The sequence below is a fragment of the Oryctolagus cuniculus genome, chromosome 1 (genome assembly GCF_964237555.1).
Source record: "Oryctolagus cuniculus chromosome 1, mOryCun1.1, whole genome shotgun sequence".
NCBI classification, from domain to species: Eukaryota; Metazoa; Chordata; class Mammalia; order Lagomorpha; family Leporidae; genus Oryctolagus; species Oryctolagus cuniculus.
Genome location: NC_091432.1, coordinates 5,371,199 through 5,427,134, shown reverse-complemented (window position 1 = coordinate 5,427,134; position 55,936 = coordinate 5,371,199). Strand labels below are relative to the sequence as shown.

Here is a 55,936-nt window from a genome sequence, read left to right as displayed (position 1 = left end):
CATCCCGCATCCGACTGCACAGACCAGCTCCGCGGGCAGGGCACAAAGCCACTCTGCTCCGAGCGCTTCCTGCCAGAGCCCGGCCTCAGCAGCGAGGCCAGGTCTCCTTCGCTCTGATCCCAAGTCCATCTGCGGGTGCCGTCTCTTCCCGCCCCCACCCTCCCTCCTCTCACAAAGCCCCAGGGGCACAGCCCAGCATCTCAGCCTGTCCGCACCCCCAGCCCCAAATCTCCTAGCTCACCAACAGGTTGCTTTTGTGTTTGTTTTATTCAACTGCTTTCTTGACAAGAGACACAAATATTTCTCCAGCCCCCGCCTGCAGGGACCTGCGCCCAGGAATTGAAGAAGAATGGCCTGTACGCCGTTACTTTCTTTGCCTCTCTCTTCGAAGCAACAGGGGGAAAATCCAGACTGAAGACAGAGAACAGAGAGGCTGACACGGGATATCAGAGCATCTTGCGAATATACCTAGGGGACGCTACCACCACCGTCTTACAGCTAAGGAAACTGGGAGGGTTAAGAAGCCGGGGCTCCTGCACACAGCTCGGGATTTAGAACCGGAATCCAAGGCTGCAGCTTGGGCAGCAGGAGTGTCTCCCCTCGCTGAGCCGGTTACACACCTGCAGGCTGAGGATTTCCAAGCTGATTCTGCACACATCACCTGTCCTGCGCCGGCAGGTGACGGGCTGCAGGCACAGGGGGCAGTGAGATGGCCCCAGTGTCCCACGGGGGTGGCCCGTGGTCACACTGGAGGCACTCAGCCGGGAAGATGCCCTGCGTGGTGGTGGCTTCTCAGGGAGTTTTACAAACCAATGCTTTCGGCTATGCTGACAGCTACGGCCTGGGAACAGCTGGCCAAGCAGCTGGCACCTCTGGACTATTTTTAGCTGGGGAAGTTAGAGGGTTGGTGGGGGCAGGAAGAATCTGCGAGACTGGGAGCATCGCAAGCAACAAGTTGGAGTGGGGGCAGGTGGCAGAGGTTTCTTCTCCGGAATGTGTGGGCAAACGCTCCTTCATGATGGATGCCCAAGGCCACCTCCTCTGTGCAGTCTTCCTTGATTTCCCCTTAAAACACACTTCAAAGACTGGGATTCATGGTCCACCCGCCAGGGGCTGGCACTGCGGCACAGCCGGTAAAGCCGCTGCCTATTACACCAGCATCCCGTATGGGTGCAGGTTTGAGTCCCGGCTGCTCCTCTTTCGATCCAGCTCTCTGCTAATGCACCTGGGAAAGCAGTGGAAGATGGTCCCCAAGTGCTTGGGCCCCTGCACCCATGTGGGAGACCTGGAAGAAGCTCCTGGCTCCTGATGTCCACCCTCTGGGCGTCCCCTAGCCGGTGAGTATAGTTCCAGACCAAGAGATGCGGAGCCCATCCTGCCACCCCCTCCTCACAACGACAAGGAGGGTAGGAGTCCCCACACAGCTGAGACCCCCTGGGGCCTCTTTTAGCAACGCAACCACGCAGGGGTCATTTAAAATCCCTGTTCCTATGTAAAGTGGGTGACTACCGTGCCCGCCTTCTGGGAGTTAAAGGATCCCTTTGCTCAAGCATAGAGACCGGCTGCCCAGCTGCAGGCCCCGGGATCTCCTCCCCGTGGCACCTCGGGTGGTCACTGGTGCTGGCCAGAGGGGCGGGGACCGCTGGGTGCCTCGTGGAAGTGGCCCAGCTGGACTGGAAGCCTCCCCAGAGTGGGAGGCAGGGGTCTCCCGGCAGAAGGGGAGGAGTCCCAGGGCCTGAAGCTGGGGACGGGGTCGCCAAGCCCAAAGGAAGAGCCCTGGCCTAGGTGGGTGGGTGGGGTGGGGGGCACCCAGGTCTCTGAGACAAACTCACCAGAAACCGGGGCAGAGTAGCCCGAAATGGGGCAGGGGTCTCGAGGACTGCGGGGGAGGAGGGGCGAGGGAGGTGGGCCGCGATGGGCGGGGCTTCTCTCCTCCTGGGGGAGGGGCTTCCGAGGCCGGGAGGCGTGGTCTCCTGGCAAGGGGCGGAGCTCCGCTAAGGCTAAGCTTCTCCGCAAGGGGCGGAGTATCGGGCGGGGCGGGGCTCTCCCCGGAGGCGGGGAAGTAGGCGGGGCGCCGAGACAGGGGGCGGAGCGTGGCGGCTGGCGCTCGTCCCCTCCCCCCAGCCCCGGGTGTCCCTGTGACGAGGCAGCGCGGAGCCGCCGCGGGCCGGGCCCATCCCGCCGCAGCGGGCCCGGGGCCGAGGGGGCCCGGAGCGCGGCCAGGTGAGGCCGCGGGGGCGGAGGGGGCGGGGGCTGCGCCGGGCGGGCCCCGGCGGGCGCGGGGGGCGTGTTTGCGTGGCTGGGGGCGGCGGCGGGAGTGGGTCCGAGGGCTGGCGCCTGTGGCTGTTTGCGCGTCCCTGCGGTCGCGGGACCAGGTGGGCTCTGCGCCCGTCCGGGCGCTGCCGTGGGGCCCCGGGGGTGGAGCCCGCGCGCCGCGAGCGGTTCTGCCGGGGGCCGCCGGCTCTATCTGCGTATGCGCTGGGCGTCATTGTGCCCACCGGGCGCGGGGCGCGGGGCGCGGGCCGGCGCGGTCCCGCCGGTGTGGGGATGCTTTCCCGACAGGCTGCCTGCGGGAGCCGGGCTCTGCTGCAGCCCCGAGCCGGAGAGGGGAGCGCCACCCCCACAGGCCTCCAGGGACCCGGGCGGCCCGGGGACCGCAGACACCTGCGGGAGGGAGGGGGCGTCCCGAGGCCTGGCTCCAGGGCGAAACCAGGAAGGGGAGACTGAGGCAGATGGATGGTGAGGTGGAGGCCGGGACGGGGGCGGGCGCGGGGGGAAAGCGGCCGGAGGACAGAGGGTCTTTGAGAAACAGACAGACGGACAGGCCCAGACTCAGTGTGGGGCACGGAGATGAAGAGGGACAGGTGGGTTCCGAGAACCCGACAGAGAGGCCAGCTCGGTGGGCCCGGAGCTCAGGAACCGCGTCGGACCTGAGAGATGAGGGTCCCCAACTCTTGGTTAGCTCCTTGGCCAAGCACTTCCCAGACTGGAGACGTGGCCCCACCAAGTGTCCTCGCGGCCCCGTGCCCTGGCTGTGCCACCGCTGCAGACCACCCATCTCCACTCCCTGCTGTCATAACACCCCTCACAACTCCGGGGAGCGGAGGTGACTGTTGCCACAGCAACAGAAGGGGAGAAGGGCCCCTCTGGCCCCAGCCTAGGTGGCTTGCAGCAGACGACGGGCCGTGGGACGCAGGGGTCCCGGGGTGGGATGCTGCAACGCTGTTTTCTCCTCTCCCACTCTGCCCAGAATGGTGCTAGAAGGAAACCCGGAAGTGGGGTCCCCCCGAACCTCTGACCTCCAGCACCCCGGGAACAAGGGCTCTTGCGTCCTCTCTTCCGGTGAAGGTGCACAGCCCGACGAGGAGCCCATCAAGTATGGCGAACTCATCGTCCTGGGGTGAGCCTCCCCGGTCCCCCCTGGGGGGTGGGGCACCAGGCACCCTCCCAACACCCCCTCAGGGGACCCAGCGCTCCCCAAGCAGTCCCCCGTCACCGTCCCCTCTGAAGGCCACGCTGAGCAAACCCACCTCAATGCGTAGCTGTTATTCTCGTAAATGACCGAGACAGCTCTCACTGCCCCCCCAAGTTTCTGATCAGAGGAGGAAAAGTTAGCACCGGTGGCCTACCATAAAGCACCTCGTGTGCGTGGCGTGGCGTGAAGAACTCCGGCTGCGATCCTGCCTCTGCAAACAGGGCTGATGATTACCCCACCTCAGAGGGTGGTCGGAAGGAAGGCGCGGACATAGTGTGCAGAGCCGCTCCCAGCACCAGCGCCCTGTTCTGGGAGGCAGGCTGTGCCAAGCCCTCTCACGGACATTGTTTCGTTTCGATCTTCACAAAGATGCTGTGAGGAAGGAGGTGAGGAAACGGAGGCTGGCCCGAGGGCACGCGGCTGGTAAGTGGCAGGGCGGACCGGACCCAGGGCTTGCTCTAGCTGGTGCACTCTCGCTAACACGTGGGAGAACTCAGACCAGGAGAGAGCAAGCGCCGTGAGTTGGAGCTGGGCATCTCTTCCTGGTCTCCACCTGACGGGGACCGTGCCCCCACCCAGGAAGACCACCCCCCAGCAGACCACCCCCCCGACCCCACCCCTGCCTGGGCGTGGACCCTCCTGCTTCCCCGTCCACAGCCCGTTTTGGCCTCTCTCCCAGCCATGGTTCCTGAAAACACTCTTTGATGAGCTGTTTTTAATGACGGTGATCGTTAAGAAATAATACTGGCTATTGATATTGATAGATCCATATTTGCGCTTTTTAAGACACATCGTAACAGCTAACACTGAGGCCCGCTGTAGACATGCCAAACCCTGTGTTGAGCACTTTTACAATGCGTCACCTCACTGAATTCTCAAAAGGAACCTCGGAGGTAGGGTCTGACAACTTAGCCCCGTTCTCCAGAGATCGCGCGGCAAGTGGAAGAGCCAGGATTTGAGCCATGCCCAGCCGAATGCCCAGCCTGGGTCCCGAACTGCCCCCACCCCCAAGGCCTGGCAACCCCAGCAACACAGGAAGAACTCAGCAGGGCGAAAGGGACGCTCCTCTCAGGGCTGCTTGTATTGGAAAACTGTCTGCTCAGTGTCCTAAACGAAGGGCCAGCTCCCAGCTGAGGACAAGGCCACCCGTGAGGGACACTGGACCACAGGCGCTGGGCCGTCCAGACAGCTGTCTGTCCTGTGCAGAGCAGGACAGCCCCCCCCCCCCCCCCCGCTGTGCATCAGAGCCACCTGGGGAACACGGAACACACCCGCCCCACACCTGCGAGTCAGTCTCCGTGGCTGTGGCCAGGGAATCCGGATTTTTTTTTTTAAGATCTATTTTTATTTATTTGAAAGGCAGAGTTATAGACAGAGAGGAGAGACAACACACACACACGCGCGCGCGCACACACACACAAGTGAGCTTCCATCTGCTGGTTCACTCCCCAGATGGCCACAAGCTCCAGGGCTGGGCCAGGTCCACAGCAGGAGCCCAGAACTCCAGCCAGGTCTCCGACACGGGTGGCAGGGGCCCAAGGACTTGAGCCGTCATCTACTACTTCCCAGGCGCGTTAGCAGCGAGCCGGATTGGAAGCGGAGCAGCTGGGACTTGCAGGCGGTGGCTTAACCCCCGGTGCCCCACGGCAGCCCCAGAAATCGGGGTTTTGACGCGCCCGGCAGAAGGTTCTGATTGGATGGCTGTCACCTGTGGTTGGCAGCTGCTGGCCCCGTCACTCCCCACTCTGCATTCTCTCGCGACTCCCCTGCTGCCGGGACAACGTCCTCGGCGTGGGGGCCACCAACTTCACTTCCCCTCCTGCCCCTCACCACCCGACCCACCACCCACGGATCTCACCAAACCCTGCCAGCCTTGGGGCCTTGGCTCCTGTCAGGGCCAGCCTTCAGTCTTCCGTGGGTCTGGAGCCAGGCAGACCTGAGCTCCAATCCGACTTCCTCCGCCTTCTCTCCCGCTCACCTCGCTGGGCCTTGATTTCTCTCATCAGTAAAAGGAGCAGAGAGGCACCTGCAGGGCGCTGCGAAGGTGCCTTCAGATAATCACTAGCACAAAGTGGAGGAACAGAGGCCCAGGTCGCGACGGCCAGCAAGGCTGTGATCCACCCCCCACCCCGCCCAGGACAAGAGCTGGAGAGGAAGGTGGGGGGTGGGATTTCATGCTGGCGAGAGGAGGAAGTGGCAGCATAGCTCACGTTCTCTCTTGCGTTTGGGTTCTAGCAGTGCTGTAAGAAACAGAGCTGGCTATAGATGGGTTCTTTCCAGTTCTTCAGAGCCCGTATAGATCTTCCCAGAAACCTGAGCCTGGGGCCAGCATCTCCTCCTCCCACCTCTGAGCCCACGTGCACTTGGCTTGTACTTGGCTCACGGCACGTGGCACCGTGGTTCTCAGAGAAGCGAGGGCTCCCCAAACCCACCTGTTTGCCAGCACCAGTCCGGGCGTGACTCGGCTGTCCCTGAAACACTTGGTCACTTGAATGGATGCCCCCCACCCCCGTCCCTGGTGCCCTGATCTGGTACTGGAGGGTGTCCCACTCGGGAGGTGCTGCAGACATCTGCCCAGAGTTTGGCAGTTTCCTGCGAGCCCCCCCAGAAGCTGACTTTCTCTTCTTGTCTCTCTCCCCCCACGGCCCTCTCTTCCCCGCCTGCCGCATCCGCAGCTACAACGGGTGTCTGGCCAGCGGGGACAAGGGCCGCCGGCGAAGTCGCCTGGCCCTGAGTCGCCGGCCGCACGCCAACGGGGTGAAGCCAGACGTCATGCACCACATCTCCACACCGCTCGTCTCCAAGGCAAGCGCTGTTGTAGCACACCGGGCGGCCAGCCCTGCCCTCCTGCCCCAGGCCCGGGGCCCTGTGGGAGCAGGGGAGCCCACTGTGTGTGTGAGCACTCACTGCTGTGGGCCAACCAGAGAAGCCGTGATGAGGAATCCTTTTTATTATTATTATTATTATTATTATTATTATTATGTATTTGAAAGGCAGAGGGACAGAGAGTGAGAGGGAGAGACAGAGTGAGATCCATCCACTGGTTCACTCCTCAATGGCTGCAACAGCCAAGGCTGGGCCAGGCTGAAGCCAAGAGACCTGCACGCCATCCACGTCTCCGCATGGGTAGCGGGGACCTAAGTACTTGGGCCGTCATCTGCTTTCCCAGGCGCACGAGCAGGACGTTGGGTGGAAAGTGGAGCAGCCGGTCTCTAACGTGCGCTCTGAGACGCCAGCTTGCGAACGTTTCCTTGACCGCATGCAGTGGATGGAAATGAGCAGCGTCATTTTAGCAGCAGCCGAGGCTGAGAGGGGGGACGTGGGGGTCACACAGCAAAGGCAAAGGGAAACCTTTGGCCGCGGAGGATCTGGGTTAGAATCCCGCCTCTGCTGTCCAGCTGGGTGGCCATTTTCTTCTCTCTGACCTGAAGTTCCCTCAGCTGTAAAGTGGAATGATAGCCCATTCTTGGGGTGGCTGCAGAAGTCAAATAAGGTAACAGGTGTACAGCACCCGCCACACCAACACTCTGGCAGCAGATGGACCTGCGCCCTCCCCGGGGAGTGGCCCCTGGGCCTTGGGCGCCCACTTCTGGCTCAGGGGCCCACACTTGTGGCCACAGGCCCTGGAAAGTGACTTCCTTCTCCCCACCAGGCACTGAGTAACCGAGGCCAGCACAGCATCTCGTACACGCTGTCCCGGAGCCACTCGGTCATAGTGGAGTACACACACGACAGCGACACAGACATGTTCCAGGTATGCTGAGGCCCCTCTGCCAGCCTCGGACCCCTGGGCTGCTGGGCCCTGAGGCTCTGCAGGTGTCTGGGGAAGGCCGGGACCCCAGGCCGTGAGGCTGCGCGAAGGGGCTGGGGTGCACTTGGGGTGCAGTTGACCACCCAGCATGAATCAGTGGCCATATCAAGACTCAAATGCAAGGGTCCCAGGCCGCGGGAGGCCGTTCAGCTTAGGGGTTCAGAGTGCGGGTGTGGGGGTTGTAACGCCCGAGTTCGGATCCCGGCTCTGTCACTTTGGGCGCAAGTCATTGAACTTCACCAGGCCTTGCTTTATTCATCTGTAAAATGGGACCCATTATAGCACCAGCCCCCACCTTGGAAGGTAACTGAATTATTGCATAGCAAACGCGTGGCGTGGTGCCTACTGTACAGTAAGTGCCAAAACTCAGTGCACCGGATCGTTAGAAAGTTCATGGAGAATGCAAATGATGCATTATGCCTTTTAATTCCATTCTGCATGAACTTTTCAATGTGCTGCAAATCAACTGGTTCGTACTGAGTGGCTGCTCCCCAGAGCAGGGAGGGTGGCAAACAAGAAGCCCCCAGCCCTGAGTTTATTGGACTCAGAGCCCCCTACCTGGGAGACCAGGGTGCCCCGGGAACGGGGTGGTGCTGCCGGGAGGCCGGGCTGGGAGGCCGGGAGAGTCACCTTGCCCGTGTCGTCCTGTGCTCGCCGTCCCTCCCCCGCAGATCGGCCGCTCCACGGAGAACATGATCGACTTTGTGGTCACGGACACGTCCCCGGGGGGAGGGGCTGCCGAGGGCCCCTCCGCCCAGAGCACCATCTCCCGCTACGCCTGCCGGATCCTCTGTGCCCGCCGGCCGCCCTACACTGCCCGCATCTACGCCGCTGGCTTCGACGCCTCCAGCAACATCTTTCTTGGAGTGAGTGGGTCCCAGGCAGGGACTAACTCTTTGTCTGAGAGTGAGCCCGGGGCAGGCTGGGGAGGTGTGGCACCCTGGGGGAGGGACCAGCCCAGGTGACCCTAGCCGTGACCCAGGCAGCCCCACATCACAGAGGAGCACAGGGAGTCAGCGAGCGGTCCGGCGGTGCCCGAGTCGAGCGCCCCCGATTGCGATCCTCTCTAGGCAGCCTCTGAACTTGAGGGTAGAGGGGCAGTACCTCTGGCATGCAGCCTGCTGGGGGCCACTCGGGGATGGGATCTGACCCCTCCTGTGGTCCCAGGAGCGGGCGGCCAAATGGCGGACCCCCGACGGCCTGATGGACGGCCTGACCACCAACGGCGTCCTGGTGATGCACCCAGCAGGCGGCTTCTCCGAGGACTCGGCCCCGGGTGTCTGGCGGGAGATCTCAGTGTGCGGGAATGTGTACACGCTGCGGGACAGCCGCTCAGCCCAGCAGCGGGGGAAGCTGGTAGGTGGCCCGCTCCGCCCCCATCTTGCCCAGGCCAGACGGCTCCCAGAGGCTGTGTCTCCGGGGGAGGGGGAGGTCTGAGGCTCAGGGATTTTTTGGCACGTGTGCCCAGGCGCAGCCTGCGCACGGCTGGAGACCCATGAGGTGATCAGAGCCCACGCAGGCGCTCTGGGCAGTACCCAGCAACTTTTGGGTTGCCGGCAGCTTAAAAAAAAAAAAAATCACACCCTCTTCTGAGGGTGACACTGGGCCCACGTGTGAGCAGTTTATAGCCTCGACTGTTGGCAGTTCACAGTGCGGCTGTCACGTTCAGGCGGGATTAGCTTTTCTCACCCTCCCCGGGGAGGGCCTTGCAGTAGCTCTGGCACAGGCAGCCGCGGGAGCTCCACGTTGGAGTGGATCAGAGAGCCAAGGTTAGGAGCGGGGAGTGGGCCCCAGAGAGAGCTGGGGGCTTGCCCCAGGTCGTGGGGCCGTGTCACGGTCTCCCTGGGTCTGGGCGCACGGGCCAGGGAGCCGCGAAGCCTCAGCGCAAAGCAGACCTTCCCGGAGCGTCAGCCCTCCGGAGAGTTCTGGGGGAAGGCTCTTTCCCAAAAGCCCCGTCCGTGACTTCCACCACGTGCCGGGCTCCGTGGTGAGTGTTTCCATCGGCTGATTGTCACGAAACCCACTCAGGACCCCAGGAAGTGGGATCCATCACGAGGCTGAGGAAATTAACAGAGAGGTGCAGCCACCCCCAGGGGCGCAGAGTCGGGCATCGGGGAAGCCGGAAGGCAAACGCAGGTGGCGTGGCTCTGGGATCCTCCGCTAGCCGCAGCCCCGGGTGTGTGGGGGAGGGGACAGCAGCTCTGGGCCCGTATCCAGCTTCCTGCTTAGGGGCGTCTCCTGCCTCTACCATGGGGGGAGCCTCAGACAGGGTTTTGGTCCAGGCCTCTTGATCCGACAGACAAGGAGACCAAAGCCCCCTGTGGCAGTAAGGCCCTTTTGCTGGCTCCGGCAGGTGGAAGACGAGTCCAACGTGCTTCAGGACGGCTCGCTCATCGACCTGTGCGGGGCCACGCTGCTGTGGCGCACGCCGGCGGGGCTGCTGCGGGCACCCACGCTGAAGCAGCTGGAAGCCCAGCGGCAGGAGGCAAACGCGGCCCGGCCCCAGTGCCCCGTGGGCCTCAGCACCCTGGCCTTCCCCAGCCCGGCCCGTGGCCGCACTGCACCTGACAAGCAACAGCCCTGGGTCTACGTCCGCTGCGGCCACGTCCACGGCTACCACGGTTGGGGATGCCGGCGGGAGCGGGGTCCCCAGGAACGGGAGTGTCCTCTCTGCCGTCTCGTGGGGCCGTACGTGCCCCTGTGGCTCGGCCAGGAGGCTGGCCTCTGCCTGGACCCCGGGCCGCCCAGCCACGCCTTTGCGCCCTGCGGCCACGTCTGCTCTGAGAAGACTGCCCGCTACTGGGCCCAGACACCACTGCCCCATGGCACCCACGCTTTCCACGCTGCCTGTCCCTTTTGCGGGGCCTGGCTCACCGGCGAGCATGGCTGCGTCCGCCTCATATTCCAAGGCCCGCTGGACTAGGCTCCCTGGGGCCCCCGCCGCTGTGCCCGCTACCCACCCAGGTTCCCCTAGCCCTTGCAGCCCAGAGGAGCTCTGCATGTGGGACTCTTGCCTGCTGGCCCGTGGCCACACGGATGGACGCGTCGGATGGGCTGTGCCCTCCCCTCTTAACTCTGGGCCCCTGAGGGACTCCCAGGATCTCCACCCCGGTCATACTGATGGGACCTGCAGCACCAGCTCTGTCCAGGGCTGCTGGGGGAAAGCCCAGCCCTATGCCCTGCCCTTCCTGGGCCATCCCGCATCTCACCGCCTACACTGTGCCCCTGGGGGAGTGAAGGAGCCCTGGCCCCTGACCCTCAGCTTAGACTGGCCGCGCTCTGAGCCTGCCAACCTGATTCCAGATAGTCATCCTCTCGCTGCCCCTGGGCCCCTTGACGCCTCGCTGCTCTGTTGCCCTCCCAAGCCCACGTGTCCCGCATGCGTGCAGCGCTCCAGCCCCTGAGCACGGGATGGTGCGGGCAGCTGGTACCCGCATTTGCTGCTGCCTACCTTGGGCTGGACTGCGTGCCAGGTGGGCTCTAGGCACACAGACCGTGAGACCTGGGCTCCCTGCCTGGCGGAGCCCAGTCCAGCAGAGGACAGACCAGAGTAGCCAATGGCAGCACAACTACAGGCGTGCGAGGATCAGAGGATGAGAGGCTGCCGGCAATCCGAGCTGGGTGGGAAAGTGAGCTAGGCTTCCCGGAGGAGGAGGCACGGGGGCTCAGCCCAGACGAAAGGGAGGGTCTGGGCACAGCTGGCAGGTGGGGGCTGTGCTGACCTGGGGAGATGCTGTCTGGAGGCTGCTGGCCTCTTGTGGACAGACAGCTAGGAGTCAACCAAGAGGGGAGACTGGATTTGCGATTCCGGAGCATCGGCTGTGACACAAGGGCTACCATTTCCGAACACCTGCCACGAGCCCTGCCCTGTGCTAATGACAATAATAACTGTTGGCTGAGACTCACCAAGCACCAGGCTCTGCTTCTCCGGGGGGTGTAATTTCACACAGCAGCCCAGGGCGGAAGGTTCGGGTTTGGGTTTACAGGGAGATGGTGGAAGTGGCCAAGGCAGGACGCCAACGCACAGCAGAGCCAGCCCCTTTGCTTCAGCCGGGACAGCACTGAACTGGGTAGGGTTTTGGAGGTGGTTCCCTCAAAAGGCCAGGTTCATGGCCCAAAGAGGGACCTGCACCTGCTAGTGCTGGGAGCTGACCACCACCCACTGCAGGCCACCTGCACCCCAGGCCAGGGTGTTTTGAGGAGTGAAAACGAGGGACCCCTGAGGAGACAGGTCGCATCTGCTGCCCTAGCCATGTATTGAATGGCAGATTTTTTTTTGACAGGCAGAGTTAGTGAGAGACAGAGAGACAGAGAGAAAGGTCTTCCTTCTGTTGGTTTACCCCCAAGTGGCCACTACGGCTGGCGCGCTGCACTGATCCGAAGCCAGGAGCCAGGTGCTTCTCCTGGTCTCCCATGGGGTGCAGGGCCCAAGCACTTGGGCCATCCTCCACTGCATTCCCGGGCCATAGCAGAGAGCTAGTCTGGAAGAGGGGCAACCGGGACAGAATCCGGTGCCCCGACCAGGACTAGAACCCGAGGTGCCGGCGCCACAGGTGGAGGATTAGCCTAGTGAGCCGCGGCGCCAGCCTGAATGGCAGATTCTGTCCAGAGCCGGGGTGAAGTTCTGGTCGGTGGCACCGTTGAGGGGAACGACATGGACTGGCAGGGAAAATGGCCTGGCAGCCAACGAGCTCAGTGTGCAGGGGCAGAGGAGAGGAGTGGAGCGGCTGGGGCCGGGTGGACGTTGTTTCCAGGGAGGCCAAGCCTGGACTGACCCGAGTTCATCCTGGCTGCAGGTCATCACCCCTGATGGGCCGAGGGCGAAGCTGGGGTCTTGCTGGGGTTGCCCCAACTATTCCTGGGGTGTGAGTCAGGCAGACAGGTACTCTGGAGACATGAAAAGACAGAACAAGCTGACCTGAGCGCCACCCTGCTGAGGGACGGATCCAGAAGCATAGGCAGTGCCTGTCCTAGGGGAAGGACCTGCCCACGACCACACAGCTGATTGGGGCTCCAGGGACCAGACCTGGGCGTTGGAGGGGACAGAGGGTACCTGCATCTGGTCAGAGGAGATGTGATTGGTTAGAGCCCTGCTTCCCTGCGGCAGGGTGGGGGCGGGGAGCGTTTCAACTCCTCCCTCCCACCCCATACACAAAGCACCAGAACCCCAGCTCTCCCCGATTCTGTCCTCTGACCCTGCTGGGAACCAGGCATGGGAATGCTCTGATCCCATGTCCAGCAGGGACCCGCAGAGTGTGGGAGGAGAGACCTGCAGAGTGTGGGAGGAGAGACCTGCAGAGGGCTACCCTGGGCCCTGGGAGAGGACGGGGAGGGGTTGGTGCAGGGGTTAGGAGGTCCTGCTCTTGGTCCAGCCTGCCTGTTCCCAGGTGGTGAGCGCAGTAACAGTCCCTACCTCATGAGATGGCTGCACGCGCCTGCAGGGCACCTGTAACAATAGACACACAATGCTGGTTCCTCGCCTGCCTCTTTTTTTTTTTTTTTTTTTTTTTCATTCCCATGGGACGGAGCCAAGGATGGGAACGGTCATGAAGCCATGACTCTGATGAGTAGATGTGTGTGTGTGTGTGTGTGTGGTGCTTGGGCTGGGGGGAAGGTGGGGAGGACCGAGGGTAGAAGGTCTGAATAGGCTAAGCTCCAGTTCAGGGATACCCAAGGACATAGTGTGGCTTTACAGAAGTCAGTAAACCTCTTGGCCTCAGTTTCCCCACCTGTGTTATAGGTAAGATGATGATATCCTATCTCATGGGTTTTGCAAGGATTAAGAGAGCCTCCTGGGACTGAGTGCCTGCTCACGTTAGCTGTGATCCTACACACGGCACCACGCAGCTTGTTTGCGGGGTGCCGAAAGGTGCTGAGCTCATTCGCTTTCCTGGCTGTTCCCTGGTGGCAGCAGACAGCACTGTCTCCTCTGTGTTCATTTCAGTGCCCATTTTAAAGAAAGATTTATTTATTTGAAAGGCAGAGTTACAGAGAGCGTGGGAAAGGCAGAGAGAGAGAGAGAGGGAGAGAGAGAGAGAGAGAGGGAATCCTCCATCTTTTGGTTCACTCCCCAAATGGCTGCAACAGCCAGGGCTGCACTAGGTTGAAGCCAGGAGCTTCATCAGGGTCTCCCCCAAGCACCTGGGCCACCTTCCGCTGCTTTCCCAGGCACATCAGCAGGGAGCTGCATTGGAAGTGGAGCAGCTGGAATGGCGGTGCTGCAGGGAGCAGCTTAACCTGCAGTGCCACGGCACCAGCTCCTTTATACTCACTTGTTTGTTTGTTTGTTTTTGAAAATTTATTTGAAAGGCAGAGAGAGGAGAGAGAATTATCTTCCATCTGCTGGTTCACGTCCCAAATGGCCACAATGGCTGGAGCTGGGCCAATCCGAAGCCAGGAGCCAGGGGCTTCTTTCAGGTCTCCCACATGGGTTCAGGAGCCCTAGCACTTGGGCCATCTTCCACTGCTCTCCCAGGAACATTTAGCAGGAAGTTGGATCAGAAGTGGAGCACCTGAGATTCAAACTGGTGCCCATATGGGATGCCAGCACTGCAGATAGAGACTTAACCTTCTACACCACAGCACTGGTCCTGCCACCACTTTTTTTTCCTTTCTTTTTTTGAGAGGTTCAGTTACAGATAGAAGGAAAGACAGAAAGATCTCCCATCTGCTCGTTCACTCTCAAAATGGCTGCAGCTGCTGGAGCTGGGCCGATCGCCTCCTATAACCTACAACCCGTTTTATTATTTTTTAAAGATTTTATTCATTTATTTGAGAGGTAGAGTTTCAGACAGTGAGAGAGAGCAAGAGAGAGAGAGAGAGAGGTCTTCCATCTGATGGTTCACTTCCCAATTGGCCGCAACGGCCGGAGCTGTGCCGATCCGAAGCCAGGAGTCAGGAGCTTCTTACGGGTCTCTCATGTGGGTGCAGGGGCCCAAGGATTGGACCATCTTCCACTGCTTTCCCAGGCCACAGCAGAGAGCTGGATTGGAAGTGGAGCAGCCGGGACTATAACTGGTGCCCAGCCAGCGCCGCGGCTCACTAGGCTAATCCTCCGCCATGCGGCGCCGGCACACCGGGTTCTAGTCCCGCTCGGGGCGCCGGATTCTGCCCTGGTTGCCCCTCTTCCAAGCCAGCTCTCTGCTATGGCCCGGGAGTGCAGTGGAGGATGGCCCAAGTGCTTGGGCCCTGCACCCGTGTGGGAGACCAGGAGAAGCACCTGGCTTCTGGCTTTGGATTGGCGCAGCCATTTGGGGGGTGAACCAATGGAAGGAAGACCTTTCTCTCTGTCTCTCTCTCTCTCACTGTGTAACTCTGCCTGTCAAAAAACAAACAGACAAACAATTACGAGATGGGCATTGTGCTAAGCCCCTGCTTGGAATGCCCACCATCCCATATCGGAGTCCCGGCTACTCTGCTGCCAATGTAGCTTCCTGCCTGCAGATGACAGCCCGGGTCCTTGGGTCCCTGCCGCCCATGTGGGAGACCTGGATGGAGTTCCTGGCTCTTGGCTTCAGCGTGGTTCCGCCCTGGCTGTGTGGCCACTCGGGGAGTGAACTAGTAGATGGAAGAGCGCTCGCTCTCTTTCAATTAAATACATTAAAAAAAAAAAAAGTAATGAAAATCGAGGCACAGAAAAGCAGAGTGGTCCTGCGCTAAGGATGAGACAGTTCACTGCGCCCTCCTTATGACAGCTGTCAATCACCCTTACAGCCAGGAGCACTGTCATGCCAGCACACCTTGGCACCTGTGTGAAAGGCACTGGCTGTTGGAGTGGGCAGACGCTTCCCTGGGCCTCGACGCGGTGTGGCAAAGAACGTGCAGGATTCAGTCCCGATACACCTCCCTACCCCGCCACACAACTCCAGGGGGCGGCACGGCCATCAGCGCATCCCTTAAGCCTACGGTGTCCCTTGTTGTGGATTCAATTTTTAGCTTGGTTTTCTGGCCGATGACACCAAGACTCCGGGTCATGAATGGACCCTACCAAGGTCACGGCCTCCCGATTCGATAACTCACAGGTCACCTGCACAGGCCGTTCCCCGCCCAGGGTGTGGTCTCACAGAGGCTCAGACCCTGATCTGCCCCTCAGGGTCGCAGGAGGCTTGCCCATCCATCAGGCACCTGGCGAGCGCCAAGAAACGGCCAGGCTCTCCGTGCCCTCGCCCTTTAGTGCTGCGGAAGGGTTAGCGGCTGCCCCAGGTCCATGGCCAGTCAGGGCGGCAGGACACTGGCGCTCGGGGGCGTTTCTTCGCGCCCCTCACTGGAGCCCCCTGCACGGAGAGCTTTGTGAGCCTCCACGGGGCAGCGGGGTCGGAGCCGTGTGGGTGGAGCGGTCCCCGGCTCTCCCTCCCTGGCGGCCACGCCGGCCCTGACAGGCAGTCAGCCGCGTCATCCCGGCCTAGGCCGCGCGGTCAGGCTGGGCAGGAGAACTCCGGCCCCAGCGCGAGACTCGACTTGCGGACAAAAGGCCGAGAACACAGGGGCCAATCCGCGTCCAGTCGCGTAGCGCGGAGCCGGCGAGCCTGGGGGGAGGAGCTCGCCTCGTCGCGTCTATTGGCTGAGGCTGACGTCCATCCAATGCCCGCGGCCACACCATTGGCCGGTGGGGGCGGGGTTTGCGGCGCCCCAATGAATGGGGGAGCCGGAAGCAGGAAGTGAGTTTGGGAACGGAGCGGCGCTGCAGGTGAGGCGCGGCGCCTGGGTTTTAGGGTCACGGTGTGCCGTCCCCAGGGGGACCAGGGCGAAGCTGGGCTGAGCGCAAGATCATTGTCTTTCTGCTGACCCTCCGAGTACCCCTTCCAGATGCATCCGGGCCTCGAGGCCAAAGAGCGCTCCGTGCCGCAAAGAGTTAACACCCCTTTCGGAACCAGTGGGATGGTGCTGTTGGGGCGGAGGCCCGGGGGTCGTGGGGAGGCTGGAAGCTTGTCCCCAGGCGGGGCAGGGGGCTGTGGAGAATGCCGTGGGTTGGGAGACCGTCGCGTCCCAGCCGAGCCCTGAAACCTCGGGGTTGTCGCTTTGGCTGCACCAAGTTTCACTTTTCCTATGCGTGAACGGGGTTTCTTTCGGCCGTGGACTTCCGTGGCCTCCCTGGCTGTGCACAGAGAGCAGAGAGAACGGGGCGGGTCTCAGAGCAAGGAGGCAGAGTAGATCATTCACTGCACACACCCGCTGTCACGCCCTTTTTAGGGAGGATGGAGGGGGAGTGCCTTGAGTTTCAGTAGTCAGGCCGAGTCAGGGGTGGAACCCAGGTCACCAGGTGGCAGCCTGGGGCTCTGTCCCTGTGCTCAGCGATGGGGCCTGGCCTCCGTTGTGGGGTTAGACAAGGCTGTTTGGCCACCTGTAATACTGGGAGGTTGCCGGTCACCTAGCCCTCTGTCTGAATCTCGGTTGGCCCGTGGTGAGTGGGCTCCGTGGTATTCCCTTTCCTGTGGGCCTCCGGGAGGATGCACGGGGTCGCGAGGGCCCGGAGCCAGTGTGCAGTTGGCGTGTGGCTGTGCTGACCGTGACGGCTTCCCCAGGGCCCATGGCGGACACCCAGTACATCCTGCCCAATGACATCGGCGTGTCTAGCCTGGACTGCCGCGAGGCCTTCCGCCTGCTGTCGCCCACGGAGCGCCTCTACGCCCACCACCTGTCGCGGGCTGCCTGGTACGGGGGCCTGGCTGTGCTGCTGCAGACCTCCCCCGAAGCCCCCTACATCTACGCCCTGCTCAGCCGCCTCTTCCGCGCCCAAGACCCTGACCAGCTGCTGCAGCACGCCCTGGCCGAGGGCCTCACCGAGGAGGAGTATCAGGTCGGTTCTCGGACCAACCCTCGCTTCCTGAGTGGCCTCTGGGTGCGAGAGACAGGATACAGGGGTGCAGAGGGAGTCGGCGGGAGGCAGGAGGATTCCACCCAAAGCCACAGAGTCAGGAACCGGCCCTCAGCTGCTGTGATTATAACAAAGGAGAGAGCGACAGGTCCAGAGAAGGCAGAGGAAGGAGTGCAGGCCGGGGATCGGGAGGTCTGGTTCTGGCTGGGCTCTGCTCTGCCACGGTGCTTGGCCGTGGGTGGAGTGTTCTACCTGTCCTGTGGCGCTTGCTTGTGTATCTGTCGGCCAAGTGCTACGTGATTCTCAGTGCGTGGTGGCAGCGCAGAAAAGCAGAATGCAAGGTCCACTCGTTCTCAACCCTCCACAGAGGAACCAGTGGGCTGGTGTGGTCCACGGCCTGTTCGGTCCCCCGCGTGTGCGTCGCACACTTACCCTGCGTGTGCACTGTCGGTTCCTGATCACCCCTTGTACGTAGGTGAGGCCGTGCTGCCCCGTTCTGTGTCCTGCTCTTCTTCCTGAACGTCACGTCTCAGAGAACTTCTGTGGGCACATACAAATTCACCTCATTTTTTTTTTTCTTTTAAAAGATTGATTTGATTTGATTTGAAATGCAGAGTGACAGAGACAGAGACGGTGGTGGGGAGGTCTTCCATCTGCTGGTTCACTCCCCAGATGGCCTCAGTGGCCGGAGCTGTGCAGATCTGAAGCCAGGGAGCTTCTTCCGGGTCTCCCACGCAGGTGCAGGGGCCCAAAGGCTTGGGCCATCCTCCGCTGCTTTCCCAGGCGCATTAGTAAGGAGCTGGCTTAGAAGTGGAGCAGCCAGGACTGGAACCAGCGCCCGCATGGGAAGCCGGTACTGCAGGCCGGGGCTTTAACCCGCTACGCCACAGCGCCGGCCCCCTCATTTATCAGCCATGATGCGTTCCAGAGCATGGTGCCTGGAGTCAGTGTAATCCCCTCTTTATGGTGGACATTTAGGTTGTTTCTCTTGAGTAGGATCCGATTCTGGAAGCGGAATTGTTGGTCAAGGCTCCGTACATTTTTTACAGTTGACTGATGCCTCTAAATTACTCTCCAAAAACCTCCACCAAGTTATAGTCCCACCAAGAATGCTCGAGACGAAGGCCTGCTTTTCTGTGTGTGAGATAGATGGATTAGGTGCTTATTGGCCTCTTAGGGACTTCGGGTAATCGTGTGTCATCTTGAGGCCTTGACCTGCTCACCAGAACAGCTAATAACTGTGGTGATGAGAAAGAGCTACTCAAGGGTGCTGTTTTCGGTGAGATTGTTTCGTTTACAAGTAGCAGAAACCCAGCTCAGATGGCTTACGTGAGAAAGAATCATTGGCTCACGTAATTGGAAAGTCAGGCCAGGCAGGCTTTAGGCACGGCTGGGTTCAGGGGCTCGGCGCTGTCACCGGAGCTTTGTCTTCCTTTCTCAGCCTCGCTTGCTTCCCTCGCGACCATGGGAGAGGCCCGGGGGCTTCAGGCCATCCCTGGTGTAAGGGGAAGATTTCCTGGAAGGGCTCTGACGGAGCCGAGCCTCTGCTTGTCCCCGTGGCCGGTCAGCGGCTTCTCTGACCGGCCGAGCCGGCGAATGTGGCCAGCTGTGGAGCCGGGAGGAGGGAGACTCCCCCCCCTAGACCCCGACGGAAGACCGGGGACTTGGTACTGGAGTGGAGGCTGGATTTGGGGCCAGCAAAAGCTGCCGAGCAGGACAGATGGTGGCAACCTCTGCCCTCTGACACCAGCTGCCTGGCGACGGAGGGCAAAGAGGGTGTTTCACGGTGGCCTGAAAGTTCACGGAGGCGGCAGGTGACTTAGAGGGGCGCGGGGAGGGCGGCAGCCAGCGCTTGGGCGTCTTTGGGGACCGCTAGGACCATGATGCTGGACAACAGGGGCGTGAAAATGAGGTCGGCCCGACGGGGGCCTCCCGGGATCCGGGTCCTCCCGCTGTGTCTCCCAGCCGCACCCTGACCGGTCCCCCCCCCCGCCCCCAGGTGTTCTCATCTCAGGAAGAAGCTTGCCCTGGGTGGGGGGGGCTGCACTTCCTGTCTCTGATGCCCACCTCCCCCCTCAGGCATTCCTGGTCTATGCGGCAGGGGTCTTCTCCAACATGGGCAACTACAAGTCCTTTGGCGACACCAAGTTTGTTCCCAACCTGCCCAAGGTGAGGTGAGGGAGAGATGGGGAAGGCAGGGAGGAGGGGTGTGACGGGGTGGGGGTAGGGAGGGCAGAGCGAGCCCAGAGTGAGGAGCGCTGCCTTGCTGTGACAGTGCGACACCGCCGGAGCACCCGGCCTGGGCGTCCTCCCGGAGACTGCGGGGAGCCCGCCGAGGGCCGTGGAGCTCACACGCGGTGCCTGGCAGGCTTGTTAACACGCAGTGTCCAACGCAGAGGGTCTGCAGCAAGGCCAGGGGCCCGGGCCCCCCGCCCCCAGCTGTTGCGGACGAATCCACAGCAACACCCAGCGCTGCTGGTCCCTAGACGGCGCGCCGAGCCCCACAGGCCGAGACTGGGAGAAGGGTGTGGAGCTGGAGGGGGGCCTGGGGGGCAGGTTGGGGCGGTGTGGCCCCACCCACGGCCTCCCTCCCCTGCAGGAGAAGCTGGAGCGGGTGATTCTGGGGAGCGAGGCCGCTCAGCAGCGTCCGGAGGAGGTCCGGGGCCTGTGGCAGACCTGCGGGGAGCTCATGTTCTCCCTGGAGCCGCGGCTGCGGCACCTGGGGCTGGGGAAGGAGGTGAGGCCCCGAGTGCGCGGGCGGTGGGGGGCGTCCCCACCTCTGGGGTGGAGGCAAGGGCAGCTGACGGGCGAGCGGCGGGCCTCAGTCTCGTCACCTGTGAGATGGGCAGCCGGTTGGGCAGACGCTTCCCGGTGCCCTCCTGGATCTGACATCCCAGAGTGCTGTGTGCAGGGGAGAAGGGCTTCAGGTTTGAGGGAGCTGAGGGGGGCGGAGGGGAGGGGCGTCCCCAGCCTCCCGTCTGGAGGCTGCTGAGGGGGGGTGCTTTGCTGGCCACCCCTCAGCCTCCAACCTCTGCCACTCCTCTTGCCCGGACAGGGAATCACCACCTATTTCTCCGGGGACTGCACCATGGAAGACGCCAAACTGGCCCAAGACTTTCTGGACTCACAGGTGAGGGCTTCTCACGCTGCCCCTCCCCCCGGTACCTGCTCCGGGGCCTCATCTGGGGCCCAGCTGTTGGCTGAAATGACTCAGAGCCCTTGGGTCCAGGGTCAGCTGGCGCAGACCAGGAGGATGGCCTGCCTGCCCCAGGGCTGGAGCGGGCCCTGGCTCAGCCTCAGGGCAGGCTGAAAGGACACTCAGAGGCACTTATGAGCTTGGACCCTGTGGTCCTGGTGCCGCGTGGGCGCCCCAGCTCGGCCGCTCAGCAGCCATGTGACCGGTGTCTGTGTCGGAAGCCATGCGTGCCTCGGGCAGCCCTGGGTTGGCTGAGTCTGCTCCGTGAGATGGCCTGGCCTGCCCACCACTGCCCGCTGCCCTCCCAGCCAGCTGGGGAGGGGGCCCTCTCCCTCCTCCGACCTGCTGCCCGCTCTGACCCTCACTGTCTCCCAAACCCCTGCCCGGTCTTTCCAGAACCTCAGTGCCTACAACACTCGGCTCTTCAAGAAGGTGGATGAGGAGGGGAAGGCCTGCTACGAGGTGCGGCTGGCGTCCGTGCTCGGCACAGGTCAGCTCAGGCCCCGGGCCACCTGCGGGGCCCTGTGCTCTCTCCGTAGCGCTTTAGCACCGGGGAGTCCTGGTCCCCCGCCCAGCTGCGCCCACGGAACTGGCACCCTGCTCCCCAGGGACTTTCTGCCTGGCGCCTGCCAGCGTCTAGTTTCTCTTTACCTTACCTGTGGGCAGATCAGGAACACCCCCTGCTTGGTCCCACCTGGTCTCAAGTCCACACCACCGGTGTGGTGTTTGGAGGGGCATTCTGTGGTGAGGCCAGGGGAAAATGGACACAGTGGGACAGGGGTGTCCAAGCCCCTCTCAGGACCTAGCAGCCTGGCCTGTTACCTTGTGCCCCAGCCCCAACCTTGTACCCAAAGCCTCCCGCTCAGACTGGCTCCAGCCCTGCTCAGCATCTTCCAGTTCTTACCTCCCACTGCAGGCCTCTTCCCTCCCGAATGCCCTCTGGCCCCCCTGGGCCAGGCCGGTCCTCATCCTGCGGACGTGCGTGGACGTCACCCCTGCCAGAACCTCCCCTGACCTCCCATGACTGGGTCTGTGCCCTGTCTTCTCCCACGCACATGCCCCGCGATTTTTCTGTTTTCCCCACGTGACCCTCCCAAGTGGACATCCTAACCACTGAAGCCCAGACCTCAGAGTAGGAGGGCCACGGTGGAAGGCCCACTGAGGTGTCTGCCGCCGGTCTTTCCCAGAGCCTTCTCCCGACTCGGAAGTCACGTCCAAGCTGAAAAGCTACGAATTCCGGGGCAGCCGTTTCCAGGTGACCCGGGGTGACTACAGCCCCCTCCTGCAGAAGGTGGTGGAGCACCTGGAGAAAGCCAAGGTGGGGCTGGCTGGGGGCTGGGGACCCCTCTGCCCGGCACAGGGGGCCTGGGGCGCGTGTGTGGATGGCCTGCGGCTCACAGACGCGGCTCACCCCCAGGCGTATGCAGCCAACAGCCACCAGGAGCAGATGCTGGCCCAGTACGTGGAAAGCTTCACCCAGGGCTCCATCGAGGCCCACAAGAGGGGCTCCCGCTTCTGGATCCAGGACAAAGGCCCCATCGTGGAGAGGTGAGGCCCCCGCCTCCCGCCCCGCCCGCCCCGCCCGCCCCTGCTGCATCTGGGCCCTTCTCTCCCCCAGTTACATCGGGTTCATCGAGAGCTACCGCGACCCCTTTGGTTCCCGAGGAGAGTTTGAAGGTAACTTTTGCGGGGAGCGGGGCTCAGATTCCTTTTGTTCCTGTCTGAGCTCAGGCTCCCAGAATCCCCTGAGGGCTCCCCGACCCCCTTCCCCGGGCAGTAATTGTCACAGCAACAGGCGTGGCAGATGTTGTTGACTTTACGAGCCACGTCGGTGTCCCAGGTACAGTCTCGCAAAGCTGACCTCTGCAGGCGTGGGAGCTGGGGCGCAAGTGGCAGGTGGCGGAGCCCCAGCGCCCCGGCCCTGAGCCACTGTGCTGTGCTGCCTCTGGTGTCCGTGTGGTCAGGGCCCAGACTCGCCGCACACGGACGCAGGTTCCCAGCCAGGCCTTGCCCCGTGGGTGTGTGGCCCCAGGCCAAGTAGCCCTAGCTCTGAGGTGAAGTGAGATGCAGTCACCGACGCTCAGTGGCTGGACGTGTGATTGATGCCATGGCTGTGGCTAGTCATCCCGTCCCTGGTGGCAGGCTGCCTGACCCCTGTCCCTCGGTCCCCACGTCCTGTGGGACCCAGTTGTGCGAGGCAGGGGGCCCATCGTGTGCAGTCAGTTTGTCTCCACACACCCTTGCCTTGTCCCACCATGGATGCATTGTGAGCTTCTGGCTGCCCAGGCTGAAGAGGTGGGCCTGGGAGAGGAATCCCAGCCCTCAGACCAGGCCCAGGGGCCCGAGGGAGGGAGGGCCATCCACCTGCAGCTTTCCTGCCCAGGGCCTGATCCAGCAGGACCCGGGCTTGGGTCATTGCTGTCTGACCCAGCACAGGGTCACTGCTCCCAGCAGGCATTGAACACATGCGTGATGGTTAGCGGGGTTGAGCAGGGTGAGGCGGGACCCTCCCTTCACCCTGCCAAGCCACAGCTCCCGCCTCCCCTGCAGGCTTCGTGGCCATGGTGAACAAGGCCATGAGTGCCAAATTCGAGCGGCTGGTGGCCAGCGCCGAGCAGCTGCTGAAGGAGCTGCCCTGGCCGCCCGCCTTCGAGAAGGACAAGTTCCTCACCCCTGACTTCACCTCCCTGGATGTCCTCACCTTCGCCGGCTCCGGCATCCCTGCCGGCATCAACATCCCCAACTGTGAGCTCCCCCAGCATTTCCCGAGCCCGGGCGGTGGGAGGGTGGGGGCGGGGCACCACTGGGAACTGCCCCTCTCCGACGGATACCCTGGCCGCAAACCACCCTGCTCAGTGCGTCCTGCCAGCCCTTTCTCTTGTTTGTGACCCTTGACCTCTGCCCCTTCACCCTTGGTCACACTCCCTGTGTTCTCCAGACGATGACCTGAGACAGACCGAAGGCTTCAAGAACGTGTCACTGGGGAACGTGCTGGCCGTGGCCTACACCACGCAGCGGGAGAAGCTCACCTTCCTGGAGGAGGACGACAAGGTGGGCACGCCAGGGTCAGGCTGGGCCAGGGCCAGGGTCAGGCTGGGCCAGGGCCAGGGTCAGGGCTGGGCCAGGGTCAGGGTCAGGGCTGGGCCAGGGCCAGGGTCAGGGCTGGACCAGGGTCAGGGCTGGGCCAGGGTCAGGCTGTGCCAGGGTCAGGCTGGGCCAGGGCCAGAGTCAGGGCTGGACCAGGGTCAGGGCTGTGCCAGGGCCAGGGTCAGGGCTGGGCCAGGGTCAGGGCTGGGCCAGGGCCAGGGTCAGGGCTGTGCCAGGGTCAGGGCTGGGCCAGGGTCAGAGTCAAGGCTGGGCCAGGGCCAGGGTCAGGGTCAGGGCTTGGCCAGGGCCAGGGTTAGGGCTGGGCCAGGGTCAGGGCTGGGCCAGGGCCAGGGTCAGGGCTGGGCCAGGGTCAGGGCTGGGTCAGGCTGGCCTCAGGGTCAGGGTCAGGGTCAGGCTGGGCCAGGGCCAGAGTCAGGGCTGGACCAGGGTCAGGGCTGGGCCAGGGTCAGGGCTAGGCCAGGGCCAGGGTCAGGGCTGGGCCAGGGTCAGGGCTGGGCCAGGGCCGGGCCAGGGCCAGGGCCAGGGCTGGCCAGGGCCAGGGTCAGGGCTGGGCCAGGGCCAGGGTCAGGGTTAAGGCTGGGCCAGGGCCAGGGTCAGGGTCAGGGCTTGGCCAGGGCCAGGGTTAGGGCTGGGCCAGGGTCAGGGCTGGGCCAGGGCCAGGGTCAGGGCTGGGCCAGGGTCAGGGCTGGGTCAGGCTGGCCTCAGGGTCAGGGTCAGGGTCAGGGCAGGGCCAGGGTCAGGGTCAGGGCTGGGCCAGGCTGGCCTCAGGGTCAGGGCAGGGCCAGGGTCAGGTTCAGGGCTGGGCCAGGCTGGCCTCAGGGTCAGGGCTGGACCAGGGTCAGGGCAGGGCCAGGGTCAGGTTCAGGGCTGGGCCAGGGTCAGGGTCAGGCCTCAGGGTGGACGGCCCGGAACCTTCAGGAGGAGCAAGCGCAGCTTCGGTTCCTGCCGCACCACTATCCCGCGGGACCGTGTGCCACTTTGGAGCCTCAGTTTCCCCGCTGGTCACACAAAGGAGGCGGTCCCTCCCGCGTCCCTCCCCAGTGGCGGCTGGGATGGGGGGCCTGCCCCAGGCAGGCGCGCCGTGTCGGGCCCCGGGTCCGGGCTGAGTGGCCGTGGTGGGACGGCAGACAGCGGGCCCCTGCATGTCTCGGCAGGACCTGTACCTCCGCTGGAAGGGGCCCTCCTTCGACGTGCAGGTGGGGTTGCACGAGCTGCTGGGCCACGGCAGCGGCAAGCTCTTTGTGCAGGTAAGAGGCAGCGCCCGCGCGGGCCTTCCCCTGCCCCCCCCCCCCACCCAGGGTGGAGCTGCTCCGGGTCTGCCCTCTGGGGGCTTTGGGTTGGTGGAGAAATGACCCCTGAAGCAGGGAAGACCCCGCCCTGCCCTCCCCCGCGACGTCCCAGGGCTCGGACGACTCCGTGGGTGCACGGGGGCAGCCTGGGGGCAGCTCAGCCTGCGCCAGGGTCGCTCTGCTCAGGCTGCAGCAGCCCCGGGGTGCAGGCTGCGAAGAGGCAGGCCCTGGATGCTCCCGTCCTGAGGCTGCGGCCCCGGCTGCCCGCCACTGCTGTCCCCCTGGGCCACAGAGGTTTTGGATACCCTAGGGAGCCACCTCCCCCAGAGCAGCCGCTTCCTGCTGGCTGGCCTGAGCACCCGGAGCCCTTTGAACACCACTCGGGAGCAGCAGGCCGAGTGGAGCTGCACAGAGGAGACGAAACGGGGCAGCGCGGCGACGGCCGGCTTCGGCGTGGGCCCTCCGGGAGACAGGCTGCGTCCCTGGACGGGGGAGCTGGCTGGGAAAGTCAGGGGGCGCTTGTCCAGCCTGTGGCCTTGGGAAAGGCCGTTCCTGTCCTAGGCCCCAGTAAAACAGGGTTCCTGGCCCTTCTGCCCGTGGCCTGTCGAGGCTGGACAGCCAAGGTGGGCGGGTAGTGAGCCCTGGCACACAGCAGGCCCCCTGCACATGGCTGTCCGTGTTGGAGACGCTGTGCATGGCGTCTGGGGGCTCTCAGCGTCCGAGCCTCAGTTTCTTCATCAGAGAAGTGGGAGAATAACAGCCTTCCCTGGAGGGTGGTTGTGAGGATTAAATGGGTGACGGGTGAAGGTGCCAGGCGCGCGGCCGGTCTGCGGGTCTGAGGCCTCTTCCAGCAGTGCCGGGGAGCAGCCAGGAGAGAGAGACCTCCCATCTTCTGGTTCATAGCCTTCTGTCTCTGGTTCACTCTCCAAATGCCTGCAACGGCCAGGGCTGGGCTGGGCCAAAGCCAGGAGCCTGGAACCCAATCCAGGTCTCCCACGTGGGTTGGCAGGGGCCCACGTATTTGAGCCACCACTTGCTCCTTCCCAGCGTGCCCATTAGTGGGAAGCTGCACTTGGAGGCAGAGCCGGGGCTTGAACCGGGCACTCCATTGTGGGAGTGGGTGTCCCACAGGGCATCTTGACTGCTATGCCGAATGCCTGGCCAGGTTTGGGTCTGGGGGTGACTCAGGCAGCTCCCTCCCTGTCTGGCCATCCGTTTCCCTCTGTGCTGTGGACAGGTAGCTGGCTCTTCCACTCCACAGGACTCAGGTTTGCGAGCATCTGTCTGCTCGCTGCTCCTGGCCCCCCCTTCCCGAGCCGCTTCTCGGACCCAGGCTGTCAGGGCTGAATGCCTGGACTGTGCTGGGGCCCCTTTCTCTCACTCACCCCCCGTACGTGTCCCTTCTGCAGGATGAGAAGGGGGCACTGAACTTTGACCGGGAGACAGTGATCAACCCCGAGACAGGGGAGCAGGTGAGGGCGGCCAGGGTGTTGGGAGGTGGGCGTGGTGGGGCCAGGGCCACGCTTGCCCCTAAGCCTGCTTCCCGGGCCTCTTCTCCCAGATCCAGAGCTGGTACCGCAGCGGGGAGACCTGGGACAGCAAGTTCAGCAACATCGCCTCCAGCTACGAAGAGTGCCGGGCCGAGAGCGTGGGCCTCTACCTGTGCCTCAACCCTCAAGTGCTGGAGTAGGAGCCGCGGGCTGGGGGGCGCACACCTGCTGCCGGGTGGTGGGCTCCACGGGCACCGCCTCGCCTGATGGCGCATGGCCCCTGACCCTCCCTGTCGCTGCCCCTCCCTCCCCCACCCAGGATCTTCGGCTTCGAGGGGGCCGACGCGGAAGACGTGATCTACGTGAACTGGCTCAACATGGTGCGGGCTGGGCTGCTGGCCCTGGAGTTCTACACGCCTGAGGCCTGCAGCTGGCGACAGGTGGGGGCAGGCAAGAGGGAGACGGTGCGGGGAGGGGGCCCCTGTACTGCAAGCAGAGGAGCTGGGCCTCATCCCAGACCACAGTGTGTGGGGGGCCTCAGTGTCCCCGCCTGTGGGATGGGAGCAGTAGTCCTTCCTCCCCACCAGTCAGGCTGCTTCAGGCGAGATGCCTTTACTCCTCCCGCGGGCAGCTGATCTGTCCTGTGCGCACCAGGCACCTGCAGGAATTAACTGAGCCCCGATCCCCGGACCAGCCCCGGGGAGCTAGGTGCCGTGGTGAGGGGTCCCAGAAAGTTCGTGGAAAATGCGAATTACGAAAGCTGCGTGGATTTCAAATATTTTTGCACCCAAGTAAACATCTCGGAGTCCCACTTCTCCATAAACACCTTGAAGTCTCCCCACCCCCACCCCCACCCCACGCGCTTTCCTGGTGTTAGGGTGAGGAAATGGCGGCTCGTGGTGGTGAAGCAGCTGCTGCGGGCCGGCAGAGCCAGGACTCAGGTGCGCACGGTCGGCCCTGAGCCCTCGGCCCGACTGCCCCCTGGAGGGAGGAAAAGCAATAGAAATGCGTTTATCAGAGCACGCCGGTGCCGGGTGAGGGGCAGTGTGATGTCACGTGAGCGCACGTTTCGGTCTAGAAGCTCGGGTCTGGGGCCTGGCTCTGCCTTTGCCAGCTGTGTGACCCCGAGCAGGGCACTCCCCCTCTCTGGGCCTCTGTCATCCGTAAACTGGGGACAACGGCGCCCAGTGGTGTCCACTGCTGAGGGGCACTGACGAGACTGGGGAGTGAGGGCCTGGGGGGACCGGAGCCGCAGGCAGCAGGGTGGGTGATGGGAGCAGAGGCACCAGGAACCACTCGGGAACGGCCTCGCTGTCACCCTGGGCGGGCTCCGTTCCCTGAGAGCAGACGAGAGGGGAGCGGGGCCGGCGTGGACGCGATGACCACGTTAGCTGTCGGTGTGCCAAGCGTGCCACACCAGTCACGAGTGACCTCTTCCCCTGGCCCTGCAGGCCCACATGCAGGCCCGGTTTGTGATCCTGAGGGTCCTGCTGGAGGCTGGCGAGGGACTCGTCACCGTCACGCCCTGCACAGGCTCCGACGGGCGCCCGGATGCCCGGGTCCGCCTGGACCGCAGCAAGATCCGGTCGGTGGGCAGGCCCGCCCTGGAGCGGTTCCTGCGGAGACTCCAGGTAAGCGCGGGCCTCTCACCTCGGACCTCCCCCACCCTCTGCCCCGCCTCACAGCCGCCATTCATTCCTCAAGTCCTGTGCGTGTGCTGCCTGTGCCAGGCACTGGGGAGAAGCTGTCTCACGTTGCAAGGAGGGAAGGCATATAGCAGCCCATGGGCCCTGGGTGATCTCACCCTGGCAATGAAGCCACACGCCGTTAAACGTGACAGGCGGGGAGAGGTTTGCGGGGCCACCTTGGCCTGGGTGACTAGGGAAGGCTTCTTGGAGGAGGTGTCATTTGAGCCGGAATTGAATGTCAAGAAAGAGCCAGCTGTGAGACACTCTGAGGGCAGCAGATGCTGTGGCCAGTCGTAGGAGCTTGCCAGGCTGAGGGACAGGAGGAGGCCTGCAGCGTGGTGAGTGATGGAGGGAGAAGACCACAGGCAGCATGGCCCTGGCCTGGAACCCGCACGTGTAGTCCTGAGTTTCCCGCCGCGGTCACACACCTCTCACCCCCTGCATCACCAAGCACACTCTCCGTGAGGGTGTGTCCACCTGCTCCCACAAGGCACTAAGGGCATGTTTTCATGGAAGGTAACGAGTTTTGGCCATTGAAGTCAGGTGAAGGTAGAAATGAAACACCGGTCCATGGAGAACAGAGCGTGATGTCTTAGGTTGGGTCCCAGAATACAAGAAGGACGTTGATAGGAAGAGCACCGAATCGGAAGTCAGCGCGGAACAGCCGTGTCACCAACAGTGACGCACCAGTTACTAGGAGTTAACGACCAGCGGGAGCTGGGCCAGGCCCCGTGGGAACTCTGTACTGTCTTTGCGACTTTTCTACAGATCTAAAATTATTCCCCAAGATGTTTATTAATAATAACCGGTCATTCAATGCAGGAATCAAATAAGCAGCCCCTAGGCCAACCCTGAACGGTGACATTGAACCGAGCACCGAGCTGGCAGCGTGTGAGGGGCCCTCAGTGCAGTGCCCAGTCTCAGCCCTGGTTGTACAGGACACAGGGGCCTCCGGGTCTTTCCTGGTGTGGCTGTTTCCTCGCACCGGCCATGGTTGAAGCCAGGAGCGCAGCAAGCAGGGAGAACGTCAGCCAGGAGTCCGGGACAGCCACATTCTTGGCCCGCCTCGCATTATTAAAATGGGCAGAGGCTGGGGAGCTGCGTGTCGCTGGCTGGTTGGGCGGTCCAGCAGCCGTGGGCTCTGCTCCCATGTGAAGAACCGGCTGGACCTTGGCAGCAGTTGCTGCCCTTGGACATGGCACAGACCCCCAGGTCTGCAGGGACCACCCCTGGCCACCCCGGGTGCTTATGCATTGGGCTTCCGACATCTGAGGGTTCCACATCCATAACCCACCGTGGAGCAAATTAACCTAAAAGCTTACACCTGTGCTGAACAGTACAGACTTTGCTTTCCCTAAACAATGTAGAAACTTTTGACATAGCTTCACGTTGTTAATATTCTAAGTCATCCAGAGAAAATTTAAGAGCATACAGGAGGCCGGCACTGCGGCTCACTAGGCTAATCCTCCGCCTTGTGGCACCGGCACACTGGGTTCTAGTCCTGGTCCGGGCACCGGATTCTGTCCCGGTTGCCCCCCTTCCAGGCCAGCTCTCTGCTGTGGCCCGGGAGTGCAGTGGAGGATGGCCCAAGTGCTTGGGCCCTGCACCCCATGGGAGACCAGGAGAAGCACCTGGCTCCTGCCATTGGATCAGCGTGGTGCGCCAGCCGCAGCGCGCCGGCTGCGGCGGCCATTGGAGGGTGAACCAACGGCAAAGGAAGACCTTTCTCTCTGTCTCTCTCTCTCTCACTGTCCACTCTGCCTGTCAAAAAAAAAAAAAAAAAAAAAAAAGGCATACAGGAGCGTGTGTGTAGGTTCTATACAAACACTGCATCATTTTAGATAAAGTACGTGAACATCCATTAATTTTTTTTCAAGATTTAGTTATTTTATTAGGCAGATTTACAGAAAGAGAGGGAGAAACAGATCTCGTAAATGTTCGTGATGGCTGGGGCTGGCCAGGCTGAAATCAGGAGCCGGGAACTCCATCCGGGTCCCCCACATGGGTGGCAGGGGTTTGAATACTTGGGCCATCGTCACTGCTTTCCCGGGGTCATTAGCAGGGAGCTGGGTTGGAAGCGGAGCAGCGGGGACTGGAACCAGCACTCACATGGGATGCCAGTATTGCAAGCAACAGCTTACCCTGCACCACATTGCTGGCCCCATCCATGAAGTTTGGAATCCATGCATGCAGGGGATGGTCAAAAGTTCATGCAAAAGGCATGTTGTAAAAAACTATGCATGTTTCAGCTTTTTCATGCCAAAATAAACTTATCTTTTAATTCCATGTTCCATTAACATAAAAAAAAGATTTATTTATTTATTTATTTATTTGAAAGGCAGAGTTGCAGAGAGGCAGACAGAGAGAGAGAGGTCTTCCATCTGCTGGTTCACTCCCCAAATGGCTGCAATGCCCAGAGCTGGGCCGATCCGAAACGAGGAGCTTCTTCCGAGTCTCCCACACGGGTGCAGGGGCCCAAGCACTAGGGTCATCTTCCGCTGCTTTCCTAGGCTGTAGCAGAGAGCTGGATCGGCACTGGTGTCCACGTGGGATGCCGACACTGCAGGCGGCACTTTGCCCGCTGCGCCACAGCGCCATCCCCTGATCCGCATCTCGCGCTCGTCCGGCACAGTAACACCGAGGGAACAGCCCAGGGTGGTGCAGTAACTGAGGTCACACTTCCCGTGCGTGAGGGAGCCGCCTTCTGCAGGCTGTCTCAGTCCGCTCCGAACTGACCTCATGAAGTAGCCGAGCCCGGGTTGTTCACAAGGAACAGAAAGTTTGGAGCTGGCGGGCTGAGCTGTCCTGTGAGGGCCGCCCTCAGCTCCACCGGTAGCACCTGGTTGCCACAACCTCGGAGTGAGGAACAGTGAAGGCGGAGGAGCAGGAGGGCTGGCGGCCGCGTGGCGCTCTTTCCTAAGGGCCTGGGTTCCGTTCATGAAGGAGGAGCCCTCGTGGCCCAAGCACCTGTTCAAGGCCCCGCCTCCACGGAGCTTTCTAACACCTGACTTCTGGACGGGTCAAGTTCACACCGTGGCACAGATGGTCCGGGGCTAGGCACAGCGCTATGGACGCAGGCCGGGTGGCCCCTCCTAGACACTTGCCCCCTCCTCCTTCCACAGGTGCTGAAGTCCACGGGGGATGTGGCGGGCGGGCGAGCCCTGTATGAGGGCTACGCCGCCGTCACCGATGAGCCGCCCGAGTGCTTCCTCACCCTCAGGGACACGGTGCTGCTGCGCAAGGAGTCTCGGAAGCTCATCGTCCAGCCCAACACGCGCCTGGAAGGTACAGCGCTCAGCCCGTGCAGGGCCTTTGGGGGCAGAAAGCAGGTCCCCGGGGGCTCAGGGAAGACTACCTGGGGTGCTGCTTCCCCGCCACGGGCCTCCTTGTGCCGGACGTCAGGCCAAAGACTTGAGTTCGCCACGCGCACACACACAGCCATGCTGGGTCTCAGACAGCAGCCGGGCCTGGACCTGGACATTCAGGCCTGTCAGGCCCCCGCACAGGATCAGGTCGGGCGTTGTGCTGGGGTGTCAGCAGGCCGAGCAGAACCCTGGGGAGACGCTGACTCCGCAGCTCCCTCATCCCCCTCCCCTCCCAGGTGGCAAGTCCATTTCTGGGCGCCCTGACCCTGTCTGCATGGTGCTCGGACCTCTTGTCCCTTCCATTTGCGGAGTGCACTGAGCTCACTCTCCCGTAACCCTGTTCCCTTTGCTGGGCGCCGTCTTCCCCCAGATTGAGCCCTGCTGAGTGGCACGTCCCGGGAGATGCTGTCCCTGTGCAGCCCCTCGGTCCGTCCCTGCTGTGTCACCGAGTGTCATTTTCTCTACCCGCTCATCGTGCTTGGCCGTTTCTGATCTGTCTTGTCTTGGTGACAGCACGGACCGCACACCGCAGCCCCTAGCTCAGGCCCGGCACACAGCGGCTGCTCGGTGTCAGTCAAAGGACAGAAGGGCCGGGTTGCGTCGGTCCCACAGACAGTGTGTTGCTTGCTTTGCTACGTCCCGCCTGGCCTGTGTGAGCCACTGGGGGTCGGGAGGCGCCCGGGACCTAGGCCCTCTTCTCAAGTGTTTCACAGCCCATTAGGAATGGCAAGACGTGGAGGTAAATAGTTGCACAAGCGAAACATTAATGAGAGCCCAAAGGTACAAACAGTGCTTGAACACTTGGAGCAGGGGTAGGGAACCCTTTCTCTGCCAAGGGCCATGTGGGTATTTACAACATCACCCTCAGGCCACACAGAATTCTCAACTTCAACATCAGCCTGCTATAGATTTACTGAACTTCACGTCCTGCCTCTAGTGGCCTTGGCAGGGTCAGACCACATGATTTCACCGGCCTCAGACGGCTCGCAGGCCGGACATTCCCCACCCCCGGGCTAGGGAGAACCATGGCTCAGAGAATCCAGGAATGTCCCAGGGAGGAGGTGGTGGTTAGAGCAGAGCTGGAGAATGGTTAGATTTCCAAAGGTGGGAGCCACGATAACGGCGGTGATGATGGCGACTTGGAAGACTCCCGTGCGCCGTGCATGGAGTAAAAAGTTTCTGTGGATTAACTGCCGACAACCCAGTGAGGCATGGTGTGTCCTCACGTTTCAGCTCAAAAACGAGACATTTGCCAGAGGTCCTGCAGCTAGTGGGAGAGCCAGGGCTTGAACACGGGCCCCTGAACTCGGGCTGTGCTTCTAGTCACTTTATGCCGCACGATGCCGGGAGCGGGGGCACTGCGAGAGGGGGCCGTTTCCCATGAGACTTCGGTGGCTCCTTGGGACAGGCCCCCGTAGCAGTTGAGTCAGCGGGCTCAGAGAGAGTGCTGCTGGGGGAGCTGGCGTTTGCTGACCGCCCGCTGCTTGCGTTAGTGTCTGGAATCCCCACAGCTCCTTGCGAGGAGGGGGCCTGTCTGCCCCCCACTGTGCAGACAAAGGAACAGGGTTAGAATGATCCAGAGGGGTTCATCATTTGCTGCCTTCCTGGGCACATTAGCAGGGAGCTGGATTGGAAGCGGAGCAGCCAGACTTGAACCAGTGCTCCCGTAAGAGATGCCAGCACCCCAGGTATCGCCAACCCCGTCAGCAATTCATTCAACTCCCCCCTGCTGCGAGGCCTGAATTAGGTAATTAGCCTAGACCACGGAGCCCTACGCTTGGCCCCAGTGCTCGGTAAGAGCTGGCTGCGCCTGTGGTCGCGGTCATCCGTGGTCATCGTTCGAGGCTCCCCATCCAGGCCTTTCTCTGCTGTTGACCCCCGCCCTCTGCTCCCCCAGGCTCAGAAGTGCAGCTCCTGGAGTACGAGGCCTCGGCCGCTGGCCTCATCCGCTCCTTCTGCGATCGCTTCCCAGAGGATGGGCCCGAGCTGGAGGAGGTCCTCACCCAGCTGGCCGCTGCCGACGCCCGGTTCTGGAAGGGCCCCAGCGCGGCCCCATCCGGCCAGGCGTGAGGAAGACGCGTGTTCCCTCCCCCACCCCATCAAAACCAGGCTGCAAGTGGCCTGCGCAGTTTGTGTGTGCTTGGGTGTCAGGGGCGGGGCAGGGCTCAGACCTCAGGTGCTACCTCGGCTGAGGGCGGGGACAGGACCAGGAAACGTCCTCCAGTGTGCACCTGCTCGCGTCTGCGCGCATCCAGCAGAGCGGGTGAAACGCGGCTCCTTCTCCCGTTTCCCAGCGCACGGGTCCGGATCCCACAGGTGGCGCGTTGGCAGAGCCGGGGCTCAAATCCAGTGCTCTCCAATGTGTGGCTTTTATAACCAGAAAAATAAATATTAGAACCCCCCCCCCATCTTTGCAATGTGTGTGATTCTTCCTACTCGTTCCCAGCAAGGGTGGGAGCGGGAGGGCCATGGTCAGCCCGTGTTCCCCTCAGGACCCGGCCCCGTCCCCGTGTGGACACACAGCCCTGTTCCCAGCAGGGGTGGGAGTGGGAGGGCCATGGTCAGCCCATGTTCCCCTCAGGACCCGGCCCCGTCCCCGTGTGGACACACAGCCCTGTTCCCAGCAGGGGTGGGAGGGGAGGGCCATGGTCAGCCCGTGTTCCCCTCAGGACCCGGCCCCGTCCCCGTGTGGACACACAGCCCTGTTCCCAGCAGGGGTGGGAGTGGGAGGGCCATGGTCAGCCCGTGTTCCCCTCAGGACCCGGGCCCGTCCCGGTGTGGACACACAGCCCTGTTCCCAGCAGAGGGGTGGGAGCGGGAGGGCCATGGTCAGCCCGTGTTCCCCTCAGGACCCGGCCCCGTCCCCGTGTGGACACACAGCCCTGTTCCCAGCAGGGGTGGGAGTGGGAGGGCCATGGTCAGCCCGTGTTCCCCTCAGGACCCGGCCCCGTCCCCGTGTGGACACACAGCCCTGTTCCCAGCAGGGGTGGGAGCGGGAGGGCCATGGTCAGCCCGTGTTCCCCTCAGGACCCGGCCCCGTCCCCGTGTGGACACACAGCCCTGTTCCCAGCAGGGGTGGGAGTGGGAGGGCCATGGTCAGCCCGTGTTCCCCTCAGGACCCGGCCCCGTCCCGGTGTGGACACACAGCCCTGTTCCCAGCAAGGGTGGGAGCGGGAGGGCCATGGTCAGCCCGTGTTCCCCTCAGGACCCGGCCCCGTCCCCGTGTGGACACACAGCCCTGTTCCCAGCAGGGGTGGGAGCGGGAGGGCCATGGTCAGCCCGTGTTCCCCTCAGGACCCGGCCCCGTCCCCGTGTGGACACACAGCCCTGTTCCCAGCAGGGGTGGGAGCGGGAGGGCCATGGTCAGCCCGTGTTCCCCTCAGGACCCGGCCCCGTCCCCGTGTGGACACACAGCCCTGTTCCCAGCAGGGGTGGGAGTGGGAGGGCCATGGTCAGCCCATGTTCCCCTCAGGACCCGGCCCCGTCCCGGTGTGGACACACAGCCCTGTTCCCAGCAAGGGTGGGAGCGGGAGGGCCATGGTCAGCCCGTGCTCCCCTCAGGACCCGGGCCCGTCCCGGTGTGGACACACAGCCCTGTTCCCAGCAGAGGGGTGGGAGCGGGAGGGCCATGGTCAGCCCGTGTTCCCCTCAGGACCCGGCCCCGTCCCCGTGTGGACACACAGCCCTGTTCCCAGCAGAGGGGTGGGAGTGGGAGGGCCATGGTCAGCCCGTGTTCCCCTCAGGACCCGGGCCCGTCCCGGTGTGGACACACAGCCCTGTTCCCAGCAGAGGGGTGGGAGCGGGAGGGCCATGGTCAGCCCGTGTTCCCCTCAGGACCCGGCCCCGTCCCGGTGTGGACACACAGCCCTGTTCCCAGCAGAGGGGTGGGAGGGGAGGGCCATGGTCAGCCCGTGTTCCCCTCAGGACCCGGCCCCGTCCCGGTGTGGACACACAGACCGTCCCCGTGTGGACACACAGCCCTCCTCTGTGGCTTTCCCCGCACTTGGAAAGGTTCTGCCCGTCTGAAGTGGGAAGCCGTCCACGTCATTCAGAACCCTCCGCACTGCCCTCCACTTGCAGGGAACAAGGCACAAAGGTTCAGCCCGGGCCTGCAAGGCAGCTATAAAGGACGAGGCCCCCTTTGACCCGGTTAACCATCCTGGAGAAGACAGGAGTTCGCTTCACCGCTCTGAACGCTCGGATCCAGGCCTGCAAGCCAGAAGGCGCTGTCTCGGCCCCAGAGATCACTCAGGGTCCAGAGGCCTGGAATCGGGGGACTGGGCTTGGGCAGGATGACCCCAGCCGGGAGCCCCGCATCCTGCACCTGGGGGCCCCTCCGGCTTGGCGGAGACAGCTTCGCCCGCGGAACCTTCGTTCGCGCGCGCTTTCCCGAGCCCGGGCGCGATTGGGCGTTGCGCCGTGGCGGCGAAGGCGGCGGGGCCGGTTGCCATGACGACGCCTGCGAAGATGGCTGCTGCCGCTTCATCCGATTCCGACCGCGGCCGAGCTGAGAGGTGAAGGCCCGGGTGTGTTGGGGCGGGGGGATCTTCAAGTCCTGCTTTCCCGCGGATGTAAAGGGAGGGGGGCGCTGCGCTGGGCCTTCGGAGATCCGGTAGAGGAACCGAGGCCCAGGAAGTGCGGGGGGTGTCCGACTCGGGGTCCCTCGGCGCGCCGGGGGCGGCGCCCGAACTTGGACCCAGACGTTGTGTGCCGCCCGCCCCCAGCCCCTGCACAGCTCACCCTCAGAAACAAGCCCCCTTCACCGTTTTCTTTTCCTCCCCTGGAACCCGCCCCCCAACTCTGCGCCCAGTGCCAGCACTGAAGCCAGTTCGAAATGGCTGGACGCGCACTACGACCCCACGGCCAACATCCACACCTTCTCGGCCTGCCTGGGTGAGTCTCGGGAGCCCGGGGCTGTGAGAGAGGGGGAAGCCCCACAGTGGCCCTGGAATGAAGCCCCTGGCGGTCTGGGCTGAGGTCGTGGCCCTTTCGTGTTTTCCAGCGCTGGCGGATCTGCATGGGGACGGGGAGTACAAGGTGAGTGCGTCCACCGCCCCGGCCGAAGGAGCGGGGGCAGAGGCGCTGAGGGCCCCAGAGCCCCTCGGCGTGATCCGGAGCCCTCGTGGACCGAGAAGGAGCGCCCTGAGGGCCCTGTCTGTACTTTTATGTGGAGTGAGTGAGGAGAACTGCTGGTTTCACGAAGAGCAGAGTGGTCCCCCGCTTGGGATTCTGCCACAGCAGAGCCTCTTGGCTTGGTGAACGCGAGGGCACTGAAAGGGCGGATTCGTGCGGGAGGCGGGGCTTAGAATGCAGGGAAAGGCAGAGGGGAGGAGTCAGAGGTGTTTTTTTTTTTTTTTTTTAAGATTTATTTATTTATTTGAAAGTCAGTTACACAGAGAGAGAAGGAGAGGCAGAGAGAGAGAGGTCTTCCATCCGCTGGTTCACTCCCCAGATGGCCACAGTGTCTGGAGCTGCACCAATCCGAAGCCTGGAGCCAGAAGCGTTTTCCAGGTCTCTCACGTGGGTGCGGGGGCCTAAGGACTTGGGTCATTTTCCACTGCTTTCCCAGACCATTAGCAGAGAGCTGGATCAGAAGTGGAACAGCCGGGACTTGAACTGGCACCCGTATGGGATGCTGGCACTGCAGGCGGCGGCTTTACCCGCTATGCCACAGCACTGGTCCCAGGAATCAGGGTTTTATGTTTGTCCAAAGAGCGTGGAGGTTTAAGGTTGGCATTAGCTGAGAAGTGTTGGACGTGGCTGATGAGGGTATGGGGCTTCCCTTATATGAGGCCATTCTACTTCCGTATATGCTTGAAATGTTTCTATAATAAAAGGTTGCATTTTAAGCAACTTTAAAGATAAAATGTAAGCAAAGAGTTAAAAAGTTAGAAGTCAGTATTTTCCGAGGTTAAGGAATATATCAGGCTAAAAAGAAAGAAAGGAAGTTAAAACGTGTTTGGTACCCATTTCTGGGTTAAGTGCCGGGCAGGGCACATTGCGCCACACAGATGGTGTTTACTCCCATTCTGCTAAAGGGAAGATGGTTTTGGAGAGGCCGGGTAAGCTTGCTGGCGTTTGAGTGGCAGACCGGAAGCCGTCCAATTCCGAGTCATGTTTTTCTCCACCATAGCTCAGCCATCATCGTGGGCGGCAGTCCCACAGTGGATGGTGTGTGGGCAGCTGGACCAGAGCCCTGGAATCGCACCTCGCGTGGATGGTGCAGTAGGACTCTGGTTTCGCCTCCCGATTCCTATCAGCGGTTTGACCGTGAGCAGGGAGAAGCGTGTAGTCGGGCCCCGTGTACGGGCGTGGAGGAGACGGAACCGAGAGCTGACTCAGCACACAGTCGCAGGAGATGCCGGCCCTGCTGCCGGTGCAGCCCGGCTGGGGAAGGTGCCGAAGAGGCCAGCGGTGCTGGGCACTGGGCTTACAGCGAAGACAGCAGTATGGGGGCACCAGTGTGAGAGCGACGAATTCAGACAGTGCCAGGGGACAGCGACGTGACCGCGTGCTGCAGGATGAGTGACGTCCGTCAAGAAGGCTGGGAAGAGAGGATAGGGAAGACGTTGCAGGTAGAGGAAGCTGCGCAGGAGAGACTTCGTAGCGTTTTTGGAAAGAGTAAATTTAAAGTTAGAAAGCTGAGGCTGGGGCTGGCACGGTAGAGCGGGTAAAGCTGCCACCTGCAATGCCAGCATCCCGTGTGGACGCCAGTTCAAATCCTGGCTGCTCCACTTCCAATCCAGTTCCCTGCTAGTGCGCCTGGAAAGCAGCAGAAGCTGGCCCAGTGCTCGAGCCCCGGCACCCGCGTGGGAGACTCGGAAGAAGCCGCTGGCTCCTGGCTTCAGTCTGGCCCAGCCCAGGCCATTCAGCCGTTTGGGAAGTGAACCGGCAGGTGGAAGTTCTTTCTCCCTCTCTCCATCTGTAACTCTGCCTTTCAAGTAAATAAAATCTTAAAAAGAGAAAGAAAAAGTTGAGGCCAGTATAACACAATAATCCATTGGCTCTGGATTCAGGCGGGTCTACACTGCAGTCCCAGTTCTACCACTTAACAACTCTGACTTTACTCAGTGTCTCTAACACACAGCTCGTGCATTGGAAAATGGAGCTCACAGTACCCACCTGCAAGGTGGCCGGGAGGGGTCAGTGAAAGGACGCAGTTTCTGGCGTGGTCCCTGGCACCCAGGGCATCCTCACTCGGGCGCTCGGGCAGTCCGTTCTGGTCGGAGCATAGCAGCGCTGAGGTGTGGGAGAGGAGTTTAGAACCAGATCAGACAGGTCTGCAGGCCTCGCTCGGGAAATGGGCTTCGTGACAGCAGCTTGGAGAGTGGACTAAAGGCCGGGAAACCCAGGGGCCGAGGAGCCGGGTTCTCTCTCTGGGTCCACAGAACACATCTTGCCGTGCTGTTGGAAGCCCAGATACAGACGTCCTCATCCCCGCCGCTCCCAAAACACACAGCCCCGTGTTAGGGCCGTGCCTGGCATGGAGCAGGCGCGGGAGAAGTGTTGGCTGAGCGAATAATAGAAGTATCAGCTGCTGCCGACTCCGGCACACACTGGGCTCCGTGGTTCTTCATCGCATTTGATTTTCGCCGAAGCAGTCCTGAGGTCGGTGTTCCCATTCTGCAGGCAGGAGGATCGAAGCTCAGGAAGGGTAATCAGCTTAGCTGACTGAGCTGGTGAGCCTGCTGGCAGAGCGAGCTGGGAGTGAGCCCCTCTCTCTCCGCAGCTGGTGGTGGGGGACCTCGGCCCCGGCGCGCGGCAGCCCCGCCTGAAGGTGCTCAAAGGGCCTGCAGTGCTGACGGAGAGCCCGCTGCCTGCCCTGCCAGCCGCCGCCGCCACCTTCCTCATGGAGCAGCACGAGCCCCGGGCGCCAGCCCTGGCCCTCGCTTCGGGCCCTTGCGTCTACGTGTATAAGAACCTCAGGCCCTACTTCAAGTTCAGCCTGCCCCCGTTGCCTCTAAACCCCGTGGAACAAGATCTCTGGAGTCAAGCCAAGGAGGTAAGGGACATGGGGAGGGCGAAGATGGTAGCCACTGGAGGAGGCCTGGGCTCCCGGGGGAAGGCGTGCCTGGTGGGCTGGAGGCGGGAGGGCCACTGCTGACCCGCGGTGACGCCACGCTCGGCCCCTGAGTGGCAGCTCCCCGAGGGGCACTCGGCCAGGCCCTTTGGAGAGCAGAGCCCAGAGACTCCCTCTGCACTAGCCTCGCCCCTGCCCACCTTTGAGAGACCAGAGAAGGGGGAGGACTGGAAGGGTGAGAGCCAGGGGCCTGGGAGCCTTCCCGCAGAGGACGGTGCGCACGTGCGTGCCCTGAGGCTGGATTCCGACCCAGGGCTTGAACTTGAGCAGGAAGTGTGGGTGTCCCCCGCGGCCCTGGAGCTCAGAGGCTCTCCCTTCTTCCTGCTGTCACAGGACCAGATTGACCCCTTGACCCTGAAGGAGATGCTGGAGGGCATCCGGTGAGAGCCCACCTGCCCCGCGTCCCCCTCCCCCTCCCCGCTCCTTCGTCCCAGAGCTGCCAGTCCGACCCCAGGGCCCCCGCTCCCCCACTGATCTCTCGCTGGCCACTTCCCTGCAGGGAGAAAGCAGAGGTGCCTCTGTCTGTGCAGTCACTCAGGTGAGGGTCCTGGGAGGGCTGGTGCTCCGGGTGGGGTGTGGGGCGGCCAGGCCGGGGCATGGGGTCAGCTGTCTGTGTGCCCAGGTTTCTGCAGCTGGAGCTGAGCGAGATGGGAGCATTCGTGAACCAGCACAAGTCCAAGACCATCAGACGGCAGGTAATGCCCTCTCTCTGTTTCATTTCCCTGTGAGAAACAGGGACCACGTGATGTCGGTGGTCAGCTACAGCCAGTCCTGCCCCATTTCACTTTGCAGTTTTCCTTGCAAATAGCCACAGGCCACAGCGCCTCCTGTGACAACTCCTAAAATGTAGACACAGAGCATCATAGACTTGTGTGTGACTTCTGTTTTCTTGAGGGTCAAAGAAACACATTTTGGGCTGGCGCCACGGCTCACTAGGCTAATCCTCCGCCTGCGGCGCTGGCATCCTGGGTTCTAGTCCCGGTCAGGGTGCCGGATTCTGTCCCGGTTGCTCCTCTTCCAGGCCAGCTCTCTGCTGTGGCCAGGGAGTGCAGTGGAGGATGGCCCAAGTGCTTGGGCCCTGCACCCCATGGGAGACCAGGAGAAGCACCTGGCTCCTGGCTTCGGATTGGCGCAGCGAGCTGGCCGTAGTGGCCATTTGGGGGCTGAACCAACGGAAGGAAGACCTTTCTCTCTCTAACTGTGTCAAAAAAAAAAAAAAAAAAAGTACATTTTTCTTATGGAGAACTTGGAAAATCAAGATGAGCATGGAAGAGAGAAAAGCGACACCGTGACCTCACCCGGAGACACCCGCTCTGACTTCTTTGCGGTGCCTTTCCTTCATAACATGCTTTCTATAGGCTTCTCTTGAGTGTGGAACTTTATATTCTGAGTGTTAAATAGCCTTTTACACCTTCCTTTTTAGTGCCCCTTGACTATTTAATTAATTGTTCATTCTGTCGTTCACAGTTTACATAACCATTCACATCCAGGTCCTTAGACAGGCGATGGGTTACATTTATGTCACGTTTCTGGGCTATAATTTTAGTCACTGTTTGGATGAGCTCATGCATTAGTGAGCTGTAGAGGCTTCCATCCAGGGGAGTTGACTCCCAGAGCTGTTCTACTATTGATTGATAGGTTGACTGATTGATTGAAAGGCAGAATGACAGAATGAGAGAGAAACACAGAGAGAGCAAGATTGATCTTGGATCTGCTGGTTCACTCCCCAGATGACTGCAACAGCCAGGGCTGAGCCAGGACAAAACCAGGAGCCTGGAGCTCCATCCAGGTCTCCCACATGCGTGGCAGGGGTCCAAGTACTTGGTCCATTTGTCCTTTTACTTTTTTATAAAAAAATTATTTATTTATATGGAAGGCAGAGTTAGAGGCAAAGAGAGAGAGGTCGGTCTTCCGTCTGCTGGTTCACTCCCCAGATGGCTGCATTTGAAGCCAGGAGCCAGGAGCTTCTTCCAGGTCTCCCACGTGGGTGCAGGGGCTCAAGCACTTGGGCCATCTTCTACTGCTTTCCCAGGCCATAGCAGGGAGCTGGATGGGAAGTAGAGCAGCCGGGACTCGAAGTGGCGCCCATCTGGGATGCTAGCACTGCCGGCGGCGGCTTTACCCGCTACGCCACAGCACTGCCCCCCCCCCCCACTGTTAGAAGAGGAATATGTCCCCACTGTAGCAGCTGTAGAAAAGAAGCACTGTGAGGAATTAATTAAACATCCCCAGTGATCCCCTTGTCCAGAGGTAACCGCTGGCATTGTTCATTCCTAAGTTTTTTAAGCTGGGATTATACTAACTATTTTTTTCTTTATACATTATTGATCAACTTTTTGTTATTTTAACTAAAATACCTGGGAGAAGCCACTTAGGAAGGCAGGTTTATTTCAGGTTGTGGTTAGGAGGCGCACAGTCCAAGAGCTCGTGGCCCTGTTGGCTGAGACATTTGGTGAGGCCAGAGGGTGGCGTGGGCACGTGGCGAGCTGGGAAGCAGAGAGGGGCAGGGAGCCCCGCGTGGTCCCCGCCATGCCGTCAAGATCGATCGTGGCCCCCAGCCAGCAGTCTGGGCTAATCCAGTCACGACCTGATTTCAGATGTTGTAATTGGATCAAGCCTCCAGCTTTAATCTACCACCCATTAACATGAGACTTTGGGGGTTCAGCTGCCTGCAGGAGTTTGGGGAGTCAAATCCTGTTCAAACCACAGCACTAAGCTAGAAGTGTTCCCCATATACTGAATGTTCTATAAAAACGTGCTTTGTGTATTCACTAATTTTTACAGGTTTATTTATTTATTTGAAAGGCAGAGATAAGGAGAGGGAGAGGGAAAGGGAGAGGGAGAAAGTGAGAGAGAGAGAGTGTTATCGTCCATTCACTGGGTCACTGCCAAATGGCTGCAATGGCCAGGGCTAGGCCAGGCCAAAGGCAGGAGCCAGGAGCCGGGAGCCGCTTCTGGGTCTCCCACGCGGGGGCAGGGGCCCAAGGACTTGGGCCATCCTCTGCTGCTTCTCCAGGTGCATTATTAGCAGGGAGCTGGATCAGAAGTGGAGCAGCCGGGACTTGAACCAGCGCCCATATGGGAAGCCTGGCACTGCAGACAGAGGCCTAGCCTTCTACACCACAGCGCCGGCCCCAAAAATGTGGTTTATTTTTAATGACTGCATGTAACTGACTTCCACAACCATCTGTTGTTAGGAAGTTAGGTTTGTGACTGTAAACACCTTGGGACCTAAGTATTCTGTCCCATTGCTGACACTTCCTCTAGTATTATTCTGTCCTATCGCTGACACTTCCTCTTCCTCCTCCTCCTCCTCCTCCTCCTCCTCCTCCACCCTTTGTTGTGCCCATGGCATCCCGGGAGCGTGTGGGGAGGGGGTGTCGTGTGTGGGTTCTCTGGATGACCCCTGGAGTCCTCCTGCAGACGGTCATCACCACCATGACCACCTTGAAGAAGAACCTGGCTGATGAGGACGCCGTGTCCTGCCTGGTGCTGGGCACGGAGAGCAAGGAGCTCCTGGTGCTGGACCCCGAGGCCTTCACCATCTTGGCCAAGGTCAGTGCTGGGTCTGGCTCTGGGCGCAGGCTGCATTCTTCTGTGTGCTCTGCAGTTAGTGCTGGGTAATGTGTTCATTGCAGGGAGGAAAAAGTAAACCCTAGGTAAGCATAAAGAAAATAAATGTACCCCGGAATCCCACCTCCCAGATATCCGCTGCTACACTTTTGGCACGTCTGTCTGCCTGGGCGCTCGCATACAGACAGAGACAGAGAACAGTGTTTGTTCATCTACACAGAAGCTGGTGCACGAGCTCTGCTCTCTCCACCTGGCAGCACGGCATCGCAGTCTGTGCACGCCAGCCCTCCTGAAGGCCGCCGCCATGGCTTCTGTAGGTGTGCTGTGGTTTACTGCCCGTCGCCCGTCTTCTCACGGTGACCACCACAGCAGGAGGCTGGTGTGCTCACACCCTCGCACCCGTTATCCGGGCTTCCTCGGGGTGCGGCCTTGGAGGCGCCGGAGTCCAGGCACAGCTGTGGCCTCAAAGGCTCTTGTTGCTGGCCGTTTCCCTCAGCCACATTGTGCAGGTTCAGACCGGGACCCCCAGCGTGTCCGTGCAGAGGGGGGACTTTGACAGGAACCAACTCAGAGGAGCTGCTTCGGGGCAGGAGAGCCGGGGCCCAGACGATGGGAGTGTTTGAGCCTCTCCTTTGCAGATGAGCCTCCCCAGCGTGCCCGTCTTCCTGGAGGTGTCCGGCCAGTTTGACGTCGAGTTCCGGCTTGCCGCTGCCTGCCGCGACGGAAACATCTATATCCTGAGAAGGTAGCCCCAGCCCAAAGGAGATGATAGAAACCTGGTGGTCTCTGGGGGCTTGCAAGATGCGCACGAGGTCTGGGACTGGAGTTTGGGGGTGAGAAGAGCTGATGGGGCTGAGTCCAGCAGCAGGGGGGTGTCTGGAGGCCCACGAGGCAGGCTGTCAGAGGGCGGGGGCGGGGCGGGAGGCTGTGACGCGAGCCGTGCGGTCTGGTGAGTCTCCTGCATCCCCTGTATCTCTCTGAGTGCACACGACACTACCTTGTGCGTTAGTTTAACGTTCCATACAATGCTCATCTTTCAATTCAAGAAGCGTTTACTGAGTACCTGCTGTGCGTCAGCGCTGTGAAGGTGCTGGGAGTGTGCCTGCGGGCAGGACGCCGTGAAGACGGAGCTTGTCCTCCTGGGGAAGATGGGTGTCAAAGTCGGCAAACCCAGGCGTTCCTGCGGCGTGGGTGGGAGCTGGGGAAGAAACGTGCAGAGGCAGTGGGGGAATCAGGGCGAGGGCGACTGGGAGCACCGGCCGTGGCGGTGACTTGAAGGTTAAGCAGGGCCAGGGACTCAGAAAGTGGGGGCAGCCTCAGGTGGAAGACATGGACGTGTGTCCCCTGGATGTGTCTCCTGGGCTGGGCGGGCAGTGACGAGGAGGGAGCAGGGCTGGCTCCCGCGGGACCAGAGGACACGGTGAAGTTCCTGGATCTTGCCTGAGGCGCAGCAGAGAGCCGTTATGGGGTTTAAATCCGAAGAATGACGTGTCTGCTGAGGTTGTAAAACGATTCCTGTGTGCATAGAGGCCGCATTGGCAGGAGGCCCAGAGCCGGGGGCGAGGGGCTCAAGGTCATCCGATGGGACTTTGGTTGGCCCCGGCCGGGCGAGAGGGCAGCGCGCTGTCGCCTGTGGTTGGGAGGCAGGAGTTGCTCCCACTTCCTGGGTAAGGGAAACCAAGGAGGAGAGGCCGGGAGCCGGAAGAGGACACGCACGCAGGGCCGCCCTCCTGCTGCTCTGATAAGTCAGACCGCCTCCCGCTCTGGCGCTGGCTGGACCGTGTGAGGAAGCTCACGGAAACCTCCAGTGCCAGGTCTCAGATCCACATAAGGGCAGGAGGGGAAGCAGCTGGGGCCAGGGGCCCGCCCAGGTCAGCCCGGGGGCGTAGCCCAGGAGGGGAGGAGGGTTTCTCCCAGACGGGACAGTGTGCTTTGCTTCCACAGAGACTCCAAGCGCCCCAGGTACTGCATCGAGCTGAGCGCCCAGCCCGTGGGCCTTGTGCGAGTTCACAAAGTTTTCGTGGTGGGCACCACCCAAGACAGCCTGAACGGCTTCACCCACAAAGTACGGCCTCGGGCGAGCACTGGCACCTCTCCCACCCCTACCCTGGCGACCGCAGCCGCCCCTTCCTTCCACACTTGTAGCCGCGGACTGCTAGCCCCTCCCACTGAGACGCTGGTGTTCCCTGCCAGGGTAAGAGGCTGTGGACGGTGCAGATGCCCGCAGCCATCCTGACCATGAACCTCCTGGAGCAGCGTTCCCGGGGCCTGCAGGCCGTCATGGCCGGGCTGGCCAACGGCGAGGTCCGCATCTACCGTGACAAGGCCCTGCTCAATGTCATCCGTGCCCCGGTGAGCCCGCCTCCGCACCCGCCACTGGCTGCTCCTCGCCCCCAGCCCACCTTGGCACTTCTTGGCTGCTGCTTCCAGCCCACAGTCGTGCATTTCAACACATCTTTTGAGCACCTCATGTGTACATGTCAGTGTGTGGACATGGATAAAAGAATAATTTAGTCCTTGTTTTCAAGGAGTTAACGACCTGAGGTGAGAGCCAGAGACACAGCAGATCAAAGCGCAAGGCGGACAGGCCGGCCACGTGCTGGCAAAGCAGTGACAGGAAAGGAGAGGGAGAAAGGGGACTGGGACTCAGGACACATGACAGCATGTGACAGTGCAGCCGGCCACGTGCAAGAGCGTTGAGACAGGCAGCAGCCTGCGAAAGGCTGGGAGGCGTGGCGTTTCGTGATGTAAGAATCCAGGTAGTTTGATGAGTTTGGACCAGAGTGTGTGTGTGTGTGTGTGTGTGTTGTGTGTGTTTTTAAGATTAATGTATTTATTTGAAAGTCGAAGTTACACGGGGTGGGGGGGGGGTCTTCCATCCGCTGGTTCACTCCCCAATCGGCCACAACGGCTGGAGCTGCGCCGATCCGAAGCCAGGAGCCAGGAATCCTCTTCCGGGTCTCCCACACGGGTGCATCTTCTACTGCTTTCCCAGGCCATAGCAGAGAGCTGGATGGGAAGTGGAGCAGCCGGGACGGGAACTGGCACCCATATGGGATGCCAGTGCCTCAGACCAGGGCGTTAACCCACTGCGCCACAGCACCGGCCCTGGACCAGAGTTTTTTAACTCTGGATCACAACCACAATATTAAAAAAAAAAAGAGAGAAAATTTGGAGTATCTCGCATATGAAATTGTGTTGTGTGTGTGTGTGTGTGTTTAAATGGAAATTGTCCCATGGCACAGTGTAAAATTTAAGAGCAGCTGAAAGGCCCAGAGCACTGGGCAGGCAGCGGATGGGAGAGCAGGGAGAAGGGTGAAGGGAAGACTGATGGAACAGACGCGTGGATTCGGATGTGTGGGCCTGAAACGTCCTGACGAGGAGATAAATCTGCCGGCTTGTTTTGTTTTAGCAAAGAGTAAACATGTGAGGGTCCTTCCAAAAGTTCATGGAAAATGAAATTCAGAGAGATGGGTTTAGGGACAGGTGTTTGGCACAGCGGTGAGGCCGCTGCCCGGGACGCTGGCATTCCGTACCAGAGGGCCTGGGTTCAGGTCCTGGCTCTGCCCATGTGCACCCTGGGAGGCAACAAGTGATGGCTAAATGGTTGGGTTCCTGCCACCCACATGGGAGACCAGAATTAAGCTCCTGGCTTCAGCCCAGCCCTTCTGTGGCAGGCATTTGGGGGAAGTGAGCGGGAAGTGAGCCTGTGGATGGGGATTTCTTCTCAACTCTGTCTCCCCCCACCCCCCACCCCAAAAAAAGATGAGGTTATTTTGATGCAGAACAATTTTTTAATTCATGTGTATGTGCGGGGTCTTCAAAAAGTTCATGAAAAATGTATTTTATGAAAAAACCTATGCATGGAATTAAAAAAAATTTTGCACCAAAATAGCATCTTTTAATTCTATTTTCCGCAAACTTTTGGAAGTGCCCATGTGTTTGTGGTCCTGAGAGGCCGCGTTGTGAGGGACAACTTGGGAAGAAAGACTTGCACTAGGAAGATTCCACCGGGAGACCTGTGGGAGCCCAAGCCCAAAAGTGGGGCTGAGGGATGCTTTTCCCGGAAGCGTGGCTGGGCCGCAGGCTTGCAGAGGAGCCCTCGCGCCCATCCTGCTTCCCCTCCAAGACAAGTCCCCGGCTAAGCTCGGCTGTCTCCAACAGGATGCCGTGACCAGTCTTTGCTTTGGCCGCTACGGGCGGGAAGACAACACCCTCATCATGACCACTCGAGGTGAGGGGACAGGCCAGATCCTGGGGAGGGAGGGGGAGGGTGGAGCAGGGGTGGACCTAGCGTGGTAGGCAAGGCCTGTGATGCGCGGCCTGTCGCTGGGCCACCTCCAGGCGGCTCTCAGCAGGTTGGTATCAACACCAGGGTCTCTGTGGTCCACCCCAGCATCCGGGCCCTGCGGCAATGCTGGAATGTCACAGGAGTCCATAAAAAGGCAGACAAATGCAGGAAGTGACGTCAGGAGGCCCCGCAGGCTCGCTCTTCCTTGCAGACGCATACAGGACGGCTCTGTGAGGCCGATTGTTTGGGAAGAAGAACGGGAGTGTGGGGCTGACTGGGGGGACGACTGCTTCCGCCTGTCCCCTCCCTAGGCGGCGGCCTGATGATCAAGATCCTCAAGCGCACAGCGGTGTTTGTGGAGGGGGCGGGGGAGGCAGGCCCCCCCCCGGCCCAGGCCACGAAGCTCAGCGTGCCCCGGAAGACCCGGCTCTACGTGGACCAGACACTGCGCGAGCGGGAGGCTGGCACCGGTGAGGCCCAGCCCCAGCACTCCCCTTCCTCCGCCGCCGCCCCTGGGCAGGAGGAACTGGACGAATGTCTCCCGGCGCCCTGAGCAGCAGGAGGCCTCGTGCCTTGAGCTGTGGTGGCACGCGCGGGTGGAGAGACCCACGAGGCTGTTAGGGGCAGGGGAGAGGCCTGGGCACCCACCCTGCTGCTGGAGACACAGCACGTGACATCGAGTGTGGCCCCATGCTCGGCCGGAGCTGAGCACGGAGCCCCCGCCCTCGGGCCTGCAGCGTTCCTCTCGGGTGGTCAGATCCAGGGCAGGACCTGGGTCGTTCAGGGGAAGAAGACGGTGGATCGGAAGATGACCAAGGCCAAGACCAGCTTTTACGGCCAAACAGAGCCAATGAAGGAGACAGATCTGTGGGCAGCGAGTGGTAGGAGGACCAGAGAGGAGGCGGGGCGTGGTCCCTGTGCCCAGTGTCACCAGAAGCCTGGGCCTTGCAGACCCCGCCCACCGCCCCCCCCTTTCTCAACCTTCGTGTCACCCCCTCAGCCATGCACCGGGCCTTCCAGACGGACCTCTACCTGCTGCGCCTCCGGGCGGCTCGCGCTTATGTGCAGGCCCTCGAGTCCAGCCTGAGCCCCGTGTCTGCCACAGCCCGGGAGCCGCTCAAGCTGCTTGCTGTGGTGAGCACCCACGGCGGGAGTCGGGGCCAGAGGCCAGAGGGCAGAGGGCAGAGGCCAGGCGGGTGAGCGCTCCCCAGCCACCCAGGTGAGCCCCTGTGGCCGGTGCCAAGCCTGTGTAGCGCGTGCTGCCTTTGCCCTTCCCGCCGACCAGGGACCGAGCCTCGTGTCCCCCTTGGGAGAGCTGCCCTCCCCGTCCCCCGCTCCTGGGCTGCCTTGTCCTGTGGCCACTGAGAGGGACACTCTGCAGTCCCTGCTCCATGCCGAGCCTCTGACAGCCCCCAGGCCTGGGCAGGGGGCACGTCACCTGGGGACGTCTCTCCCCGGAGCCCGTACAGCGGGGAAACTACTGCTCCTGCAACCACCGGAGCGCAGGCCGTCGGGACCGTGGGCAGGAAGAGGCCACTCCGACCTCTGCGCCCCAGGCATCCTGAGACGTCACAGGCAGGAGGGAGGAGGAGCCCCCACGCCCTCAGTCACAGGTGACCTCAGGGCAGCAGGGCTCCGGCCAGCTCTCGGGGAGCTGTCCACCCCAGCCAGCTTGTCCACGTCTCTTCCTCAGAAAGTGGATGGGTACAGCAGAGAAGGGGGTTCAGGGCCACCCACAGCTGAGGGAGAGGAACGAACAGGAGGGAGAGAGTGGAGGCCCCGGGAGAGCGGGCCGGGGCACAGGGGAAGGAGTCGGGGCCCGCAGTCCGGGCAGCCCTGCCCCTGCCTTGCCGCGTGGCCTCTGCTGAGCCCTGCACACCCTAGAGGCTTCAGCGTTTTGAGGGCTGGGTGGACAGTGTTTGGACAGTTGAGGAGAGTGGCTTGAGGGCCTCGATGAGGAAGCAGGCGAGGCCAGGGCCAAGGCCACTGGCTCTAAGGGCCTTCCCCCCCCCCCCCCCACAGGTCCAGGGCCTGGGCCCCACCTTTAAGCTCACGCTCCACCTGCAGAACACCTCGACAGCGCGACCCATCCTGGGGCTGCTGATCTGCTTCCTGTACGACGAGATGCTCTACGCCCTGCCCCGGGCCTTCTTCAAGGTATGGCCCCCTCTCCGCTGTGCAGTGCCGAGCCGGGCAGGCCCTTGCTGGAAGCCAAGGTGAGGGAGTGGGCGGGGCTGGTGAGTGGCTGCAGGCCGGCCAGCTACAGGCCAGGCCCCGCCTCCACTGCTGCCCTCCCAGACTGGGTCGCAGCTCCGCCTCTCCGAAGCCCGCTCACGTCCCGGCTCCGGCAGCGCAGGAGAGACTTGCCCAGGCGTGACCCTGTCTTGGTCTGTTTGTGGCTCTGGCTGAGTGCCTAAGACTGGAAAGCTAGAAAGCAGAGAATGTTGTTTCTTAACCTTGGTGAAGGAAGTCCAGGGTGGAGGGCCATGGCCGGCGAGGGCCTTCTTGTTGGAGAGCAAGCACTGGGGAGCCCTGGTGGGACACGGGGGTCACATGGCTTTGACAGCAGACTTAGCTGTGCTAACTAACCCACTGCCTGAATGGCGAGTTGATCCAGACACCATTTCCGCGTGACTCGCGGGCCTGATTCCACACGTGTGTCCCGGAGGACACACCTTCCCACCGCAGACCCCACGCTCAGAAAGACTCCAGAGTATGAAAGGAATAGCGTGAACTGTGGGTCCTGAGGATTAGACTTGGCACGGACTTGCCCTGGGGGCCCTGGAACATCGACTCCCCCCATGCCTGTGGCCTGTGACCGGCTGCGTCCCTGCCCACACCAGGGCGTGCAACACAGCTGGGACTGGGCGAGGTGCTTGGAGGCCGTCACTCTCCAGCCCTGAGAGTGGATTTTCTTACCCTTTGTTCCCAAACTCAGGTCCCCTTGCTGGTGCCAGGGCTCAGCTATCCCCTGGAGACCTTCGTGGAGAGCCTCAGTAGCAAGGGCATCTCAGACATCATCAAGGTGAGGGGCCCGGCGGTGCTGCCGGGGGTGGGCAGGACCCTGGGGAGGACCATCAGGGGGAGTGTGGATGAAGCCCCCACTGGCTCCGGGGTGTGGGGACCAAGGAGGAGAGGCCTCCCAGCCTGCCCTGTGGCCTGTCTTAGCGTGGTATAGACCAGCAGGCTTGGCCATCACAGGGAGCAGAGGCGGGCGTCCTAGGCGTGTGCCCCCGACATCCCTGTAGGTGCTGGTGCTTCGAGAAGGCCAGAGCACGCCGCTGCTGAGCGCCCACATCAACATGCCTGTGAGTGAGGGCCTGGTGGCCGCCTGAGCCCCAGATGGTGGTCGAGCCCGTGTGGAATCCGAGCCAGCCAGACCCAGCCACTGCCGCGGAGCCGGGCAGGTCCAGTAGCTCCAGGCCCACTCCCCACGCCACAGCGTGCTGCGCCCCTGCTCCCGGTCACAGCAGCTCTGTGTACCCAGGAAGCTCGGCTCATGTTCCTGCGGCCCTCCCAGGCTGTGTGTCCACGGGCGCCTGCTGCCTGGCCCTCCTGACCCTTCCAGAAACTGCGCCCAGGTGCCCAGGAGCAGCCTGAAGCGGTCACTGTGCGATCAGGAGCGGCCGGCCCTTCTTCGCCACTTTCCTCGGGCGCACCGACGGCCACGGCCGACGCTGGGGAGGGGTCTGGCCTGGGAGGTCGGAGGCTTTTCTAGGCTGAGACTGGGCCCCCTTGTCACTCGGGGTTCCCGAGGCAACGCACCTGCTCTGATCTCCCCGCCCCCGCTGAGCAGGATCCCTTCCCGGTCCCCATCAGAGGCCCCAGGGGTAGCTGCTGCCCAGGGCTGTTCTGCAGCTGGAGTCAGGCCTGTGAGGCTCCGCAGGCTGCCTGTGCCCGTGCAGGGGCCGCGACTGCACCCCGGGCTCCTGACCTGGGTGCCCATGCCCAGAAACAGCACCGAGGGAGAGGCAGGCCACGCTGGACAGAGCCACAGGGGCCAGGGCATCGGGGAGGGGTGCTGCTGGGGCCTGGAGGCGGCACGTGGGCGGAGCCCGGGAGCCCGATCCCTCCTGCGGTGGAAGGTTCCCTGGGCAGCAGCCACGGTGAGCATTAGCTGCAAAGGCACAGCCCAGAGGAATCGGGTGAGGCTGAGGGTGGGATGAAGGCCTCTGTTTGGACCCAAAGGGCCAGAGACCCACGGTCCGAGCCCCTGGCCAGTCTGCGTGGTCCACGTCCCAGGCCGCCTGGGCCGCGTGGGAGCTGAGGACCTGTGTCTTCGCTCCGAGCAGGGGCGCCGGGAATGCGGCAGGAAGTAACCCGGTGTCTGTGGGCCCCGCTTCCCCACGTGTAAAGTGAGGCGGCTGGACCGGATTGATCTAAGCCCGCTTCGGCTCTGTGCCGGTGAGCTCGCAGCCCTGCCGGAGAGCGGGCGACTCCGGAAAGGCGACACCCGGCGGGGGGCAGGGAGGCGGACTCCACAGCTGCCACTGCCCGAGACCCAGGACTCGAGTGACAGCCCACGTCCCCCCATGCCCTGCTCAGCACAGATGGAAGGTAAAGGCCCGGCCTTCGGAGCCATGTGAGCAGGGGCGGGGCAGGTCGTGTGTGGAGCCGAAGGCCCTGCAGTCCCTTCGCCCCAGCCAAGCCGTGAACCCCGTGACCCGGACCCGTCTCTTCTGGGTTCTCATAGCTTTTCATACTGCGGAGGGGGAGACCGCGCCGGCACGCACAGTGGACTTCCAGGGTGTGCTGTGTGCCGTCATTCAGACGGGCGACTGCCCACGTTGGCAGGCCGATGCAGAACAGCACAGGCGCCCGGCGCGCGGGCCGTGAGCGCTCCAGGACGTTGTGCGCGCTGAGGATGAAGAGCAGTGGCCCCTTCTCTGAACAAGCCTCCGTTTGGTAATGAGCTAGCCAGCGCGCAGAGCAGCCCCCGCTCCTGCGTGGCAAACCCTGGCCTTGCTCGGAGGCCCTGTGGGCTAGGGGAGGGTCTCGCCTCCTGTGACTGCGCGCCCCCCCCCCCCCCCCCCCGCCGTCTCCAGGGAATCCGCACTCACTGTCCGGGTTACGGTGTACTGTGGGGCTCGCTGCACAGCCAGAGCTGGGCTTGCAGTAAATCACCTTTCCCGCGGAGGGAGTAATCGCTTTGGTTTTTTCTGGCGCTTAGTTTCCCGGGGTGCCAGTGGCGGATCTCCCTCCCGCCCTGCACCCTGAGCACGTCGGCTCCCGGGAGATTTCGCTGGGCCCTGTGCCCAGGCCCCTCGCTCCGTTTAGTGAGATCTGTCCGAGGGTCCCACCTTTAGCTCAGTTGCTAGGGGTAAACACTTTGAAGACGCCGCCTGTCCTCTAGCCTCGGAAGTTCACGCCGGGCTGAGTGCTCACCTCCGGAGGAGCCCAGCCTCTGTAAGTGGTGATGCCAGAGAGGACGGGGTTGCGCCCGATTCTCCTCTCTCGTCTCTCTTCATCCCTGTCTCCTGGGGAGAGTTTGAACTGTCTTTCAGCTCTGTGGATTATTACAAAATTTTCAGCTATCATTTTAATTCTCAACTCTGTTTGGTCCTTACTTTCAGTATGTTTTTAAAGATATATTTCTTGTATCTCTCTCTCGCTCTTTTTTTTTTTTTTTTTTTTTTTTTTTTGACAGAGTTAGTGAGAGAGAGAGAGACAGAGAGAAAGGTCTTCCTTCCATTGGTTCACCCCCAATGGCCGCTGTGGCTGGCACACCGCGCTGATTCAAAGCCAGGAGCCAGGTGCTTCTCCTGGTCTCCCATGCAGGTGCAGGGCCCAAGCACTTGGGCCATCCTCCACTGCCTTCCCGGGCCACAGCAGAGAACTGGACTGGAAGAGGAGCAACTGGGACTAGAACCCGGTGCCCATATGGGATGCCGGCGCCACAGGCGGAGTGAGCCATGGCACCGGCCCCTCTTGTATCTCTTCTCAGATTATCTTTTATATTTTATCTCTGTTCTTAGTGTCAAGGTAAACTACAAATAAGCCGTTCCCTGCTTCCCTTCTTAGCTGAGACAGAGAAACTGCCTGGCCCCAGACTCAGTGCTTGGTGGGAGGTGGAAAACCCTCTGGTGAGAACGTTGAAACCACAAGGCCAGCCTGAATAAGGGTTTGCAGCCTGCACTGATAACACTGGTTGGCCCTGAAAAACTTCAAGGTGGTGAGGGGTTGCTTGCCATCAGGCATCTGGAGGGGTTTACTTCTAACCCAACCTCAAGAGTCCCCAGTGGCTGGCGCTGTGGCATAGCAGGTAAAGCTGCTGCCTGCGATGCCAGCGTCCCATTCAGGCTCAGTTCAGGGCCTGGCTCCACTCCTCCTCCTCCTCCTCCTCCCCCTCCCCCTCCCCCTCCCCCTCCTCCCCCTCCTCCTCCTCCTTCTCCTTCTTTTGTAAGATTTATTCATTTATTTGAAAGGCAGAGTTACAGAGAGGCAGAGAGAGAAAGGAAGTAAATCTTCCTTCCCATGGTTCACTCCCCAGATGACTACAATGGCCGGAGTTGTGCCGATCTTAAGCCAGGAGCCAGGATTTTCTTCCAGGTCTCCCATGTGGGTGCAGGGGCCCAAGCACTTGGGACCATCTTCCACTGCTTTCCCAGGCCACAGCAGAGAGCTGGATCAGAAATGGAGCAGCCGGGACTCGAACCAGCATCCCATATGGACGCACTGCAAGCAGCAGCTTTACCCGCTATGCCATAGCGCCAGCCCCTGCTCCACTTCTGATCCAGCGCCCTGCTAATGTGCCTGGGAAGGCAGCGAAAGGTGGCCCAAGTGTTTGGGCTCCTGGATCCTGATTTTCGCCTGGCCCAGCCCTGGCCATTGCAGCCGTCTGGGGACTGAACCAGTGGATGAAAGATATCTCTGTCTCTCCCATTCTCTCTGTAATTCTGACTTCCAAGTAAATAAAGACTTTTTAAAAAAAAAAAAAAAAAAGGATCCCCACTGATAAAATTCCAAGGAACTCAGTCAAAACAGACAGTGGCAAGAAAATGAGGCCTCACAATCAAGAACCTAGGAGTCAGATCCTCAGATCCTGGAGCTACCAAACAGAATACGGACTATGCTTTCAGTATAAATTAAAATAAATAAATAAATAAACAAGAAACCTAGTATCTGAGTAGAGAGCAAGCAAGTATATAAAACGGTGAAGCCAGGGGCTGGCGCGTGGCACAGCGGGTAAAGCCACTGCCTGAAGCACGGCATCCCACGTAGGTGCTGGTTTGATAACCAGTGTTTGACCTCCGACCCAGCTCTCTGCTGTGGCCTGGGAAGGCAGTGGAAGGTGGTCCCAAGTGCTTGCACCCCTGCACCCACGGGGGAGACCTGGAAGAAGCTCCTGGCTCCTGGCTTCAGATTAGCTCAGCTCGGGCTGTTGCAGCCATTTGGGGAGTGAACCAGTGGAGGGAAGACCTCTCTGTCTGCCGCTGCCTCTGTAACTCTGCCTTTCAAATCTTTTAAAATAAATAAATAAGAAATGATGAAGTCATTTTGGAAAAGAACTAAATAGGATTTCCAGAAATAAAAGATAAACATTTGACGTAAATCTCAATGGATGAGTTGGTATAACCATGTTTTCTATGTGTATATATGTATATATTCAGTAGGTTACTTAAGCAACTGAAGAAAAACCTAACTGGAAGGTAGATATGTAGCGATCCTCCAGAATGTCCAGAAACAGAATTAGAAATCTGGATTACTGGGGCTGGTTGGGGCGTAATGAGTTAAGCCGCTGCCCGCATCCTGCATGGGCGCCAGTTCAAGTCTCAGCTGCTCCACTTCCAGTCCATCTTCCTGCTGGTGTGTCTGGGGAAACAGTGAAAGATGACCCAAGCCCTTGGGCCCCTGCACCTGTGTGGGAGACCCAGACGAAGCTCCTGGCTTCTAGCTTTGGCCCAGCTCCAGCTCTTGAGTCACTTGGGGAGTGAACCAGCAGATGGAGGATCTCTGTCTCTCCCTTTCTCTCTAACTCTGCCATTCAAATAAGTGAAACATCTTTTTTTAAAGAAAATATGAGTTATTAAGAGACACAGGGGCAGGCATCGTGTTGCAGCAGGTTAGGCCGCTGCTCGGGACATCTGCACCCCACATCCGAGTGCCAGTTTGAGTCCTGGCTACTTCACTTCTGATCTGGCTTCCTGCTGACGTGCTTGGGAGGCAGTTGATGGTGGCTCGGATACCTGGCCCCTGGTGGCCCATGCGGGAGACCCAGATGGGGTTCCTGGCTCCTGGCCTTGGCCTGGCCCAGTCCAGGCTGCTGCGGGCATTTGGGGGAGGGAACCAGTAGATGGAAGACCTCCCTCTTCCTGTCTTCCCTCCGTCACATGCCTTTCAAGTACACACACCTTTAAAAGGGGGCACTGGGGGAGTGGGCAGTCTAATAAGAGTTGCTGTAGGGATGAAGAAAATAAAGACATAATGACGGAACTTTCTTTTCTTATTTTGTAAAGATTGATTTATTTGAAAGGCAGAGTTACTCCTCTGGTTCACTCCCCAAATGGCCGCAACAGCCAGAGCTGCGCTGATCCAAGGCCAGGAGCCAGGAGCTTCTTCTCAGTCTCCCACATGGGTGCAGGGGCCCAAGGACTTGGGCCATCCTCTTCTGCTATCCCAGGCCACAGCTGAGAGCCGGATTGGAAGTGGAGCAGCCGGGACTCGAACCAGTGCCACATGGGATGCCGGCACTGCAGGCGGCGGCTTTACCCACTACACACACCACAGCACTGGCCGTGACAGAATTTTTTAGAAGT

The 55,936-nt window shown here is 61.4% G+C and overlaps 3 protein-coding genes across 6 annotated transcripts; all 3 read left to right on the top strand.

The window, feature by feature from the left end:
- The first annotated feature begins 2,070 nt into the window (after positions 1-2,070).
- PELI3 (pellino E3 ubiquitin protein ligase family member 3) lies at positions 2,071-12,761 on the top strand. 3 transcript variants are annotated; one of them, XM_051826699.2, is made up of 8 exons: positions 2,071-2,223; positions 3,251-3,400; positions 3,845-3,898; positions 6,151-6,280; positions 7,128-7,229; positions 7,958-8,152; positions 8,454-8,642; positions 9,640-12,761. In XM_051826699.2, the coding sequence occupies exons 2-8, from the start codon at positions 3,252-3,254 to the stop codon at positions 10,207-10,209; spliced, it is 1,389 nt and encodes a 462-aa protein (XP_051682659.1). In that variant the 5' UTR covers positions 2,071-2,223; position 3,251; the 3' UTR covers positions 10,210-12,761. The 3 variants fall into 3 exon arrangements, with proteins under 3 accessions (XP_051682659.1, XP_051682670.1, XP_051682677.1); XM_051826710.2 differs by lacking the exon at positions 3,845-3,898; XM_051826717.2 differs by lacking the exon at positions 8,454-8,642.
- A 3,127-nt stretch (positions 12,762-15,888) lies between these two features.
- On the top strand, positions 15,889-33,644 carry DPP3 (dipeptidyl peptidase 3). Its single transcript, XM_008273540.4, has 18 exons — positions 15,889-15,972; positions 16,808-17,082; positions 19,180-19,269; positions 19,700-19,837; positions 20,156-20,230; positions 20,693-20,786; positions 21,484-21,614; positions 21,714-21,844; positions 21,915-21,973; positions 22,847-23,041; positions 23,235-23,347; positions 24,559-24,651; positions 26,103-26,165; positions 26,255-26,379; positions 26,503-26,623; positions 27,635-27,814; positions 30,994-31,156; positions 33,134-33,644. The coding sequence occupies exons 2-18, from the start codon at positions 16,813-16,815 to the stop codon at positions 33,304-33,306; spliced, it is 2,214 nt and encodes a 737-aa protein (XP_008271762.3). The 5' UTR covers positions 15,889-15,972; positions 16,808-16,812; the 3' UTR covers positions 33,307-33,644.
- A 1,987-nt stretch (positions 33,645-35,631) lies between these two features.
- BBS1 (Bardet-Biedl syndrome 1) lies at positions 35,632-52,723 on the top strand. 2 transcript variants are annotated; one of them, XM_051826598.2, is made up of 17 exons: positions 35,632-35,750; positions 36,047-36,129; positions 36,239-36,273; positions 38,966-39,238; positions 39,650-39,696; positions 39,816-39,854; positions 39,939-40,011; positions 42,740-42,871; positions 43,528-43,634; positions 44,834-44,954; positions 45,083-45,241; positions 47,054-47,123; positions 47,492-47,650; positions 48,181-48,314; positions 49,203-49,337; positions 50,119-50,205; positions 50,429-52,723. In XM_051826598.2, the coding sequence occupies exons 1-17, from the start codon at positions 35,686-35,688 to the stop codon at positions 50,513-50,515; spliced, it is 1,806 nt and encodes a 601-aa protein (XP_051682558.2). In that variant the 5' UTR covers positions 35,632-35,685; the 3' UTR covers positions 50,516-52,723. The 2 variants fall into 2 exon arrangements, with proteins under 2 accessions (XP_051682558.2, XP_069924112.1); XM_070068011.1 differs by having other exon boundaries at positions 35,649-35,750; positions 36,035-36,129.
- The last annotated feature ends 3,213 nt before the right edge of the window (positions 52,724-55,936 follow it).

Excerpts from the sequence above, each read along its gene's own strand:
- PELI3 (XM_051826699.2), top strand. The coding sequence starts at position 3,252 with ATGGTGCTAGAAGGAAACCCGGAAGTGGGGTCCCCCCGAACCTCTGAC. Across the intron at positions 7,230-7,957 it reads GCGACACAGACATGTTCCAG|ATCGGCCGCTCCACGGAGAA; the intron begins GTATGCTGAGGC and ends CCTCCCCCGCAG. Across the intron at positions 8,643-9,639 it reads CCCAGCAGCGGGGGAAGCTG|GTGGAAGACGAGTCCAACGT; the intron begins GTAGGTGGCCCG and ends TGGCTCCGGCAG.
- DPP3 (XM_008273540.4), top strand. The coding sequence starts at position 16,813 with ATGGCGGACACCCAGTACATCCTGCCCAATGACATCGGCGTGTCTAGC. Across the intron at positions 20,231-20,692 it reads AAGACTTTCTGGACTCACAG|AACCTCAGTGCCTACAACAC; the intron begins GTGAGGGCTTCT and ends CGGTCTTTCCAG. Across the intron at positions 27,815-30,993 it reads GGTTCCTGCGGAGACTCCAG|GTGCTGAAGTCCACGGGGGA; the intron begins GTAAGCGCGGGC and ends CTCCTTCCACAG.
- BBS1 (XM_070068011.1), top strand. The coding sequence starts at position 35,686 with ATGACGACGCCTGCGAAGATGGCTGCTGCCGCTTCATCCGATTCCGAC. Across the intron at positions 39,697-39,815 it reads GAGATGCTGGAGGGCATCCG|GGAGAAAGCAGAGGTGCCTC; the intron begins GTGAGAGCCCAC and ends ACTTCCCTGCAG. Across the intron at positions 44,955-45,082 it reads TGAACGGCTTCACCCACAAA|GGTAAGAGGCTGTGGACGGT; the intron begins GTACGGCCTCGG and ends GTTCCCTGCCAG.